Source organism: Leguminivora glycinivorella, chromosome 6 (genome assembly GCF_023078275.1).
Source record: "Leguminivora glycinivorella isolate SPB_JAAS2020 chromosome 6, LegGlyc_1.1, whole genome shotgun sequence".
NCBI lineage: Eukaryota > Metazoa > Arthropoda > Insecta > Lepidoptera > Tortricidae > Leguminivora > Leguminivora glycinivorella.
In genome coordinates this window covers 20847980-20920068 of record NC_062976.1, presented here as the reverse complement: position 1 = coordinate 20920068, position 72089 = coordinate 20847980, and the positions used below count along the sequence as shown (strand labels likewise).

Genomic DNA, 72089 nt, shown 5'->3' with positions numbered 1-72089 from the left:
ACGTTGCAGTGCTTTCCACGCAGGCCGATCTTTTGCCTTCCTAAAGGATCCCTGGAGCCCAACGCGCGTGACCTTCATTATTGGGCTGAACCAGCGCGTGGGTAATCCGGCTCTTTTACGATGGCCCTCCACTGGTCCGACGATCGATCGATCAATATAATTATGTACCTATGGAAACGGGACGGGACTTCAATGTTGCCACTTTTTAATTTATACTTTTTTGCTTAACTAATTCTTAATTACGACGTACCGTACCTATTATTAGGTTAGGATAGTGTAGGCCTTTCCGCGTCACGTTGACCAATCAATAATTTATTGTGACGGCCCTTAAAATAAACTTATTAATCCTCATTTGTGTCCGTTGAATCAAAGACCTATTGTGCACATACCTATTGTTTCACAAATTTAACGCGAGCGACGTCGCGGGCAAAAGCTAGTTAGTACATATTGCTAGAATATGTGTAATAATAAAATGAATTAATTCGAACTCACTATTTCCTGAAACTATCATCCGCTTCAATTTTATTTAACTTGCATTCAGGTTCGTGTAACCTCGGTTACCAGTAAATATAAAATTCCTCTTAGAAGTTTAAATTTCCGGAGATATTGGAAGCTGCAGTCGGTGTCACACGCTTTGATAGTTTTATGAATATTTTAAAAGGGAAAATGTGTTTCTGGTTATGAAACTTCATATTTTATTTGATGGCTAATATTATACGTACTTAATCATAAAATTTTTGCTCGTATGATATTTGTTTGCATGTTTTATTAACCCCCGACGCAAAAACGATGGGGTGTTATGAGTTTGATGTGTTTTTCTGTCTGTATGTATATGTCAGTGTGTCTTTGGTATCGTAACTTTCGAACGAATGAGCCGATTTAGATTTGTATTTGTTTAAAAGCTGAATTAGTCGCGAGTGTTCTTAGCCATGATTGATGAAAATCGGTCCTCTATCTCGTGATCTTTTTTTACAAAATTAAAATTTTGGTGCTGTAGTTATTTATGGAATCATATTCTCATAATTCAGAAGTACAAAAATTAAATAAATTATGATAAAATTTCTCTCTAAGAATAATGAAACATACAAATTAATTATTCTGGGATAATACGAGTCTCTGATTAAAATTGCGTATTTTAATGCCATTTGAGGTATCTTTCTTATTAATGTTAAAAATACTAATATAAAATTTGTTCTATTCAGATTTTAAAATATGTCTAAATATGGTTGTACTTATATGACATACGGAAAACACGTTTTCTTAAACAATAACGTCACTTTTGCTATCGATATTTTTGACGTATTTAAGCACAGAGTGGGCCGTCAGATAACTATATCGTTTATCTTAATGTACACGTACATAAAAGGACCAGTTACATTTGCACCCAGTCGAGATTTGCCCCCCTGTACCTTATGTCTATGAATAACTAATATAATATAATATATAGGTAATATGTAGGTAATTTGATACAGAAAACCCGCTTCAGCTTTCGTGAACAAATATATAAATTGCTACTCTAAAGACAATATATTCATATTATTATACTAAATAAGATTCTTTCAATAAACATCCGGGACAAACGTCGATGAACAAGAAAAGTGGCAATAAATATATCAGATGAGTATGAGGCCTATTCGAATTTGCACTGACATGAAACTGACTTCATTTCTGTTACCTGTCATTCGGCGTGAGCATCTCACTCGCACTGATAGATGTCAGAGCGAAAAGAGTTTTAAATTATTCACGGTTAGTTTCATTAGACTTATATTGACCGGGATGTGGACCAAAATCGAAAAGGTAATCACCGCTACGGCACTTTTATGAAATGTGATATTTTTGAAAAAAAAATGGTATTTCTACTCAGAATCACTAGCTTTTTCAATCCTAGTAGTTATAAAATTGTCCCATACGATTTTTTCTTATTTTGTTACCATTTTCTGTACATGTTGTGTGGGGTAACAAAAGAGGAAAGTAACACAAATGTATGGAAATCTGGGACACTTTTTGTCTCCCAGTGAGATTGAAAGTACTCGTAATTCTGAGTACAATTGATCTAAAATTCCCAAAAAAAATCGAAATAAAAAAATAGCTTTAAAAATAAGAAATACTCATATAAGTCTTAACGCAGGGCGAAATCAATACGACTGTAATATGGTACAAATTTAATATTTGGTTAGATTTTAAACTGAAATAGATACCATACACTAAAAAAAAGCGATCAAGCCCACTGGTGGCGAACTGGTGGTGGCTGGTGGTGGTCGGGGTGGTGTAGTGGTTTAGCTGGAGACCCAGGTTCGATTCCCGGCTTCGCCACCAGTGGGCTTGATCGCTTTTTCTTTAGTGTATGGTATCTATTTCAGTTTATACAGTAAGTGTTACTAATAAAAAAAAATGATATAATAATTTGATTTGTTCCCTACGTCGATTGGTTAGATGTTAGTCTCAACCTGAAAACCACTACCGCAAGACAGCTTCTCGACTTGATGTTATATGTAGTGGATACGAATGGCATGAAACTGTTCGTTCATAAAACTATGGAAATAGATTATATCGCTTATATAGAATTCACAATACATCCCGTTTAGAAACCTTTAAAGCATTCATGGTCGACGGGTGTCATAGTTTTATTTCTTATAGAGTCAACTTAATTTTTGACATTCCAGAAGTTTACGTGTATATATTTGTGACAGTCAGCTAAGCTATTACTTAATATCTTGGCTTATTTGCAAGTTCGAATGGCTCTCTATGAATGTCGGCATCGGCAGTCGCAGCCGGTGTCGATCAAAACGCAATCTCTCTTCGGGGACTTTGTTCGAGATCTATTGAACTGATAAACGAAAAAATATTTCCTACCTATGGGAAGTTGGGACCCTAGGAATAATGGAAAAGTAGTAAATATCCGATGGTAAGGCTTTAGGTATAGAGAATGTAAGAGACACGATCGGTCTGGCCTAGTGCATAGTGACCCTGTGCCTGGCTTCGAATCCCGGTATTAATTTAATATGTGAGGAGCACAAATATTTTTTGAGATATTTTTTCTGAGTTACAGATTATTTTATGTACGTTCGTCGCCTAGTACCCATAGTACAAGCTTTGCTTAGTTTGGGGCAAGGTTGATGTGTGTAAGGTGTCCCCAAATATTTATTTATAAGTTTTTGTGTGGCGTCCGTGTATGGTAATTTGAAGGGCTTCTGAAGGAGAAGTCTATATTTTTTTAAGTACTTTTAATTTGCTTTAGGTATTTATATAGTGAAGAAATGTTGCGTTAAACGTAAAACAGGAACAAGCCAATATTTGGATACTAAATATATAGGTAATGAGAGAAAAATGATATACTGTTCAGTATAGCATGTACGTATACAATTTTTATTCTCTTCTTATGGGTGGGAAAATTAATGGCATGTATAAAATACTTACGCAAGTTAGGTAACCTATAATGGGTAAGCAATTATTGACTAGCACGTTATTACCAAAGGAATGTTCTCGATTTTGATTAACATGGATTTCCGGAAAGCCTGATTTCATTGATTATTTCATAAATGCTCGTCGGTTTTGAATACTTCTGACCTTTTTACAAAATTTCCCCGATTTGGTTGAAAAAAGATCACCTAGCTCTTCCACTTCCAACTGATCCTTCCACTCTTTTGACATACAATCCATTCGTTAATCTTCTCTCGTCCATCCTGTCTACACGCCCGAACTATCTTAACATGCCCACTACAAAAAAAAATAGTAGCAAATCTACAGTCAACTAATTGTAACCCTAGACCACTCTACAACCACGTCAAAATGACAAGCAGTAAGAGATTTCTTACAATCTGATTTATAACTTCACTGTGACATAGTTCTACGGTGGTCTAGGGTTCCAATTGGTTGACTGTACAGTAGTCAAGAACATCCTGTTTATTTCACAAATCCACCATAGCAGTTGTCACCTTTTAGCCTTTTGTACCAACATCGAAGCTTTAAAAAATCCAATAGTCGTAAAAAAGGGCATGTTATGTGACGGTAATAAAATTGCCAGTTGTGTTTGACCGCGGCCCGGCACTGATAGGCGATATGCCGCATTTCACGCTGCCGCGTTGCCTGATCTAATTTTAGATGTGGAATTGCGGGATGAGCTGAAAAAAAAAAAACTGCCGTTTCGGTATTCTTTACAAATTATTCTTAAAAAAATCGTGAAAGAGAATACCTATGAAAGACAAATAATTGTTTTATATTAGTTACCGTCAAACACAATGTCGATAATAACTAGCCTAACCACAAAATTAAAATTTTGGAAAAAAACCCCGACATAGTGACCCGATTTTCATAAAACATGACTAAATCTAAATCTAAATCGGTTCATCCGTTCGGGAGCTACGATGCCACAGACAGACACACAGACAGACAGACAGACACGTCAAACTTATAACACCCCGTCGTTTTTGCGTCGGGGGTTAAAAATGAGATTAGCTGAAGATCGGGAGCAGTGGCGTGCATTGGAAGAGGTCTATGTCCAGCAGTGGACGAAGATATTGATAATGATGATGGTGATGAATCCGTTTTCATAGTTTTAACTATTGCGCTATTCCAAGATATTTTTTTTGTATGAATAGGTAGATCACGCAAGTTTTGTATGAAGCATTTTGTATGAATGAAGAGGTAGGTAGGTCGCGCAAACAAGAGCAATGTCCAACCAAAAGTTCTATGAAAAACTAGAAAGTGCTCCTGATGAAACTACCATATTCAAAATTGCAAAACAACGCCACAAATCATCACTGGATATCAAATGTAATAAATACATCAAGAACGATCAAGGTATATTACTGACAGATAATGCATCAATGAACCGTAGATGGAAACAATATTATGAAACACTTCTCAACGACGAGTATGCTAGTGAGCCCTTAACCCCAACTACCACCTTGTGAGGGACCTATATGCTGTATATCACCAACAGAAATAAAACACGCATTGCGTCGAATGAAGTGCCACAAATCCGTTGGACCTGATAATGTTCCGGCTGACATCTGGAAGATATTGGGAGAGGATGCATTTACCCTGGCTCACAGATCTCTTCAATAGAATATTAATTCAGAGACAAATACCACACTCTTGGCGTAGGAGCTATCTTTGCTCCATATACAAAAATAAATGAGACGTCGCTAATTGTAACAACTACAGGGGTATAAAGTTAACATCGCATACCCTAAAGCTGTGGGAAAGAGTTATTGGAGCACGGTTAACAGCGATTGCTAAAACCACGGAAAACCAATTCGGCTTTACTGCAGGAAGATCCGCCATAGAGGCTATACAGACTTTATGAATACTTATGGACAAATATAAAATAAGGAGAGAAAATCTGTATATGGTGTTTATCGACCTCGAGAAGGCTTTCGATAGGGTACCAAGGAAGCTAGTATTTCAATCGCTGCGATCACAAAAAGTTCCCGAAGTTTACATTGACTTGATCCGAGACATGTACCAGGACGTCACTACCCAGATCCGTAGCACCGCTGGTACAACTCAGCCGTTTAAAGTAGAAGTAGGAGTACATCAGGGATCGGCTTTAAGCCCATTACTATTTAACCTGAGTATGGACTATATCACAAGAAGCATCCAAAAAGAAATCCCATGGAGCTTACTGTATGCAGACGATATAGTGCTCGTGGAGAACAACGCACTGGAACTCCAAAAAGTTCTGGACATATGGGTGGCTGAAATTGAAAAACATGGTCTACGAGTAAGCCGCACTAAAACAGAATTTATGGAGTGCGACTTTGGTGGAACTGAGCAGGTTGGCTGTAATCTTATAGTAGATGGTAATAGCATCCCAAAAAAGTCACGTTTTAAATACCTCAGCTCTATGCTGACAGATGACGCAAAGATCGATGAAGATGTAGACCATCGAGTTAATACGGCCTGGCTTAAATGGAGAACGCTGTCCGGCATATTATGTGATACCCGAATGCCCATCACAACTAAAGGCAAAGTATATAAGGCAGCCGTCAGACCTGCTATGACTTATGGCTCTGAATGCTGGGCAACTTTGAAGAAGCACGAACAGAAGCTCCACACAGCGGAGATGAAAATGCTTCGCTGGGCGGGTGGCGTGACGCGCTTGGATAAAGTACGAAACGAATATGTACGAGGTTCCTTTAAAGTTGCTCCGATAGCAGAGAAGGTCAAGGAGGGACGACTAAGATGGTACGGACACGTCATGAGGCGAGATGATAGCTATTCCGTAAAAACTGTGCTGAACATTAATAGCACGCAGCAATCGAGAGGTAGAGGCAGACGACCTTCAACTTGGTGGTACACTGTCGAAAGGGACCTAAAAACCCACAATATCCCGCCGTTGATAACCCGGGACAGACCGGCCTGGCGCAAATGCACAAGAAGGCCCGACCCCAAATGAAGTTGGGATTAAGGGCAGGAAGTAGAAGAGGAAGAAGAAGAAGAATAGGTAGATCACACCTGATGGTAAGTGATGATGCGGTCTACGGTGGAGCACGCTTACTTATGAGATGCCTATTTACTCTTGCTTTAAAGAGACCTGGATTGTACTCATGTGGAAACACAGACTCAGGCAGGGCATTCCACTCCTTGGCGGTTCGCAAAATAAATGTTGAAGCGAAACGCTTAGTGCGTATTTTTGGAATACTAACCGTGAAGCGATGCCGCATTGCCGATTGTCTGGTGGTCCTAAGGGTGAAATGGGGACGGAGGAACAAGGATAATATTAATAATTATGAATATTGTTTGACGGAACATATTCGGGAGGCAGTAACTTACTGAGACCATTTTACATTAGACAGAGAATGAGATTGACTTTACTTTGCCCTCATAAAACAAAATTTACCCTTCAACAATGACCCTTCTTAGTTTTCTTCCAGTCCTCAACAATTAAAACAAGGCTCAAGAATTCCTACTAACTACAGTCTCAATAATTAGATCATTCCATCATTAAATACTCAAGTTCCGAGCTGCGGCTTAAATCTTTAGTCTCTTTTTACGACTTTGAGTAATTTCCTTGCATTTTTAAATCAGTTAGGACTTGAATATTAATTTAGTCGGCATGCCCGGCTATTATATTTTTAACTTGAATGAAATTTTCACAATGGGCTATTCTCTTCTTGTTTAATGAGTCACATTGTGAGAGTACTTTTTTAACCCCCGACGGAAAAACGACGGGTGTTACAAGTTTGACGTGTTTGTCTGTCTGTCTGTTTGTCTATCTGTGTGTGTGTCTGTCTGTGGCATCGTAGCTCTAGATTTAGTTTTTTTTTGTCTGAAAGCTGAGTTAGTCGGGAGTATTCTTAGCCATGTTTCATGAAAATCGGTCTACTTAACAACAACACTTTATAACTTAATACCGACTAACATAAAGGAATCAAAAAGTGACACAATTTTTAACAAAAAGCTTAAATCGTTGCTTATCGAAAAGGCTTTTTATTCAATTGACGAATTTATATTGTCTATGAAAAATGATCATTGATCCATAATCCTAACTTAATACCTAACTTATTGTTGTTAATAATAATCTTTATTGTTTTAATGAAATTTATGACTTGTAAATGTACTTATTTACCAATAAATTCTGTATATCTGTATATCTGTATACTATGTCACGGCCGGGCGTTTTTTTCAAAATTTTAATTTTTGAATTTACATAGTAAACTGATGGGAAACTGTTTTCCATAAATGAAATTATGGTACTTACCGTAAACAGTATACAGGATGTAAACTTGATATCGGCGAATATCTTGATTAGATAACTTTTACTTAAAATTGAAATAAAAAAATACCCATACAAAATAATTCGACCCGCAATGTAACTCACACATACTCGCGTTAAATGTTCGTTGTCTGTTATTGACTGACATCGCAACCATGTTTGGGTACATTTCTGCTGGTTTTTTTTTTTTCAAAAAAATATTATGGGGTGAAAATCAAGAGGAACAAAAACACCCCTCAATGATAACACTTATGAATTAATATCTGGTTTCATTTATCGCCCGTATTTCGTTTACAGGCTGCAGCAAACAGATGTCATACGAGCCGCCATAGATCAAGCAAACGTATCTCGCCGCCCATGGACAAATGAACTCAGTGAAATCCACTGAGTTGTCCGTCTTTACTCGCAGCTTGCAGCCGGGCGTCAATTTTTGAAGAAGTCAACCAAAACATGTAAAAAATGCCTCGTTACGTGATATTCAATTGCAACAACACAAAAATTATGAACAATCAAGAGCCTGGGACATATTTAAAATTACAGGCAAGAATCAACTTCAGCAAAAGGCCCGTTTGTTCCTATACAAATATATGAATTTGTTTCTTCTATCTAAATTAAGTTCTGGCTGTATACATATACAATCTTTAACCTGGAGAATAATCTCAAGATTGCTAAATTTTAGTCATGCACCGTGTTATTCACAAAAGCGCTACTTTTGCCAAAATCCCTTTTATAAGGAAATATTTTCCTGGTATTTTCAGTAAATCTTCTTACGACTCTTAAATATATTTTATCATAGATTTGTAGTTCCATCTTGTTTTATCCCTTCGACAGGAACCTGTGATGTTTTATTCATTGACATATCTCGGCGGAAGTTATCGACGGACGGCCTTTCCTTCAAGGTCTTGGAGTTATTCTTCAAAATGATGAATGTTTAGTTATTTAATATTCATGGCGGCTTCAGATATGCAAATTTGAGGGTTTGTGTCAAACGTACCACGTAGTTTATACGAAATTCTCTGTGTGGGTCTCACATCAAAGAAAGCTATTTAGTTTTTTTTTTGTATAAAATACATTAATTTCACACATGTGAATGTGACATTATCTGGGTAAAGGGACCTTAGAAATAGAAATAGAAATAATATTGTCTTCGGTTACAAAGATAGTATTTACTCATGAAATAAAACTATGGAAACGGATTAAATCGCGTATAATCTTATACTATTAAACGAGCAATTCTTGTATATTTATTTATTTATTTATTTATTTATTTATTTATATATACCGACGATCTCGGAAACCGCTCTAACGATTTCGCTGAAATTTGTTTTGTGGGGGTTTTCGGGGGTGAAAAATCGATCTAGCGTAGCCTTAGATCCCGGAAAACGCGAATTTTCGAGTTTTCATGAGTTTTTCTTTCGCATTTGTAAACGTAAAATATGGTCCTTAATTTCGCCGCGCGCGCATCGATTCCGCGTAGCTCAGTCGCACGAGGTCGGTCTAATGTACGCAGATAGATCGTAGGTGTCAGGGTTTCGAATCCCGGCCAGAAATTAAGTTTTTGTTTTTTGTCTTTTTTTTGTTTTTGTATTTATAAGAGTTTTTTTTTTTATCTAAAGACGTGATATATTAAAATAGAACCGAGCGAAGCTCGGTCGCCCAGATATGAATTTAAAATACATCCCGACGTTTCGAACTCTTTACAGCGTTCGTGGTCAACGGGTGACTGAGGAAAAATTAAAATGTGCAAAAGCTACCCACTTACAAGAAATATTAACGAACCATGACCACAAATAATCTAGATTTCTAAGGCAGGTTCACACACTATTAATAAAGCTAGTTAAACAATATTCAAAAAATTTTTACCATTACTCTGTTAAAAAATAATTAACCAATTAATCTACACAAAATTGACAAAGAAACAAACTGCAAATGTCCAACACATGTCCAATACATGTCGGGATGTATTTTAAATTCATTATACGCGATTTAATCCGTTTCCATAGTTTTATTTCATTAGAAATAGAAATCTTTATTTCTTAGAATATGGTATTGTCGATAATCCATACTAATATTATAAATGGGAAAGTGTGTGTATCTGTTTGTTTGTCCGTCTTTCACGCCAAAACGGAGCGACGAATTGACGTGATTTTTTAAGTGGAGATAGTTGAAGGGATGGAGAGTGACGTAGGCTACTTTTTGTCTCTTTCTAATGCAAGCGACGCCACGGGCAAAAGCTAGTAATACCTATATGTTTATTTGCTATAAATGTAGTACAATAAGATGTTACAATGGTTATATGAGCGTACATTTAGACTTCAAAAAGTCATGCAAATTAATTCCTTAATAGCAAAATTTTCTTAAGTTACTTATTTATTTACAGCCTACATGGTGTCCCACTGCTAGGCAAATGCCTCCCCCATGGATCTCCATCCGTCACGGTCTTGAGCAATCTCCGGCCAGTCGCTAAGATATGCGTCCAGGTCATTCCGCCATCTCCGCCTAGGTCTGCCAGATCCTCGCCCGTCTTGCGGCACCCAGACCGTGGCAATTTTTGCGCACCTCTGTGGGTGCATGCGACAGACATGGCCGGCCCAGTCCCATTTCAGCTTGGCGGTCTTAACTCCAACATCAGTAATGCCTGTTTTGGAGCGCAGCGTAGAGTTACGGATTCTGTCAATCCGTTTTACTCCTAGTATACTGCGCTCCATGGCTCTTTGGCAAACCTTCAATTTGGTCTTTTGCGCCTCGGTAAGTGACCACGTTTGAGCACCATAGGTTAGGACAGGCAGGATGCACATGTCGACGAGTCTCCGTTTTAAGGTCAGAGGAAGGTCGCCCTTCATCAGTTACTTATAACAATAATTTTATTTTTCAATTCTTAACGATAATAATATGTCAAACAGAGGGGAAAGAACCCCTGTCGAAGGCGCTTACGTCCCGCGGCATCGTATTTGTACACTAACATCGCTCATAACGCCGTAAGCGCCATCGCCAATAAAGTCCCTTTACCCAGATAATGTCACATATGAGTATAGGTACCAGGTACTAAACAAAGTTGCACAAATATGGGTTCCTTTTGTACGTTCTTAGTACGGACTTTGAATTCACTAAACTACAATTTACAAAAAGTTCAAATGGCAAAGTATATAGTTTTATTATCGTATGCGTGTTGCTTTTTTATCCCCGACGCAAAAACGATGGTATACAATGTTATACATTTAACGTGTCTGTTTGTCTGCCTGTCTGTGTGTGTCTGTCTGTGGCATCGTAGCTCTCGGACGGATGAACCGATTTAGGTTTAGTTTTTTTGTTTGAAAGCTGAGTTAGTCGGGAGTGTTCTTAGCCATGTTTCATGAAAATCGGTCCACTATATCGCGTTTCTTCAAAATTTTAATTTAGTGGTTAGGTTATGTCAGTAATTGTATGCATTGTCATCATAGTCCTTGTGTTATCCCGACATTTGCCACGGCTCATGGGAGCCTGGGGTCCGCTGTGACAACTAATCCCAAGATTTGACGTGCGGTAGTAGTAATAATTGTTTACAATCTACATTAATAAAAAAATTTATCATTGTACTACTGTATTATTATTTTATATGACCATTTTTTTTGTTATGAATGGGTTCCGTTAATCCACAAACTGCATGTAATAAATAACGAAACTGTCTCGCGTTTGCGCTATTGAATGAAAAATGGCGGTGACTGTTCAGATTACGTTTGTGCAGGTTTTCAATTATTTTGCTGAGGATATGATTTTTGGAAAACAACTATTTTTTATCATAAGATTTAGTTATAGTGGAAAATTTTACATAATTTCATACATTTCTATCACATATTATGCCATTTTATCAAATAGTCCACCCCACTTTTTTTTTATTTGGTTTTTTTTTGTGGTTTCCACTCTGAATCGCAAGCTTTTCAATTCTAATAGGAAAAAGTAGTGTCCCAAGGATTTTTTCCCATTCCGTTACCATTTTTTCATACATTTTACAATGGCACCAACATATCAATTGAAAAATGTAGGCGAAAGGCTGGCAATTTTTGTCACTACAATGTCACAGATTTCGTTTTCGCGTAAAAAATACCCTTATTTAAAAAAGAGTGGCACTTTGAAGCTTTGCCCACATTCCTCTTTTAGTTCCCTAGTTTACTTGGGTACGAAAATTTGAATTGAGTTGTAAGTTTTTGACTCAATAAAATGTTTAGATGGTCATCATTAATAATTCTGAAAATATTTTTAAATATACCACGGCCCTCATAAAATAACTAAGAAAAAAAATAACGAAACATGACACGAGAAAGATATAACTAAAATTTTACGCTGAATCACCATTTTATTCCAACTTGCTTCGTAAGGTTTAGGAGCCCTGACAAATACAATATAGACATGTAAACAACATAAAAATGTATGGAACATTAAAACAACATGGTTCCTAATAAGGTACTTCGGAAACCGCCACCTATATTTACAAGCGAAAATGATCGCCATGTCGTAAATCTTAAGGTTAATTTAGTTTGGGAACTAGAAGCAGTTATCGGGTTAACTGCTAATGATGTTTGTTTAGTGTTAGAACTTGGCCTGGCTGTGGCCTGTGGCTTTAGTAACTTAGTTGGATTCTATATTATTAGACAATCATGTCTTGGACTTGGTAAGTTGCTCCATGATATTTTACTTTTGTATCCTAGGTATAAATTACATATATTGTAATGCCTTTAGTTATTACCTACCGTTATCTCATTTATGAAAACGTACTCTAAGAAGCAGATTTATCGTGCAGAATTAAGGCACTGGTCCCTCCTCAAGCTAGTAAGCTATGAGCTATCGGCTATAAAAACGAACAAAAGATAAGCACTCCCGTGCAAATAAAAGAGACACGGCGATATTGATAGTTCACCGCTGGGCGAGTAACTATAAACATCGCCGTGTCTCTTTTATTTACACGGGAGTGATTATCTTTTGTTCGTTTTTATAGCCAATAGCTCATAGTTTACTAGCTCGCGGTGGGACCAGTGCCTAATATTTTTAATTTTGGACTCAAAAAATAAATTAGTATGCACTTACTGAGAACGCTCTCAACGTGTAGAGGCGGGGTCGTTACTCTTGAAAAAGCTCCTCGGAAATGGAGCGAAACATGTCGAGTGTTATATCGACTTAAAATACGTGAGTAACCCGCTTAAAATGTTTATAAATATGTCTGAGTCTCACGGGAGTTTTATAGTTAAAAATAGTATGTACAGTCACCGGCACAAATAAGTGATGATTTCTGTACCTTGTCGCTTTTAATCGTTTGACAACTTCGTATGACATTTCAAACAAGATGTTAATGTGACAAGGTACAGAAATCATCACTTATTTATGCCGGTGACTGTACTTGACTGATTAATGATTAGGGTATCCATGAAAGTATCTGCCAATTCAATGTAGTATAGATTAATTTTGCACAATGAGTATAATATTTCTCTTTTGTTATTACCTGAGGGCAGATTTTTGAATCTCGGCCATACGAATTCGTGATTATTTTTTTTAATTATAAATTAAATGGGCTTACTCTTGGCCACAGACTAGCCAAAGGCAAATACGTGGCCTACGATGGAGTGAGCTCGCCCAGAAGATGCCTGTTCACTCTTGATTTGAAGGTTGCCGGGTTGATTCGTTCAATAATATCTCCACTACTAGCGAATTGTACTAACAGAATCCAAAACGAGTGGTCATTACCACTAGTTTTAAAATTACTAGCCGTCCTTTTTCAAAAATAGCATTACGTCGTTTTCCACTGACTTTCGAACGGCAAATTCGTGCGTTCGAAATTCAAAAATCGATCCCCTGCTTATTGTATCCCATTGCTTCCCATTCTTTCTTCTACACTCATTGACTTGGTCCATGCTCCCATTAGTTACTGTGAGAAGTTTGAGGTCGTCGCACTATCTTCTTCTATGACTGGCTAAAAGGAATAATCATCTAAAATAAATCACTTTAAGTACAATTAACATTTCAATACTTTACCACTATAGATACAAATAATTAATTATTCAGAAATCTTGCTAAAATGTAAGCACCTATACATATTTCTTTTATGTCTTTCAAACGCTAGATTGACTGAACTTGGTAGCATTCAAAGAGATCTTAAAATTTTCGTCGAGTCGTAATAAATGTAGGCAATGCAACCCGAGCTTTGAAATAAAGTGTACGGAATACCAACCACTAAAATGTGGACTATGTCGCGTGTCTTTTGCTTCATAATTCATTTGTACTTTATAAATATGGAATTGTTTGCGTAGGTTGGTATTCTGCGAATTTTTGCAAACATACACAAAATGATCTTGAACAGTATCATTTCACGAAATATCGTTTTTTATTGAACTATCAGCAAAAGTAATATGAATAAAACCAAAATGCAGAAAAATATAACGCAATAAAGTCGTGTGTATTTGGACATTTTGGCTGTATTGATATCTTTGTTATTAAAAATAAGTTCAATGCGGATAAGTGTGTTAAAAGGGGAAGTATGTCTGGCCTTCACAATTGATCCTGTTACTCACTGTCCCAGATGTTTTTGCAAGTTCATACTTTTGCTCCTTGCTACTCACGATTAGTGGTAAACATATGAACTCTCAATAAACACTGTTCATTGGTTTAAACAGGACAGGTGTGAAGGCTTAGACACACTTCTCCTTATCACACACTTACTCGTATCACGTATCAGAGACCTAAGATGGACGAAAATTCTGACAAAGTGGAAAGGCCCGTCAGGGAAAAGAAAACAGGTACGACCTTGCGCAAGATGGGAAGACGAGATCATAAAAACAAGAGGAAGAAACTGCACTGAGAGAAATTTGCATTGTGAATTTAACAAGTTCGACTTGTTGCGGTTTATCCGTTTGAATCAGCCAAACGTAACACGTTTAAAACAAAATGTGTATAAAATCGACTTGTTGATTCAAATATATTGCCGATTCAAATGACAAGTAGCTTGTTGTTTGAACCAAAGAGCACGTAGGCGCTATTTTAACCAAGAAACTTGTTGAACGAACATGAAAACTGGTTGTATTTTCTCTCAGTGTGGCTACAAACAGCCCAAATAAGGGAAGACTGGCTAACTTTGGAGGAGGCCTTTACCTGCAGAGGGGTTCTTGCAAAACCAATTTAAAAAATAAATAATAATAAAAATAAATAGGTATATAGTTTTTTAAGTAAAAATTTAGTCACTTGTATGCAAGAAATAAAATAAATTTTTATTTTTATTTTTATTATTTTACTCGTATTGAGCTTAATAAAAATACGCTGTTGTTGCTGCCTACGTTTGAAGAGTTACGCCGTGTCTTGCGTGGGCGACGGTCGCGCGACCATCGCCGTCGCGTCTCATACTTCCATATCGATAAGGTTTGATTTCGTATGCATCGCATCTCCGTCGCGCGACCATCGCGCGACCGTCGCCCACGCAAGCCACGGCGTTAAGGATATTCAACTCTTCATTCAAAAACCATAAAGTTTTATGTACCGTTTTAATAATAAGAGGTTCAACATTAATAACATATATATTATGTGTATTTTATTCATATATATGTATTATACTAATATATTTGTAGATTTACTTATTGTACTTGTGTATGTTTATTTTATAATAGTAGGTATCGACTTGTATTTAATCGTTACAATCTCATACTGGCTAATCTTCTGCACCAAACTAACTTTCTGTTTTGCCCAATGGTTGACTGGTAGAGAATGCCATAAGGCGTTAAGTCCGCCATTTGTACTTTTTATTGATAATTTGTGAAATAAAGTTTAAATAAATAAATAAACGATTGGTGTATGTATAGTCTATACTCAATCCCAATCAGGCTCTCGTGGCTGCCCACGGGCCACTAAACTTGCAGGGACTCCAGACTGACGTAAGTATTCAAATACATATTTGTAATGATGATACAATCGTTGTTTACTTGATATTAACACCTCAATGTCAATTTTGATCATTGAAAAAATGACCTAGACATTGAAGACAATAGATAAAAATTCCCATGCACGGATCCGTGTCTAAGCATACAAGGGGTTGAGTCTAATGTTAAAAATTTTAGATTTACTGTTTCCGATATAATTATAGCCAGTATGATAGTTTTTATTCCGTTATTATACTTTAAGTAAAAGTATTTTTTATGGAAAGAAACCAGTTTTTTTTAAACAAAACACGAAATATTTTTCTCTGCCAATTACCAGAAATGAAAAACTTATTGGCTGTATCATTCTTAGGCTCCAATCATAGTTCGGTTAACGAGAGTTGTTGAGAACTCATGAATTTTAAACGGCGGTGTTTAAAAACTTAGGAACTGCCATTAAGTAGGTACATATTATGTATTTAGGACAGACAATTTCGGAACTTATCTTATACTTTTAAACGAGCAATTCTTGTATATTTATTTATTTATTTATATATTTATTTACACTGACGATCTCGGAAACCGCTCTAACGATTTCGCTGAAATTTGTTATGTGGGGGTTTTTGGGGGTGAAAAATCGGTCTAACTTATCCTTAGGTCCCGGAAAACGCGAATTTTCGAGTTTTCATGCGTTTTTCTTCGCGCGCCATCTCGTGTGCAGTAGTTGTACTGTTAAGACAGAATTCTTTCGGTCGATGTAAGTACTATTTATTGCAAACACTAGATGGCGACACAGGTCAAGGCTAAAACGAATAGAAAAATACACTATTTGAGTTTTTGTGGCGAAATGCGCGCCATCTTGTGTGGAGTAGTTGTGTTGTTAAGGCTGAGAATTCTTTCGCTCGATGTAGGTACTATTCATTTTTGAACTAGATGGCGACACATGTCAAGGATACGAAACAGAACCGAGCGAAGTTCGGTCGCCCAGATTTTAAATTAACGGGCACATATTAGATTCTAGCGTTTGCCCGCGGCTTTTCTCGCGTTAGAAAGAGACAAAAAGTAGCCTATGTCACTCTCCATCCCTTTAACTATAACCACTGAAAAAAATCACGTCAATTCGTGTTTCTGTTTTGCCGTGAATGACGGACAAACAAACAGACACTTTCACATTTATAATTATTAATATGGATAATGTTAACCCGACAGATAAGTAACAACGTATGTATGTAAAAAAATTGAGAAATAAGCATGTCTCACAGACAGGCAACCACGCTCTTACGAATATATAAGGGGTGTGTAATGATTGGTATAACTTTTTTTGGTATAGTAACATTTGATATAACAACATTTGGTATATATTTAAAGGATATAATTACTCATTTGACATAATTAACATTTGGTATAACCACAAAATATCTATTTTTATTTTGTATATCATTATTTCGTATAACACTTATTTATAATAACCGTTATATGGTATAACTATCTATTGATATACGACTAGTATAATATAACTAGCAAACAGTATATTTAAAAAATATTTCATGAATTAATTTTATTCTTTTTTGAAGGGATCACAGTTCTAACCTAACCTAACCTACTTTTCTGATAGCAGTACCTATGTTTAAGGGTCACAGTTCTAACCTAACCTAACCTATTTTTCTGGTAGCAGCGCGTTCTATGTAGGGGTCACAGTTCTAACCTAATTTACTTTTCTGGTAAGTGATGGATTTAATTTATTGTACATTTTTTTGTTATTCTAACTGTGCTTTAGAAAGAATTTGTATTATACAATTTGTTTATTATCGGAAATAAGCATTATACTCAAAGTATGTTATAATAAATGTTATTCGAAAAAATGATCATTATATTAAATAAGAATTATACAATTTGTTAGTATATTATTTGTTGTTATATGATTCAATAATTATATCAAATGATCGTTATCAGCAATTCCCGTCAACTTTGTACAAAAATTAAGGGAAAAGTTAAATTTGTTTTTATTAATTCCTATTTTGTTATCAAGATTTTGTTGATTAATTGAGATTTTATTAAGTTTTATTTCGTCATTAAGGCTCTCTAGTATCTATATTTTCTTAATTATAACAATTATCCTGTATATATCTTACGAAAGTCGAATTATATTACTAAATATTGGTAACAAAATAGGATCAATTAAAATTTGCTGACGTGGCATTGTACAAAGTTGACGGGAATTGCTGTTATAACGACTAAAAATATATCAAAAAAAGTTATATCGATCGATACGCACCCATATATAAGAGACTAGCTGTTGCCCGCGGCTTTGCTCACGTTAAATTCGAAAAGTGCGGAATGTTCCATACAAACTGCCAAGCCCCATTTTAGGGAAGTGGGGGTCAGGAAGAGACAAAAAATAGCCTGTCACTCTCCATCCCTTCAACTTACTCCACTTATAAAATCGAGTCAATTTGTCGCTCCGTTTTGCCGTGAAAGACGGACAAACAAACAGACACACACTTTCCCATTTATAATATTAGTATGGATTAATGGATTAGTATTACCTGTTTTATCATTGCAGTCAATTTAAATAAAATTAATGACTAAATGTCTCTATGGTAGGTACTGTTCTGCCTAATAAATTTATAATAAAGTAGGTTTTTCTCGCGGCTTCGCTCGCGTTATATTCAACACCCACCCATTTTAGGGAAGTGGCGGATTAGCAAGTAATAAAAGTAGTGAAAAGTAGAGTATGTCACTCTCCATCCCTTCAACTATCTTCAGTTATAAAATCACGTCAATTTGTCGCTCCGTTTTGCCGTGAAAGACGGACAAACAAACAGATACACACACTTTCCCATTTATAATATTAGTAGGCTTAGGACTTTTTATGGCATACCGTGGTTCTAATCCGTAGAGTCGCCATATGAAAAATTTTCAAAGTCAAAGTCAAAGTACAACAGTATGATGTCACATTAAATATAAATATTTATACACACTGTCACATCGTCAATGAGTTCATTTCAATCGAACGTAGTTGATTATATCTTAAGACCCCTTATTCCTTAGAGCGCTCATCAATTTCACGAAACGGCCATCGATAGATGGCGTTGGCGCTCGGTACGCGAGCACCGGCAACTCAACGCGCGTTTCAACGCAGACACGAATAATCTTGATAGTTTTGAATTAAATTGCTAATAACATAATTTTCAATTTTATATGGGGATTCTTTATTTAATTTCATATTCATGATATGGTAGTAGTAAATAAGGTATATGAATGTAGTAAAAGTATAGTATTAGTCTACATATACATATATAAATTCAGGTTTCCTAATTTATTGATTCAACAAACAACACCGCTGAGCCGAAACTACGAAAGCTAGAAAGTCGAAATTTGTATAGATTGCATTAACAAAATTTCGAAGAGATAAGAATCGATTATGAAAATTTACACCCCTAGTAGAGGGAAAAAGGGAGTGAAAGTTTGTAGCGGGATGAATTTGTTTTTTTTTTTATTAGGAAAATTTTAGTTAGGAACTTGAAATTAGAGAATAGTTTAATAGTGATTTCTGTTTTTTAGGGTTCCGTAGTCAACTAGGAACCCTTATAGTTTCGCTATGTCTGTCTGTCCGTCCGTCCGTCCGTCCGTCCGTCCGTCCGTCCGTCCGTCCGCGGATAATCTCAGTAACCGTAAGCACTAGAAAGCTGAAATTTAGTAACAATATGTATATCACGCCTCAAATCTGAGAGATTTGAGGCGAGGTTCTCAATTCGTCTGTATGTTTATTTTTATTTTTTATTTTTTTATGTTTGTTCCTCGATATCTCCGTTGTTACTGGACCGATTAAAAAAAATTATTGAATGTACATGAATACAGATTGGTCCCATTTTTCTCAGAACCCAGTTCTGATGATGGGATCCTGGAATAATCGAGGGAACTCCTCGAATCTGAAAGGCATACGTATGGTGATTTTTGTGTTTTTAAAGGAACAGCATGCATTTAGGTACGGAACAGTTCTGATGATGGGATCCTGGAATAATCGAGGGAACTCCTCGAATCTGAAAGGCATACGTATGGTGATTTTTGTGTTTTTAAAGGAACAGCATGCATTTAGGTACGGAACAGTGACATTTGGTGCAGTGGAACTGCTGATGATGGCCAGAACGGAACTTCCCAAATCTAAACGGCACGCTTATGGTGACTTTGGTATTCTTATAAGAACATCATGCACTTACGTCCAGTCCAGAACAGTGATATTTGGTGCAGTGGAACTGCTGATGATGGTCAGAACACTTAGAACCAAACTCCTCAAATCTGAACGGCACGCTTATAGTGACTTTGGTATTTTTATAAGAACAGCATGCACTTACGTCCAGAACAGTGACTTTGGTGCAGTGGAACTGCTGATGATGGTCAGAACCGAACTCCTGAAATCTGAATGGCACACTCATAGTGACTTTGGTATTTTTGTAAGAAAAGCATGCATTTAAGTTCAGAACAGTGACATTTATTTAGTTATGTTTGTTAAGAATATTGAGTTTTCAAGTCAAAGTTTGTCAAGCTTCGATTTCTTATAATCGGATTCATGAGGAATTGAGAAACTCCTCAAACCTTAGCGTTATACGTATATTGATTTGTGTTGCCATCAAATAATTAAAGCATTAAAAGCAGTTTTAAAAAATACCTACACATTTCTACATAATCCAACATTCGCAAGTAGCTTTCACCAGAACCCGAAAGGCGGCGGTTTTTTTTTCTTAAAAAATATTAAACGTTTTTTTATGGGATAGGAGGCAAACGAGCAGATAGGCTGCCTGATGGTAAGCGATCACTGCCGCCCATGGACACCAGAAGCACCAGAAGTGTTGGAGGTGCGTTGCCAGCCTTTAAAATGGATGTACACTCTTTTCTTGAATGTTTGAAAGTCGCATTGGTCCGGAAATACCGCTGGCGACAATTCATTCCACAGTTTAACTGTGCATGAAGTGACCAAATTTGCAAAACATTGCGTCTTAGAAACATTTTAAAGGGTGAAAATCAAAATATGTACATGTTCGCTCTAAAAGTAGCTGATCAAACATCGTCGGTTTGGAAAGCCTGCGGTAAAATTTTTGCTCATTACTATACATATTCGATTTAGAGGGTTTTGAGATTTAGGAAATAAAACAACGCTTCATTAGATTTAATTTAATAGCATTATGTAATTATAATGTCAATGTAAGTGCAAGCAGTGTTATTTACAACAAACTTACAAGCGGAAAGAAATATATGCAGAAAGAAAAAAAAGAAGCTGTCAATACTGAATCCCCTAGGGTGGCTATGTATGAATAGCACAGAAAAGTATTAAAATAAAATAAAAACCGGCCAAAAGCGTGTCGGGCCACGCTCAGTGTAGGGTTCCGTAGTTTTCCGTATTTTTCTCAAAAACTAACCTATAAAGTTCAAAACAAGTTTCAAAGAAAGTCTTTGTAAAGTTCTACTTTTGTGATTTTTTCATATTTTTAAACATATGGTTATGGTTCAAAAGTTAGAGGGGGGGGGCGCACTTTTTTTCCTTTAGGAGCGATTATTTCCGAAAATATGAAAATTATCAAAAATCGATCTTAGTAAAACCTAATTCATTTTTAAATACCTATCTAACTATATATCACACGTTGGGGTTGAAATGAAAAAAAATATCTACCCCCTCTTTACATGTAGGGGTACCCTAATAAAACATTTTTTTCATTTATTATTATTAAGGACCTTCCACATATTTATAATGAGCCCAAACATGATGGGGTTATGATGAGGAGAATAGCAGTTCTGTTGACCACCTCCTGACTCCATCATGAGAACTTGGACCTCGTCTAGTTCGATGGTGCTCGTCAGCCCAAATCTAATGAGCCCAAACATGATGGGATTATGATGAGGAGAATAGCAGTTCTGTTGACCACCTCCTGACTCCATCATAAGACCTTGGACCTCATCTAGTTCGATGGTGCTCGTCAGCCCAAATGTAATGAATCCAAACATGATGGGGATGAGGAGAATAGATGTTCTGTTGACCACCTCTGACTCCATCATGAGACCTTGGACCTCATCTAGTTCGATGGTGCTCGTCAGCCCAAATCGAATGAGCCCGAACATGATGGGGTTATGATGAGGAGAATAGCAGTTCTGTTGGCCACCTCCTGACTCCATCATGAGACCCTGGACCTCATCTAGTTCGATGGTGCTCGTCAGTCCAAATCTAATGAGCCCAAACATGATGGGGTTATGATGAGGAGAATAGCAGTTCTGTTGACCACCTCCTGACTCCATCATAAGACCTTGGACCTCATCTAGTTCGATGGTGCTCGTCAGCCCAAATGTAATGAGTCCAAACATGATGGGGATGAGGAGAATAGCTGTTCTGTTGACCACCTCTGACTCCATCATGAGACCTTGGACCTCATCTAGTTCGATGGTGCTCGTCAGCCCAAATCTAATGAGCCCGAACATGATGGGGTTATGATGAGGAGAACAGCAGTTCTGTTGGCCACCTCCTGACCCCGTCATGAGACCTTGGACCTCATCTAGTTCGATGGTGCTCGTCAGCCCAAATCTAATGAGCCCAAACATGATGGGGTTATGATGAGGAGAATAGCAGTTCTGTTGACCACTTCCTGACTCCACCATGAGACCTTGGACCTCATCTAGATCGATGGTGCTCATCAGCCCTAATCTAATGAGCCCAAACATGGTGGAGTTATGATAAGTAGAATAGCAGTTCTGTTGAACATCTCCTGCCTGACTCTATCATCATGAGAACCAGAACCTCATCCTGGTCCCAAAATATAATAATAATTCAAACTCTCAACAAACTTCACGTATAACTTAAAATCCAAAATCATATGAAAAGCATGTCGAATGCTAAAATTGCATAAGGTTTAAAAAGGATCAAGATTTGTTTAGTCGCAGTTTACGGCACTTCTCGGAACTATCGAGCTGCTTACGAAAGCTAGGTGCGCCGGACGATCAAACGCAGGTCCGTTGTCTTCGAGCGCTCTGCGCAGACTGAGCGGGCTCGCGTTAGCACAGTGTCTTTTATTCGAATTTTAGGTGTTTTAAAAACATATCTATCGACAGAAAAGTATGTCTTATATGTATAATTTTTTTGTTATAGGTCAATAAGAAGTTCTAGTTTAGGATAATATTATTTAAGAGTTACAAAAAATGCAGGAATCGCAGGAAAAATACATAATGTAAACCTCTTTTTATCGAAAAAATGGGGAGGATACGGAAGGTTATTTATCCACCATTTCAAGTAAATCTTAAAATGTCAAAGTATTAGCTAACTCGTACAGGATATAACAAATAGGATTGTAATCATTTATTACACCAAATAACATTTTTAACAGCACAATCACGATTCTAAACGAGCTATCCCACTACGAAATTTGAAAACGTCTTCCGAAAAAACTGATTTTTCGGAAGTATAAAAAGACATATTTTAAAGTAGTACCAATTGACTTTCTAGCTTAAGATATGTACTTTTAGGAACATTATCATTTTTTTAATAATCATTTATAGTTTCTTTATAATTTTGAATGAAAAAGGTTCCATTTTGCAAAAAACGCTCGTCTTTAGGAATAAGGCCGCTTATTAGTAATTTTTTGGTATTATTATATAGGATTATGATAAAATTTACTAATAAATAACATTATTAGTTAATATTAACTACGTTCGATTAAAATTAACTAGGTAACGTTGTGACAGTATGTATAAATACTTATATTTAATATGACATCATACTGTTGGACTTTGACTTTGACTTCGAAAATTTTTCATATATCGACTCCACGGATTTTAGAACCACGGTATGCCATAAAAAGTCCTAAGCCTAAATATTAGTATGCAAGTATGCATTACCCATTTCTGATACAAGATTACCTGTTAAATATCAAAAGTGCAACTAAAATCGGAATAACATCAAGCGTCATTGGATATTCAATTCACAACTAGTCAATAACATTTTATTCCACAATTTTTTTCTGTACAATAATATTTATTATGGTGTTTTATTTCTGAAATTGTTCGAAAAGAAGTGCATTTCTTGTCAGATCGTAACTTCAAATGGCCGTGTACTGAAAAACGTCGTACGATACCCGTTTAAAGAGATTCCTAACTCGTATCGATTAAAAGCACTCCCTTTGATTGTGTTTTAATTTGTAGCCACTCGTTTCGAACTTCTTCTATTCCACGCATAATATATTATATCGTTATTTTAATAAAATTCAGTCCTCCTTTTTGGTTTTTCAGCTATGATCAGCCTCGTCAGTATCATAGAAATCCAGTTAAAAAACGAAACAAATCGTAAATATCAAAATTAAACTCCATTGTACATTTTTGAAAGACATCTACCATTCGGTCGGTTGACATTTCGTTTTTAACCCCCGACGCAAAAACTACGGGGTGTTATAAGTTTGATGTGTCTGTCTGTGTGTGTGTCTGTCTGTCCGTCTGTCTGTCTGTCTGTCTGTTTGCCGGTCTGTCTGTGTGTGTCTGTCTGTGGCATCGATTTGGATTTAGTTTTTTTTGTCTGAAAGCTGAGTAAGTTGGGAGTGTTCTTAGCCATGTTTCATGAAAATCGGTCTACTATGTCGCGGTCGGCGGTTTTTTCAAAATTTTAATTTTGTGGTTAGATTATTTAAAGACACCTACCATTCGGTCGGTTGACATTTCGTTTTGTAAACATCCCTCCACTCCATTAGAATAGAGATCACGTACCGCGTGACGTGCTGGCAAAATTCCTTGCCATGATATGCGAAAGTGATATGCCATGATATAAATTCCTTGCCATGATATGCGAAAGTGATATGCCATGATATAAATTCCTTGCCATGATATGCGAAAGTGATATGTGAACACTATGCATGCAAATGGGAACTCTCTGGGAGCATATTTGAAGATTCGTTTATAATGACGAAGTTTGACGACCGGCCTGGCTCAGTCGGTAGTGACCCTGCCTGCGAAGCCGCGGTCCTGGGTTCGAATCCCGGTAAGGGCATTTATTTGTGTGACGAGCACAGATATTTGTTCCTGAGTCATGGATGTTTTCTATGTATATAAGTATGTATTTATCTAAATATTTAAGTATGTATGTATATCGTCGCTTAGCACCCATAATACAAGCTTTGCTTAGTTTGGGGCTAAGTTGATTTGTGTAAGGTGTCCCCAGTAATTTATTTATTTATTTATAATGACATTATCTGGTTATGATAGATTTTAAATCGATATTGAATATTCATGCTTGACTTCAGTGCGGTTTCAGACTAGCGTTTAATATGAGCGATAAAATTTGATGTAATGTAGGCAAATACTTGTAACGCAGATCCGTAATTACCCTATTGCAAAACCACCCTTAGTTGGTAATTGCAGGACTGACATTATTTTGTTACAAATGACGGTTTTTGATAATTTCTATAGGTTACAGGGGCTCAAATCACGACTGGGGGGCAAATGTAACTGGTCCATTTTTTCCATGTTTTGCAATGTTTGCATTATTAAATAGAGTGTCAGCCGGTTGTATATGGTAGGCGTGTTCAGTGGATACATGTAGAACTCAACATAATAGTGTAATAATGGATCAGTTAGGATTGCCCCCTAATCGAGATTTGTCCCGCTGTACCTTAGGTATAATGGTAACTTGTAATGAAATATTTATTTTCCAAGTAGGCATATTACAATGCGCTTATGAACGTCAAATAAAGCTACGCCTTCTGCAACCCTACGCCTCAACCTCGAGAAGCATTTCTACCAGTCCCCAACTCAGTTGGAGGGGGACGATCTGAGGGGGACGATTAACGGTAACATGATTCATGTTAGGTACCTACTTGATCAAAATAGATCAGGAATGGTCGTATTGCTATATAGGAAGCCTTTCGTAGCCCCTAACGTAGGTACCTACTTAAATAGGTAAGTACCATAAGAATATGCTCGTGCCATGGTGACATGAGATATATAGAGATGATAATACATCTTACCGTGTCATTGGGTTTTCGCCTCCATTTATCAGTTTTCGATTCAAGGATCGCAAACAATGAATGCTACGTACTGGTTTCCCACAATATTTTACGTTCTTTTCCATATTCAGAACTCAATAATAACGTGACACAGATATTGTTTGTTCTTATGAAATATGTGAAAGTATATTACCTACTGATGAAACTTTTAAGTCCTCTCCTTTGAGCTCGAGATTTTCCGAGAGGTACGGATATTAAATGAAATATTTGAAGAAAGATTTTACGTATTAAATAGGTATATTTTCATGTCTACAAGAGGTTTGTATGTACCTTAATGAAGCCTAATTTTGAAAGTGGAAGATGGGTGTATAATACAAATAGCTTTTGTCCGTGGCTTCGCACGCGCTAGAAAGAGACAAAAGTAGCCTATGTCAGTCTCCATCCCTTCAACTATCTCCACTTAAAAAATCACATCAATTTGTCGCTCTGTTTTGCCGTGAAAGACGGACAAACAAACAGACACACACACTTTCCCATTTATAATATTAGTATAGATTAGTACTACCTGTTTTATCATGTCAGTCCATTTAAATAAAATTAATGACTAAATGTCTCTATGGTAGGTACTGTTCTGCCTAATAAATCCATACTAATATTATAAATGGGAAAGTGTGTGTGTCTGTTTGTTTGTCCGTGTTTCACGGCAAAACAGAGCGTGGAATTCAGATTATTTTTTAAGTGGACATAGTTGAAGGGATGGAGAGTGACATAGGCTACTTTTTGTCTCTTTCTAACGCGAGCGAAGCCGCGGGCAAAAGCTAGTTTATAATAAAGTAGGTTTTTCTCGCGGCTTCGCTCGCGTTATATTCAACACCCACCCATTTTAGGGAAGTGGCGGATTAGCAAGTAATAAAAAGTAGAGTATGTCAGTCTCCATCCCTTCAAATATCTCCACTTAAAAATCACGTCAATTCGTCACTCCATTTTGTCGTGAAAGACGGACAAACAAACAGACACACGCACTTTCTCATTTATCATATTAAAAAGTATAGATTAATGAACTTAAAAGAAAACTAAAACAATGCCTCTTCCAAACCCAATAATGTAAAAAAACTCGGGAAAGGTATTGAAACGGTCAATACAGCTCAATAAGTCCAGGTTACCTAATTATTTTGTTCCACTAGACTTGGCAGGACTAATGATTTGTGGCCGCTGAAGCAGACAATTTCAACTATTTACAATGTCTTCGAGGCTGTTAGAGTTTATCTGATTTAATTTGGCTTTAAATAAATGCCCATAAGGCCCACTTGCACCAACCATTTAACTCAGGGTTAGTGGGCTGTCAACTGTCAAATTCCATATTACAATCCATTCTCGTTGGTGCAAGTGGCCCTAAGAGTACTTACATTGCTGTACAATAAAAACTGTGGGATATGGGTTAAATTGTGGCGTAGGCGAGAAGCTGGCGACCTGTCACTGCAATGTCACAATTTCGTTTTCTTTCAACCCCTTATTTGCCAAGAGTGACACTGAAGCTTTAGTAGTTTCATGTGCTCTGCTTACCCCTTTATGGGATACAGGCGTGATTTTATGTATGTATAAAAAAGAGTAACGGGTTTTGTTGACTTTTTGGTTGTAGTTATATGTATAAAAGGATGGTTTATATTCTGACCGTGATTTTAATGTGTATAATTTTCATAAAATTTATATATATTTTATTTATTGACAACTATTATATCCCTTGCTATAAGCAAGCAAATACTAACGCAAATAAAAGATTTTAATTTTAGCAAGAAGGCCAAGAAGCGGCTTCATACTATACATTGAACAAAGAAGTACTTACGATATAATAATTATGATGTGTATGTGAATAAAATGTTCCTACGCCATTGAGGCACTCTGTTCGGTCCTTGTTTGTTTATTTTCTTTCTGACTCTTGGAGACCATATATACATATCCAAGGAAAAAAAAGTAGATTAAGTATTTTTTTTTCTTTAGTTGAGACATCAAGAGTCTTTTACAACTCTAAAGTTATTTTAGTTATATTTTATTTGTATCAGTTCGTTTTTTTTTTCTTCATCATGTGTATTTCTTCTTTTTTTTTAGATGCACTTTGACATTTAAAGACTCTATAGATCTCTAACATCTCTTATTAATCATAGTACCTTTGTACTTTGTATAATTTATTGAAATTCATTTCCATGGAGTACCTAGTCTGTTAATATTTTTTGATGAATACTTTTGCATGAAATTGTATCTGTTTTTTTAATGAATGTTAATTATAAGATGTAATGTTTTGAAAAGAAGTGGCCCGCCGAGTTTCTTGCCGGTCCCATAGTGGATACGGCTCCAACTGAGGGGGACTGAAATCTTCTCGAGGCTGAGGCGTAGGGTTAGAGCCGGCGTAGCTTTATTTGACGTTCATATGCGCATTGTAATATGCCTACTTGGAAAATAAATATTTCATTTCATTACGGTTGGTAAAACTTTTACAGTATTCCGTACTCACAGTGATTCGGATTCATTCGATCAAACAACTTGCCCAGTTTAATGAAGATACGCAATAACAAGTACCTATTTACCTACGTAACTGATAATGTAAATAATCAAGTGGAACTGAAGAGCTGCTGAACGGAGTTTACCCAAATAACAGAGTTTAACATACACTCGTACAGTCGCGAGGAAAAATGATAAACAGAAGTTGACTGTTGACCATGTCAGTCAATTATTAATATTACTAGCTTTTGCCCGCAACTTCGCTCGCGTTAAATTCGAAAATTGCGGAATTCTCCATACAAACTTCCACTCCCCATTTAAAGGAAGTGGGGGGTTAGAAAGAGACAAAAAGTAGCTTATGTCACTGTCTATCCCTTCAACGATCTCCACTTAAAAAATCGCGTCAATTCGCCGGTTTGCCATAGAAGACGGCCAACAAACAGACACACACACTTTCCCATTTATAAATAATATTAGTATGAATTATTTGGAAATAAATTCGGTATTACTTTTTTAACTAGTCGTCCACTTTTGTGTCCTATTTTTAAAATAATGTCAAACTTCAAAATCAAAAAGTTACTTGCTTAAATTGGTTGAAAATCGGCTGATATGTTATGTAACCTATAATAACGATGACATAGAAGGCTATTAATAAGAACAGCTCAAACTAATTTTATTGAGGCTTATTAGATTGATATTTATAAGGTTAGTATTAGTCGCATATTGAAAGTAGTGTAGTAGATTGTGTGTCGCAAATAATATAAAATTGCAGTAATTTATAGTGTGATATAAAAAAGTAAATTGAAATAATAAGGAACACAAAATTAGGCTGTTTTAAACCAATTTCCATAAAAAATATGGAGCCTTAAAAATTGATACTGCAAAGAAAGTCGCACTATAAGTTCGATAGCAGTTTCGTGCGCAAGTGTGTGCACGCACGATTGAGCACCGCCACGTCACGCAATGTTTACTTGATAGTGTTTGCGCGGACGTCTATTTCAGGATATCCTTTCCTACCTATGGTACTTTATACGACTTTTTACTTTTGATTTTAATTTGAATTTTTGTTACTTGATCTCGGGCAATATTCAGCTTTTAGGATGTATGTGTATCCCTTTAAATAGTTGTAAAGAACGTGCGTTAAAACAATAAAGATGACGACTACATAAAAAATGGCATTCTGTTTAGTCCGTCAGTTAGATCGTCCAAAAATACTGAACACATATTTTTCGCTTTTTCTAATTAATGAAAAAATACAAAGATATAGAGCATCAAAGCTTCGGAGTGGGGGCTTGTGACGTCACTTCTAAGTAAAAATTGTACCTAAGCGTGACATCACGCGAAACTTCAACGCACTGTACCGTCGTCATTTTTTGTTTACGAGAAAAAATAAAAAATACGTGTCTAAAATTATTTGATAATCTAAATGATGGAAGGATAATTAGTTTTTTTTAGTCGTCTTGCCTATTACATTACAGTCGGTACAGATGGCGCTTTTTATCCGCACTAGTGCGCAAAGTGGCATTTCTGCGACACGAATGCCACTGAAACGCCGCAGAAATGTAGTCTGGCTGTCGCTCCAATACGCAAGAGCGATCATCATCATCATCATCTCCTCCTAGCCGTTTTCGGCTACGACGACTGCATTTTATAGATGAGAGCGTCGCTGTTGTGCTCTCAGGTGACTCATAAAATAGTAAATTACGATACAAGTGCGTAAAAAAGGAAGTTCGAAACGAGTGGCGATAAATTAAAACACGACCGAAGGGAGTGTTTTAAATCGACACGAGTTACGAATTTCCTTTTCGCACGTGTATCGTACGACGTTTTTCAGTACAGATGAGCCTCCGAAGTTTCGACCTGGCATATAATGAACCACTTCTCGAACTAGTGCGTAAAAAAACGACCATCTGTACTGAAAATTCTATTTTTAACTTCCGACACAAAAACGACGGGGTGTTATTAACCCCCGACACAAAAACGACGGGGTGTTATAAGTTTGACGTGTCTGTCTGTGTGTGTGTCTGTCTGTCTGTCTGTCTGTTTGTTGTTTGTCTGTTTGTCTGTCTGTCTATGTGTGTGTCTCTCTGTGGCCTGGCATCGTAGCTCCCGAACGGATGAACCGATTTAGATTTAGTTTTTTTGTCTGAAAGCTGAGTTAGTCGGTAGTGTTCTTAGCCATGTTTCATGAAAATCGGTCCACTATGTCGCGGTCGGGGGTTTTTTCAATATTTTAATTTTGTGGTAGGTTATTAAAATAGGTATATTTAGTCCATACTAATATTATAAATGGGAAAGTGTGTGTGTCTGTTTGTTTGTCCGTCCTTCACGGCAAAACGGAGCGACGAATTGACGTGATTTTTTAAGTGGAGATAGTTGAAGGGATTTACAGTGACATAAGCTACTTTTTGTCTCTTTCTAACGCGAGCGAAGCCATGCAAAAGCTAGTTTGTTTATAATTGCATACTCGATCAAAAGAAAACAGAATATACTAACACGGGGCTATACGTGGAAACATATATCAACGAAACTGTTAACTGCAGAACTCTCAAATATTCCATTTTGGACTTCGACGAACTGCTTATTTCATGTACTTAGTCGTGAATTAAATATGCCAAGGAAGCTGCCAAGAACTCGTTGTTCATTTATATCAAAGCCTCTACCACGGTTGAAATTTAAGAACACTCCATGTTAGATTGACCGGGATACAGACCGTGATTACCTTTTTGATTTTTGACTGTATCCCAGTAAAGTATAAGTCCAACCAATAAACGTGAATCATTCATAACCACTTAATTAAAAGTTTGAAAAACCCCCGACCGCGACATAGTAGACCGATTTTCATGAAACATGGCTAAGAACACTCCCGACTAACTCAGATTTCAGACAAAAAATAGTAATTCTAAATCGGTTCATCCGTTCGGGAGCTACGATGCCACAGACAGACACACACACAGACAGACAGACAAACAGACAGAAGACAGACAAACACGTCAAACTTATAACACCCCGTCGTTTTTGCGTCGGGGGTTAAAACTCTTAATTCATTTTAGATTTACACGAGTTCACATCAGGCCCCGTAGCCGAATTGCTGTTATAAAAAATAAAAACACGCAAAAATATTTGGAGAAAATATTATTTGGCCACTTCCAGGCTACGACCAGCGCCATCTCGTTTTAAGCCTAAAGCCTAATACATTTCAGGGGTAAGCTTTTCTGTATGGGCTTTGTCAGTCCAGTATTAAATCGATCTTGGGTACTATATTCAAACGTAGTCTGGTGTTCTCCCTACGTGTCCATATCACAGAAATTCCCGTTTAGTTTGTACATTTGGATCGCGTCTCCAGTTTGGATAAAAAATGGTAGGCTGATAGAATAGATGTCCATGATGCTGAGCAAGATCCACTAGGTTTCCCAAAATGTCCTAGGTTGATTGTATGAAACTTTCCTTTTTTGTTACCGAAAATGTATAGAAATCTGGCAACAAAAAAGGAAGGTTTCATACAAACTAGGACTTTTTGAGAAACCTATTGGATCTTGCTCAGCATCATGCTCTATCAGCCTACCAATTTTAATCAAAATCGGAGACGTGATCCAAAGTGTACAAACTTAAAAGGAATTGCTCATCATCGCAGCTGCAAGACGATGCGATGACGAACCAAATTTTGTTTTGACATCCATTATTTTGGTATCCCGAGACGTTCATCACACTTTCGAGTAATGTTTCAAAACGTCTATGACTCTTGGTAGTGGCTCAGGCCTGAAGTCCCAGCAAGTTCTGTAATTACGACGAAGTTACGTGCAAATGAACGCGAACTTTGATTTCTCATTCGACTTATAACTGTGTTTGAAATGATATTACGAGGATTTTTCGCCAAGCTTTACAAAGTAAAAGATGTTTTATGAGTTTCTTTAAATAAAGCAGAAATGGAGTTTGATTCTAACATACCTTGTCATAAAAGTTTTAGGTATATTAATTAACACAGTCAACGTTTACAATATATCTAAACATTAAGCCCCTTTGGTCTGTCCCTTTCCGACGTATTGGTGTGATAGAAAAGGACAAATGAACTTTATCGGCGAGTTTAACTTTAGAGTACGTTTATGAATAAGGGGTAATAATATATTAATTTAACCCTTTCTGTGCGTATGACACGAGAACCGTGTCATCGAGGTTTTTTACATGACATTGACGCCTCGCAGGTCGTTTTAAACTCGACAAAAGTTGTTCGCCGCCACAGCGTAAAATTTTAGAAAATGGAACACACAAACGAATCCTTCTATGAAAACAAAAACTTTTAAATCCAAAAATACTTTTGGTTCTATCTGTCTAAGAATACCCTATAATATTTATCGTAAGGACATCACTAGGCAGAGAGGATGGTTGCGTCGCTTTAGTATCGATTGTCATTGATCTTGTAATTTACTCTTGTATTTTAGGATTCCGTTCAATAAACTGTATGATTAAGTGGTGACCACTTTAACATTATTTATTAGTTAATACTCATATAAACAAGCTCTGAGAATTCCACAGTCAGAAAATTTAAAAGTTTTTATTTACTTGCAATGTTTGTATGTTCGGGTCAAATATTTTTGGATAAAACATTTTTTATTAATTGATTCAGCTAAACTTCACATATTAGATTAAAATATTTTATCCAAAAAGATTTGACCCGAACATACAAACATTGCAAGTTAAATAAAAACATTTAAAAGGGATGTGTTCCCGAAAGTTCTTTCCTAATGTAATCTGAACCAAATAATGAATTAATCAAAGAAACCTTCCGATTAAGCTCGAGGGTGTAGTTAATTTTATCTTTGGCCTGCTTTCTTTCTACTGAAAAATGTGAGGCATTAATTATAATATAATGGAAACTCCTTCGATTCAGGTTAATTAGAGTAACATTATTTTTTCAGTACTAGAATAAGGGTTCAAATCATGAGACAAGTGTAATTCGAGGGGATTATTTTGTATGGTTTTGATAGGGAAATAATCTTTTTTAAGTCCAGTCCTCATTCAGAACCTCATTCACAAAAGAGATTTTTCTAACTGCTAGTAGGTATAATTTTGTCTAGAACACCCTTCCATAATATACAATTTTTTTATTGTTGACTACGATACCTATGTAATAAGATATCAAATTTTGGTTACAATAGTTCCAAAATGTTTTTTTAGATCTGTGGTTTAGATGATTATCTTTAATTTACGCATTTGTATCAAGTGACTCAATCACCTCAAATTACCTTTTTTACAATTATGTGTTAGAAATTTTTACGTTGAACATTGCTAGAGGGTAGTTTACACAGTTGGTATGTCATACATTTTATTAAATGTTCAGGATAAAATTTTGTTCACGTCCAAGGCGGTCTAGGAAACAATAGGGCGTGCAAAGCGGCCGTTCTTGCATTCCACATAATAATGTGCCTGGTATGTTCCAGGCTTAAAAGGAGTCTTGACTTGTATTGATTATCAACTTTATTGCTGAAATACAACGTGCAATCACACCTGTATCCCATAAAGGGGTAGACAGAGCATGAACTACTCAAACTACTCAAGTTTCAGTGCCTCTCTTGGTAATTAAGGGGTTGAAATAAAAACGGGAATAGTGATATTGCAATGACAGGTTGCCAGCTTCTCGCCCACGCCACTATTTAAAAAGGGGATGATAACATTCTTAACCCAGTCACCACACGGGGAACAAATAATAGACGTACTTAAAGTAAAAGGCCGATGTATGCGTACAGTAAACTAATTTCAAGCCTAGGCCCTTGAAGAACCTTCTCACGGTAAACGCCACAGTGACTTTTATGACTAATACAGCACGAAATCAATGAGACAGAGTTCTAGAGAGGCCTAGGATTCAACCACACTACCGGTCAGCTCTAGTGCCGAGCATGTAATAATTTTTAAGAGCAGCAAGTATGACCCCGGCCTGCCACAGGTCTATAATATGTCTATAATTATCTTTTACATAAAAAAATATGCGTGACCCTGCAAAAATGTTTTAATAAACTGTCCTGAAAACGCAAAACTTCTGAAAATTACCGAACATAAAACGCAGAAGGAGATAATGTACAAAGTTTAAACCATATTTTTCATGACTTTTGTGACATGTTTCAAGGCTAGATTTATTTAATGTTAAATCTTTTACTGATGCTACGCCAAGACATAAATGTTTAATCTATAATTAAACTTCAGTGACATTTATATAGAGGTTTTTCGAGTATTGGGGAGGCATGACAATTTGTGAAGTCTACTGCACTCAAAACGTTAACCTTACGTTAAATAATATTATAGTGCAGAGGGGGGTCATGTCCAATAGTGAAAGCAAATCAGTAATTCAATTATACAACTTTTATTCCACTTTGTGTGGTAGGTCACAGCACAGCGGATATCATCTCGCTCGAATCTAGAGCAGAGCCCAACTGGGGTAGTACCTCCGCTCCGCCTTACAGAAGACCGCAACCATATAGCACTAGACCCTACTCATAGTGTTGTGTTCCTGTCGGTGAATAAGGCTGCCAGAGCTCAACGAAGGTGCGGTGTCCTGATGACGGGAGGACTTACGGAACTGACTTATTCCGTCTATTGTCCTGTGAGTCGTCGGCAACCCGAACCCTCCTTGGAACTTGTACACTCCTTTTTACAGTGTATTTAACACAGCAAAAGGGAATGTACAGGTTTCTAATGGGGTGGCAACGCGCTCTTTGAGTTGCAGGCGTCCATAGGTTACGGTGACCGCTTTCCATCAGGCGGGCCGTACGCTTGTTTGCCACCGACGTAGTATAAAAAAAAACTTCATTACAAATCTCACAAAATACTTTAAAATAAATGTTTAAAACTGTAACGAAAAGAAAATAAAATTAAACCGCGAATATCAAAATCGTTTGTCTCAAAGCAAGACAAATAGCCGGATAAGCGGCGTTCTTTCCTCATGAGATAATAAATGGGCCCTCGCCAAGGTGCGAGAAATCTCGACGCTTCGCTCTTCATATACCTAGTTGACAACAAATAAAAATGAAGGGGAAATGCATTTATAACTAAAACAAATATATGTATAAACCTGACTACAAAAAACGGAATCGTTTGTTTTAAAGCAAGATAAATTAGAAGAGATATTAAATGGGCCCTTGCGAAGCCGTGGAATAATTCGACGCTTCGCTCTGTATATAGTCGATAACAAATCAAAAAAAACGAAATGCACTTCTAGCGAAAAAAGTAAAAATAAATTAAACCACCGATAGCGAAATTTGTCACAGTTCAAGACAAATAGCCGGATAAGGTCCTTTCCTAATGAGATAATAAATGGAACTTCGCCAAGGTGCGGAAAAGCTCGACGCTTCACTCTTCATATTGTTAACAAGAAATAAAAGCAAAAAAGAAATGTATGCACTTGTAATGCAAAAACAGTAGATATAACATTATTCTACCGATACCGAAACCTGACAAATAGCCGGATAAGGTCCTCTCCTAATGAGATAATAAACGGGCCCTCGCGAAGGTGCGGAAAAAAGTCGACGCTTTGCTCTTTATGTAACTGAAAGCAAATAAAAAAATAACGCATGTGTAACGAAAACAGTAAAAATAAATTGCTTTCGGTAGTAGCAAAATCGTTCGTCTCAACGCAAGACAAATAGTTAGGTGGATAAACGTCCTTTCTAATGAGATAATAAAGAGTCGCGAAGTTACCGACTAACTCGACTTGCTCTTCATATAGTTGACAAGAAATTAAGCTTGTAATGAAAAACAGCAGATATAAAATTATACAACCGATACCGAAAATTGTCACAAAGCAAGACAAATTGCCCGGATAAGGTCATTTCCTAATGAGATAATAAATAGGCCCTCGCAAAGGTGCGGAAAAAACTCGACGCTTCGCTCTTTATATAGCCACAAAGCAAGACAAATTGCCCGGATAGGGTCATCTGTTGTATGTCCTAAGGCACCCCATAGGTGCATAGGGCCTCCACAAGATCCTTCCACGCCTTTCTATCTTGAGCCACCGCCTTGGCCTCGTTCCAGCTCAGTCCATATTCCCTCAGCTCGTTCTCAACGCTCCGCCTCCAGGTGTGTACGGGGCGTTTGCGGGCCCTCTTTCCTCCTTGAGGCCGCCACTCAAACGCGATACTGGCGCTGTTGGTAGCTCCTCTTCGAAGGGTATGGCCGATCCATCTCCATTTCCGCTGAGCCACTTCCTGGGCGATCGGAGGTTGTCGGCACATACTCCACAGATTCTCATTCCTTATAGTTTTCGGCCAGAAGATACGGAGGATCGACCGGAGGGACTTATTGACAAACACTTGAAGTTTGTGCGTCAGCCCCTTTGTCACTCTCCATGTCTCACAGCCGAAGAGAAGCACGGTCTTGACAATGGATTCGAAGAGGAGATTTTCACGCGGCGAGTAAGCACGTTTGAATCCCAAACAGGCTTGAGTTGAGCAAATGCAGCTTTTGCCTTCTTAATTCTGCTCTCGACGTCATCGTCTGCACCTCCCTGACACGACAGTGTACTGCCGAGGTACACAAACTTGGAGACTGATTCAAGGCGGTCGTTTTTGAGCAACAAAGGTTCCTTACAAGCTGATTGTACTCGCATATTGACAGTCTTCCGTCGGTTGATTCGCAGGCCCATGGCTTCAGCTTCCTCTTGAAGACTCTCAAGTTTTGCTTTTAGATGGGCTAAAGATGGCGAAATCAGCACGATGTCATCGGCGTAATCAAGATCTTCCAGTACCTTTGTATGCCAGGAAATGCCTCTTGGCGTTTTGACCACTCTTCTCATGACGTCGTCGAGCAGAATTATAAATAGCAGTGGAGACAGGAGGCATCCCTGCTTCACACCGGCACTTATTTGTATAGGCGCTCCCATTTCCTTTTCGTGTATCACCCTACATGTGCTCCCCTCGTACAAGGAGCGGATGATGCGGATGACACACTCGGGTATGCCCCTGCGACGAAGGCTGGACCACAGCGCGCTCCACTTCACGGTATCGAAGGCTTTTTCAAAGTCCACAAAGGCGAGGAACAACTCCGACTGCCATTCGACACTCTGTTCGATCAGGATGCGTAGGGTATTGGTGTGGTCTGTGCAGGAGCGACCAGGGCGAAAACCTGCTTGCTCGTCCCTCAGCGTCTCTGCCACTCTTGGAGCAATGCGATTGAGCAGTATCTTTGCTAAAACTTTTGCGGCTGTGGGCAGGAGTGTTATGCCGCGCCAGTTGTCGCATTGCGATAGATCACCCTTCTTTGGGACTTTCACCAAGAGTCCCTGCTTCCACTCATCGGGTACTCGTCCAGCTTCCCAGATACGGGTCAGTAGAGGATACAGTAGAGTTGCAGATATCCCAGGATCGACCTTCAACATGTCCACGTGGATGCTATCAATGCCCGGCGCTCTCCCCGGTTTCAGGGACTTCACCGCCACCAAAACTTCTGCAAAGGACGGTGGAGCCGTTGGCACACCCAGTAGCTCGTCTGGGAGATCATTACTGGTATGCTGGGTGTCAGGGGATTGGGCTTGCTCCAGCAGGCTCGAGAAGTGTTCGGTCCACCTTTGCAGCTGCTCGCTTGAGGTGCACAGGAGACTGCCGACTTTACCTTTCAGCGGTTTCTTTGCTGTACGTGCCCGACGGCCGCTGAGGCGGCGCGTTACGTCGTACAGCTCGCGCATGTCGCTGCGGCGTGCGGCGGTATTTGCGCGCTCCGCCAGCTCGTCTGCGGCTCGGCGGCGGTCTCTGCGCGCGAATTTCCTGATCCTCGAACGGAGGGCGCTGTACCGTTCTCGGAGACTGGACGTTTCTGGCTCTGTAGAAGATTGCAGCAGGAGATTAATTTGGTGCCTATCTTCTATAAGCTGCCATAGATCTGCTGACATCCAGCTCTCCCTGATCGGCTTCGTGTACCCGAGCACCTCTTCACCGGCTCTCGTATAGGCGGTGCGGATGCGGCTCCAAGTTTCGTCCAACTGCTCATCTTCAAGTTCCTCTAGAAGTTCGTACTGATTCCTGAGACATAGGCGAAATTTCTCCCGCGATTCAGGGTTCCGGAGTTTGCGTACATCGAAACTTCTAGAGATCTTCTCGGACTTGCGGCGGGGGACCGCCAATTTTAGCCGCACTTCAGCAACAACAAGATGGTGATCGCTGTCCACATCGGCTCCACGCCGGTTCCGCACGTCCAGTAATGAGGACCTCCAGGTACGGCTGATCGCAACATGGTCAATTTGGTTACGCGTTACACCGTCGGGGGAATTCCAAGTAGTCTTATGGCACTCCTTGTGTTTAAATAGTGTACCACCCACTACGAGGCTTCTAGCGGAACACAACTCGCCGAAAAGTTCTCCGTTCTCGTTCATGTTTCCGGTGGCTCCATGTATACCCATGTAATGTTCTCTGCCATCATTGTCGCTGCCTAACTTCGCGTTGAAGTCGCCCATCAAGATCACGATGTCCTGCTTGCGAACACTTCTGAGTGTGGTCTCAAGTTGGTCATAGAAGGCGGTTTTTGACTCGTCTGTGGCTTCATTCGTTGGAGCGTAACACTGTACGACGCTGATCTTACGGGCCCTAGAGTCAAAACGCGCTAACATGATGCGTTCCGAAATCGGCTTCCAGCTTAACAGGCTTTTCTTAGCACCGCGGCTGAGGAGAAGACCAACTCCATATTCCCGGCGTGCGCCTTCGTCTTCCTTGCCGCTAAACAGTAGTGTAGTGCCAAAATCTGCCTCCACTTCTCCAAATCCGTTCCACCTCGTCTCGCTCAATCCTAGGATATGAATGCTGTAATCACTCATGACTTTAGCTATCTGAGGCAGCCTTTCAGGTCGAGTCATGGTTCTGACATTCCAGCATCCTATCCGTGTCCGTTGTTTCATGCCAAGGGTTGTCGTAAAAGGGGGGTCCGGTTATTTTTCTCTTGTGTAGGTTTCATAATCAGTTGTGTTTTAAGAGCGTGCAGGTGATTAGCCCACAGCGCCCCGATCACGATGATGGGGCTGCCATCTTTGCGTCCGTGCCCGCAGAGCCAGGCTTTAAGGGGTTACCCCAAGGCTTCTGGTAGCCTAAGCGTTTTTCTGTCAGGGTTGTCTCCCTTAGCTAAGTATTCGGTTTTACGGCGCCGAATGCTCGCCTTCGCCCTGCATACTCAGCTATTTTGGTCCCAGGGTATATTTATAATGGAGCAAAGCCTGTAGCGAACCAAAACATTGCCCAGGAGGGACGGCAGGGACGTGTATGCAGGACTTAATTGGTGTGCGGAACTTAGGTCTAACTTTGCATACTTAAACCTACGCAAACTGGCAAACTCAGTATTTTGTTTCAGGAACTTCACCGCCTAGCACAGTAAAGCCCACCGAGGCCTATCTAACACCAATTCAAACCCCTCCCTAGGGTCATCTCCTAATGAGATAATAAATAGGCCCTCGCAAAGGTGCGGAAAAACTCGACGCTTCGCTCTTCATATAGTTGACAAGTTGGAAAGGGAAAGTTTTAATGTGCCTAATGATCGGTGGAAGTTGCTAATGATTTGTAGTTATGAGTTTGGGAGTGTCCGTTAACCGAAAATGAGACGTTTCGAAAAAGAAGGAAGCACTTTTTGATGGCAAACAATTGGTGGTGGGTTAAGGACATGGAAGACATGCAAAAAAAAAAATATATAAAAGAAATAACAAATCAAATAAGCTACATAAAAGCAAAAAAATATGGGAAAGGTTATTAAGTAAGTAATTATCATAAAAAATGCTTATTGGCAACGGGCGAGCGTGAACGAATGGTATTGACTATCATAAGTACAAGTATTGGGAATTCGAATGTCCCATACCGAGCGATCGTTCCTTTTATACCCCTTTTCAGAATGCGCCTACGCTTCACGGAAAGAAACATTTCAATTTATTCGCCCAATCACGACTCGGCTGAGCGCGAGGCTCCGTGCGATAGAGAGGTAAATAATTGCGCCCGATAGGCGACGGATGGCGCGTCGTGATTGGTCGAATGCGTTACGGCGCTCGATTACGTGAATTTAACGCTATCATTTTTCGTTCAAATCCTAATTACTTATAAACTAATTAGGCTATCGCTTCGAAATTACGTAACAATGCACCTGACACTAGGGTCATTCACCTCGAGTGGAATGCACCTGCGTTTGTTTACGTTTTTACACAATAGAAGAGGTGATTAGCCGTCCGGGCCATACAATAGACTGGTTTCTCAGCTTGCCTTGAGCTCCATTGTTATCGATAACGGAATATCACTATGGAAATGTAGGTTATCGTGTTACGTAAGTTCCCAGCTACGTTTTAAAACTATTTACATCTTCATATGTCTTATAGTTATCGAGTTATTGGCTTGGATTCGAGTAATCCTAAGGCAATTTTCGGGTGAAAGGAAAATGATTTCGGAACTTTAAGGAAATATTTTTAGCCAATCAGAGGAGAGTTCGGTTTTCTCGCTCTAAGCCTCTCACGTTAGTGCTTATTGGCTATTAATCGTAGTCCAATGGACAGTCTGAGTTTAGATTGAACTTTGGACTCGGTTTCCGCGACTTGGGAAGGAAGGAATATGGGAATTGCCTGCTATCGAATACATCACATATGAGTCTTATTATCATACTTAATAATCGGAATTGACAAAATTAACTTAACTAACGCAGTTCTACCCGTTTCCTACCTACGAAATAATCTTTATTACGAATACAGTCTTAATCGAATTCTTATGCTATTTTACATATATTTCGACGCGTCGCTAACATTTTGTCCCCGCAGTCGAAGACTCCTGGTGCATGGGTTGCGACGCGATGACCGCCAGCCTGCAGCTGGGCCTGCGTAGCGTCCCGTGTCTCGTTCTGATGTCAGCGGAGCGGACCCGTCCATCGGGTCCCGGGTAGGTAGTCTCGACGACGCCTCGGGGCCACACGCTGCGTGGACCATTGGGTTCAGCGACGATGACCACATCGCCTGGTTGAAGTTGCCGCCCTCCGTCGTGGGACGACTTCCTCGGTGCCAGTAGAGGAAAGTACTCTTTGGTCCAGCGCCGCCAAAAGTGGTCGGCAAGCGCTTGGGCCATCTTCCATTGCTTCTTCTCGTTCTCGTCGTAAACGCCAATCATCGGTAGGTTAGCGTTATGAAGAAGTAGAAAGTGTGCTGGAGTCAAACTTTCTTCGGAGTCTGGATCGACGTTGACATGCGTAAGTGGTCGTCGGTTGACGATATTCTCTATCTCGGCGAGTAGAGTTTCGAAAACTTCGGGTTTCGGTGCTCGTTCGTTGAAAGTGTAGGACATCGCTATCTTAACTGTCCTTATCATTCGCTCCCACGCGCCCCCGGCCGAAGGATTGCCAGGTGGGATGAATTTCCACTCCATTCGGTTCTGAGTGGCGTAAGTTTGCAGTACAGGCAGCCATTGCCGGTACGCCTCACGTAGTTCCGTCGCCGCCGCCCTGAAGCACGTCGCGTTATCGCTGTACATCGTCCTGGGCCATCCTCTTCTCGCGGCGAATCTTCGTAGTGATAGTAGCGCGCTGTCGGTTGAAAGACTGTGCACGCTTTCAAGGTGAATAGCGCGCGTCACTAGGCACGTGTATAGACACACCCAGCGTTTTTCTCTGCGCCGTCCGATCGTGACGAACATCGGTCCCATGTAGTCTTGTGCGGTGTGAGTGAAGGGACGTTGATACGCCTGTAGTCGCTCGGGCGGGAGATCGCCTAAGGGCTGCGCTCTCGGTGTTGCTCGTCGTAGTGTGCATAGCGCGCAGTTTCGAGCTACAGACTTCACGGTCGGCCGCAGATGTAGTATCCAATATTCATGTCGCAGTTCGTTGATTACTGCTTCGTTGTGAATGTGCGCTGATCGTCGGTGAGCTCGCAGGATGAGTAGACGGGTGAACGGCTCGCGGCCATCCAGTATTATCGGTTGTAGCGCGGTGTACAATACTGGAGCGCTGCCCAGCCTCGTCTTCATGCGTAACACGCCGTCATCGCCTAGCTCGGGTGCCAGGTCGTATAATCGCGATTTGCGATCGATGAGCCTATTCTGGCTTAAGGCTCGAAGCTCTTCGGGAAAGCTTCGTCGTTGACTGTATTGCAACCACATGTGTTCTGCCTTTCTCAAATGTCTGACTTGTAGCTGCAAGGCTTTATTCTTCGTTCTCATTTTCTCGATGAATAGCAAGACGTTCGCTGTCGCGTTCAACAGTCTGTCGTAACTGCTAAACCGTCTCACGTCTGGCAGTACGCTCGAAGGGTCTGGCTTCGCTGAGATGATCGCCAGTGATGTCGCGGTTGACGGCCTCGCCTTCCTCTCAGGCAGGTCGTCTGTTCGATTCGATGTGTGACTAGGCCATGATGTCTCGGGTCCATAGAGAAAGCGCGGTCCTTCGTACCACTCGTCCTCGATGCGCACGCTCTGCGCTGGTTGACATCTCGTCGCTCGATCTGCGGGGTTCTGAGCGGTTGGTACATACCTCCACGCGTCTCTATCTGTTTTCTCGGCGATCTCCGCAAGTCGGTGTGACACGTACGGACGATAGTTTCGCGCGTCATCGCGAACCCATCCGAGAACAACCATGGAATCTGTCCAATACGTCACCTTTGTCACAGGATAACGCTGCTCGCGTAAAATTGTCTCCGCCAGCCGCACGCCGACGACTGCTGCGGTTAATTCGAGCCTGGGAACTGTCATTACCTTTAGCGGGCAAACTCGGCTTTTCGCTATAGCTAAGCTCACTTGCGTTTCCTCCTCGTCGTTCGATACTCGCCAATAGGCCGCCGCGCTGTAGGCCTCGGTCGATGCATCACTGAAAATATGCAGTTCTCTTCTAACTGCACCGGTGGGCGTGGCGTATCGTCGGGGTATTCGCAGCGCGGACACGTCGCTCAGTGCCCTCAGCCACCGGAAAAAGTCCTCCGCTTCCTCCGCCGGCAGCCGCTCGTCCCAGTCCGTGCCCTTTGTCCACACACGTTGGAATATGATCTTAGCGCTTATCATATACTGCGCTATGAGGCCTAATGGGTCGTAAACTGACATTACGGCACTCAAAAGTTCCCTTTTAGTGGGCGATCGCTCGTACCTTTTCACGTCGTCTGGCACTCGTAGCATTTTCGTGTTGTACCCCAGCGTATCCGTCTCTGGGTCCCACGTCATTCCGAGGACGGTCTGTTGCTTTTCTCCGAGATGAGAAGGTCCCGTCGCTCGCTCCTCCGGATCGATGTTTCGCATTAACAACTCGCTGTTGCTAGCGTAGCTGCGCAGCCGAAAGCTAGCCTCCGCGTGTGCTAGTCTCACCTGTGTCGCTGTTGATATGAGTTCCCGTTCTGTCTCATATGATGCCACATAATCGTCCATGTAGTGATTATTATGGATATCGTAGACCGCGTCCGGATAGCGATCCTTGTTGTCCGTCGCATTCCTATTCCGCACCGAGTGTGCGAGAAAAGGAGAAGAGATGTTACCGAAACATACCCGGTTTAGCTGGTACGTCCACGGTGTCACGTCACGCCGCGATCCCCTCCAGATGAAGAGCTGACTATGCCGATCCTCTCTTCGCAGCTGTATTTGAAGGAACATTTCCTGTATGTCCGCGGTGACGGCGAATTCCCACTCACGGAATCGAAGTAGTATCCCCAGCAGGCTCTGTAGTAAATCCGGTCCCGCGAGGATGAAATCGTTCAATGCACATCCCTGACTTTTCGCGGCGCAATCGAATACAGCGCGATACTTTCCTTTATTTAAATTGTAGACGCTGAAATGGGGCAGAAACCACATCCGATCTGACTGCGGTGGTTCCATGATGCGCTCTGCGTACCCCTTTTCCAGAAGCTTGTGTATCTGTGCTTGATACTCGTTGGCGAAGTCAGGATCTCTCGACATGCGGGCTTCTAGATTGCGTAATCTCGCCTTCGCCATGTTGAAACTCGGTGGCAGCTTTATGTCGTCGGCAGCCCATAGTTGGCCGACTTCGTATCTCTGTCCTACCTTTTTTACTGTTCGTTCGAATGTATCGATCGCTCGCTGGTCGTCGGGTCGAATGTTGTCCTTTGCCGTTATGCCAAGCGCCTCGACTGCCCAGTGTTTCTTGACCTGCTCCACGAGATCACTGTCGTCACTGTGGCAGTGCATCACGACCTGCTCGTTATTTGGTACATACCTCGGCATTCGCCCGAAGAAAACCCATCCTAACGAGGTTTTAACTGCGCACGGCTCGTCCTCGCCGCCCTGCCTCACCTCCGTCGGGTTTATAAGATGACTGAAGTCTCCGCCTATTAACATCTGCGGCACGCCCATGCCCGTGTAGCACTCGTCGCCCAAGTCCGCCAGATGTTCGTATTCCAATAGACGCTTCTTATTTAATGACTGCGAGCGTATCCCTAGTCCGTCTACCGTTTTTAGGGATATATCGTATGTCAAGCCGCCACGAGCGGGGCTTACTTTAGCCTTGACCGTCTGTGTCACTGAGCTAAGTTTCAACCGCTGAATACCTCTTATGCATAGCGGCTCGTCTTGACCGACCGCGCCGATCTCGTCCGCGACGTCCTGGTCGATCATTGACAAGGTGGATCCATCGTCAAGGAAAGCGAAGATATGCGCCGTTCCCTTTGGACCTGATACGGTTACGGGTAGTACCTTTAGCAGCACGCTGTAGTCCGGTGTTGACGACACGTACACGCGGGCGTCGTTCTCGTCGTCCGCAGCTCGCGGCTCCGTCGTGTCCGCTGGCTCGGCCGATGACGTCACTGCTGACGATGTAGGTACTGACCTGATTTCTTGTGTTAGCACCATAGCCGTATCCTCACGCACTTCCTGCGGCGAGTCCGCATGAAGCAGTCGATGGTGTACGTGAGGACAGCCTGCAACGCCGCACGCTTTGGCCTTGCATTGTGTTTTCATATGCTTCGCGTCGATACAGCGATAGCATATACGATTTAATTTCGCCCACTCCCATCTAGCGCCCACGGATTGGGCGGCTAACTTGCGGCAGTCCGGCGTCAGGTGACCGCCACCGCAGAACAGGCACGTCGTCGAACGGGATGTTGTGGCTTGACGTGTCGCGTACGTCACTTTCTGCACCTCGTGTTGACGTCCTGTGGGAGCTCTCGGCGGGTTGTGCGTTGCGGATATTTTCACGCGAGCGCCGGCTGCGCGCGCGTGCGGCACTGATAACGGCGCCTGCGCTCGCCTCGGGGCGGCGCGGGCGTGACAGAAGGACATCTCCTGTTCGCTCTCCTCCATGAGGAAATCCGCCAACTGCAGAATCTCCGGGTCCTTGCTGTCTCGATGTTTCTTCGCGTAGTCGCACCATCTGCTTCGAAGATGCGGCGACAACCTGTCCGTAACCTCTCTGATGAGCATGGGGTTATCGGCATAGTGCCTTCGATCGATATCCATAACTGTAGATACCACGTTCATTATTTTTATCGCGAAAGTGTTGAGGTCGTTCGCGGTAGGCCCCAACTGCGGCAACTTTCGCAGGTCGTCAATCGCCTTGTCTAACAATACCTCGCTGCGTCCAAACTGCTTTTTCAGTATTCTCACGATCATATCGGGTCTGGTGGCTGTCGATAACACGTGAGACACACACGTCTTTGCGTCCCCGCGTAAAGCCATCCTGAGCCGCGCCACGTTCTCGTAGTCAGTAAACTTATACCGCTTCGATGTCTCTGCGTAGGTATTGTAGAAACTTCTCCACTCGCTGACGTCTCCGTAGAAATGCGGCAGCTCGAATATATCCTTCGGGGCTGGACGGGCCGCCATCTGCATCCTCTCGAACAGGTGCAGCATGGACTCTGCTACAGTACCTTCGGTGGCGCGCGTGTGCGCCGTGTGCGGAGTACGCGCGTCCAGCTGTGGCGACGTCGATCGCTCGCGACGCGCCGGCGGCGTCGTCGATCGCCTGCGTCGCTCCGGTGGCGATATCGATCGCCTACGCGACTCCGACGGCGGCGATATCGATCGCCGATATACCTGGCGGTCCGGTGAGAGGCCTCGAATATGCCGCTCCGCCTGCGCAGGTCGTCTCGGAGTCTCGTACTTGGGTAGAGGTTCGTCGGTTAACCTCTTACAAATGGGTTTTGACGTCGCGTCTCGCGAGTTCTCTAGCCATTCGTCTAATCGATCTTGATTCGAATTCCGCACGCTACCAGCAGATTCGTGCTCGTCTGCGCTATCCGCATTAGCGCGGATCTGCAGTTTTCTGGCGTCTAGCCGTTTACGTACCATGTCCGCTTCTAGCTGCAACTCCCTCCGGGATATCTCCGCTAGCCGTTCGCTGGCCTCGAGCTCCGCCTGAGACAGCTGCGCTTCTATCACAGTGCGACTGCTCGCATGTGATCTGACGGACTGAGCTTTAATAATTGGTTTATTTACCTCCTTGGTAGTTTCCTGCAGCGACTTTCGTTTCTCGGTAGTTCTGTCTATGACGGCAGCCTTGGGATGTCTAGCTGGGATCGGCGTGGGTCTGGAACGACGCCGTAACCGCTTGGCTAAATCCCTTCGCCATAGCAATGTCGTGTCGTAGGACGGTGACCTCGGTGTCTCTACGGTTAATCCATACCTGAGCGTGCTGTTAGCTGTCGCCGCGCCCATCGGTTGCGCGCCGGCGACGCTAAGCCCTTCCGTTACGCCAGCGGGTCCGGAGGGAGGTGAGGAGGGCGCGCCGCGTCGGCGCCCATCGCCCTCTCAGCGCTTGCGCGTGCGGCCTCTCGTTCGCGGGCCGCCGACGCGCCTTCGTCGAGTAGTTGCTGCCTCTCCTCTTCGCTCGTCACTGACGCAGCTCGGTTGGACCTGGACCTCGTCCTTACCATCCTGTCGTCGCTCATGACAGGTACGTCGCTGTAGACCCGTAGTCCGCACGAAGATCCGGCTCGAAGGACCAGAAACTGTTGCAGACCGCGTCCGCAAAGCTTCCTATCGACGGCTCGAAGTGGAGAGAATGTGCTGGAGCTCGTGCGACTCACTCTTTCGTCCCGGGCCTGTACCTTGAGCTTCGATGTCGTCCTCAGCAATCAACCGTACCGATTATGATTTTGGAATAAACTAACTAAAAAACGAATCAAATCAAATGGTTTATATTTACAATAATCAACGACTCTAATTTTAACGCGGTTATAAAAATACTCCTAAGCTAATATCCTAACGAAACGCTCGGTACGGACGATACGTCGCGATGCTGTCGTTTTCTGCTGCTGCCGCTACCCGTCGTGGAGGGTGGCTGGCTGCTGGCTGTAGGCTGCTAGCTGCTGGCTGTAGGCTGCTGGCTGCTGGCTGTAGGCTGCTTGTAGTAGGCTGCTGGCTGCTGGTTTTCCTTGGAGGCTGCTGGTTCTTCTTGTTCCGGTCGAATTCGAATGTCCCATACCGAGCGATCGTTCCTTTTATACCCCTTTTCAGAATGCGCCTACGCTTCACGGAAAGAAACATTTCAATTTATTCGCCCAATCACGACTCGGCTGAGCGCGAGGCTCCGTGCGATAGAGAGGTAAATAATTGCGCCCGATAGGCGACGGATGGCGCGTCGTGATTGGTCGAATGCGTTACGGCGCTCGATTACGTGAATTTAACGCTATCATTTTTCGTTCAAATCCTAATTACTTATAAACTAATTAGGCTATCGCTTCGAAATTACGTAACAATGCACCTGACACTAGGGTCATTCACCTCGAGTGGAATGCACCTGCGTTTGTTTACGTTTTTACACAATAGAAGAGGTGATTAGCCGTCCGGGCCATACAATAGACTGGTTTCTCAGCTTGCCTTGAGCTCCATTGTTATCGATAACGGAATATCACTATGGAAATGTAGGTTATCGTGTTACACAAGTATTGAATCTTGTGGATAATATATCAAACATCAATGCTAGCGTTGGCAGTTGATGAAACTAATAAACGAATAAACTAATTTTGACTTCGTAAGATTTAACATATAAAAACTTACAAAGTGAAGCTCACCAGTTGTGCACATTGCGAATAGGCTATGAAAATGAAGTCTTAATTTGGTTGTACATATTAGAAAGGTTTTTAGGAGAAATCTAAAAAAAATACATATACAAAGAACAGTAGGTATAATTTAAATGGTGGTAATTCTAAACTCAATTATAATTATAATAAAATAAATATTATTTTCAAATGAAAAAGGACCAAGTGTCGAATCATTGAAAGCTTTTGAGATAATGAACCTTTGATGGATCTCATTCATCTTATCTTAATCTAAATGATGTAACACGAAACTGTGACTTTTATATTAAGCCAGACTATTGTCGGATTTATCTTCACCCTTTTCGGCAGCTAAAGGGGAGAAAATAAAGGATTTGATTGCGTACTCCGACCTACTGCAAAATTTATTTCTTCACCGCGGAGACGGGTCTATCCAAGGGTCGGTTACAGCTGCGAAAGAACAGCTTAATCAAGAAAATAAGGGTATGTCTATTGCTGAGGAAAAACCACAGGTATCGCTGAATTGACAGCACTATGCACTGTGTAATTTCAAATTGGGTTTGCAGCTAAATATAATTGCAATTTGCACATTAGTAGTCTGTGCGTATTTTAATAATATACTGGAAATATATCCTGAAGGACGGTATGGTAGATATTTGTCGGGCATGCCATAAAGAAAGGCATGGAGAGATTTGCGATGTCCGGCGTGGCTTCCGTAGCTCAATTGGTTAAGAGCATTGCACGGATTGCAAAAAGGATGCGGGTTCAAGTCCCGCCGGAAGCGTAAATTTTTCCAATTTTTCCTTTAATATAAAAATATCTATATACAGTTTATGCACGTGACTACCTACACATTTTACTTTGCAGTAATTCTCTATATACTCGATCCAGTGATGCAGCTGTCCATCTTGTTCTGTGTATAGTTAGATGGAAGATGATTAATTATGTGAAGATACGTCTACAATTTTATCTCAACTGAGATCCATTTAAAAAGATGGGTGTTTATATACGAACGTGTCTTTCTTATATTACTCGTAAGATTATTGAAATCATTACAAGGAATTTCGTTACTACTTTGAAAAAATATCGTATCTCACGCTGCTTCTCATAGTTAAAACGCGGTAAGTCTATACGCATTCCATACATCCTTACTACAATTTTCTTCTCATTGACAGACGAAGATACAAGTTTTTTTTAAAGTAGTGACGATTTTATTGCTTTGTTTGATAAATTAGGTACTTATATATAACTACATACATACATACAATCACGCCTGTATCCCATAAAGGGGTAGGCAGAACACATGAAACTACTAAAGCTTCAGTGCCACTCTTGGCAAATAAGGGGTTGAAAGAAAACGATATAACTAGAAAAATAAAAAATAAATGTTTTGTTTTTAAATATATTATATGTACTTAGTTCGCTTTATTCTGTAGTTGAGGACTATCGGATAGAATACTAGCCCGATACATACACGTAGTATTTACTAAAATGTGAGTGACTATACCCTCATATAAAGAAATGTCAAAACGCAATATGCAATAGGTACCTTAAATAAAGTAATATTTTATTATTACCTTATTCACCTTATTGTATTAAGATAAAGCTTCATCCCATTTGTGGCTCGATCGGTTACCATTTTCCTCAATCGCAACCCCAACGGAAAAGGACCTCGTTAATGGGGACTTGAAATATATCTCAAGTTACATTATACTTACTACCGTATGAGAGATATAGCGAAAAACTATGAAAAGAGAAATACTGAAATGTTATAAAAAAAAAGATATGTATGTATATTCTTATTTTTATTAGGTAACCACTAGGGATGTACCGACTAGTCGCCGACTAGTCGGGAAAGCCGACTATCCGGCCACATTTGTAGTCGGCGATTAGTCGGCGACTAGTCGGCAAAAAAGGCCGATTAGTCGGCACTTCATTAGTGATAGAAAAACAGTACAAAATTACCATCTGAAAATTATGGTTGTATTATGTAACTATTCGTAATTCCTTTTTTTTTCAAAATAACAAATATCTGTATTTAGCACAGAAATAAATATCCTACCTAGGATTATCAACTTCATAGGCAGGATCACTACCCACTAAGCCAAGCCGGTTGTCAAAATGGAAAATGTATATAAATATTGTCATGAACCTTTGAACTCGTATAAAATCATGAAAAGCGCGTTCGAAGGACCAAAAATGACATTCAAAATGTGAATTTAGTCGAAAATTATGTTTTGGCCGACTAGCCGACTAGTCGGCCGACTAATCGGCCACCCCAGCGCCGACTAGTCGGTAGTCGGCCTAGTCGGCCAAATCAATAGTCGGTACATCCCTAGTAACCACTCAAAAAGGTTTTAGAACACTAAAACATTTTTAACCACGATGGCAAATAAAAATATGATCCACCTCACGGTAAGCAATCAATATAGCCTTCTGGACTACTACAACTTTGGAACATGATGTCTTTTGTAGTTTTCTTATTTTATAATCTGTTAAAAATTCAATAAAAAGTCTCGTATATATCTACCATACACATCCACACTGTTCGTTTAAATCAATTTGAGCAGCAGCGGTTGGAAACCCTGGATGCTAAGCGCCATAAGTATCCGAAAGACGCGACCTACACGTATACCCGCAACCCGTCTGGACAACTCCACTGTGCAACGTGTGACCGCGTCTTCAAGACCAAGTTTGGGTTTGCGAGCCACATCAGGCCCCGTAGCCGAATGGCATTTCTGCGACGCGAAACGAAAACGAAACGCTTTGAATGGCAGTCTGGCTTTGTCGCGCCAATACGCAAGAGCGATAGAGATAGATATTTACGAGCGTTTCGTTTCGTGAGCGTTTGTGCCATTCGGCTACGTACCCAGATCATTCCATCATCCGGACAATAATTGTTAATCGAGTCACCTTTGTCGAATACGACAAGGAAGGAGATGATGATGATGGTTCGTTTAAATAATAATTCGTAACTACTTCTATTCTTTATTAAACTTTATTATAAACCCATATATAATTTTTATCATTGGACTCATTTACCCATTCCATTTGGCTGCTGCAATACAAGCTCCTAGCGTTTTGTTTTATCCATTCAAAGAAATAACCCGTGTCCGTATAAACCGTGTTAGTGCTTGAAACGTCGGGTCGGTTGTATGACACAATCCCAAGTTGAATGTAGCCACGAACTACTAAAGCGCTGCCTGAGTCACCCCTGAAAATTATAAAGAAATAATAAATTATAAGAAATAATGTATTGTAATAAATATTGTTTATTCTGATTATATTAACTCCAGTACCCAAAGGTTGTCTTGAAGAGATCGCTCTTAAGCGATAAGACCGCCTGTTGTTACCTCTGTTTAATTTGTTTTGTTTCTTGTGTATTACTTGTAAACTATGTGAGGTGTGCAATAAAGAGTATTGTATTGTGTTGTATTTGGTATAACCTAACTACAAAATTAAAATTTTGAAAAACCCCGACCGCGACATAGTGGACCGATTTTCATAAAACATGGCTAAGAACACTCCCGACTAATTCAGCTTTCAAACAAAAAAAAAACTAAATAGAAATCGGTTCGTCCGTTCGGGAGCTACGATGCCACAGACAACACACACACGGACAGACAGACAGACAAACAGACAGACAGACACACACACAGACAGACACGTCAAATTTATAACACCCCGTCGTTTTTGCGTCGGGGGTTAAAAAGTGACTTATAAGAAGACAAAAAAAAATATATGAACACTTTGACAATCGGTCTGGCTCAGCCGGTAGTGACCCTGCCTGCTACGCCGCGAACCCGGGTTCGAATCCCGGTAAGAGCATTTATTTGTGCGATGAGCACAGATATTTGTTCCAGAGTCATGGATGTTTTCTATGTATGTACAACACAAAGCCTTCTTGAGCTTACCGTAGCCTCAGTCAATCTGTGTAAGAATTTCCTATATTATTTATTTATTTTCCCCTCACTAATTCGGAAACACGTGTTTTGTCCTTTAATACCAGCGGGTAAAAACGCATTTTATCCACTAGTGGGTAAAGTAATTTGACCTTGAATAAAGTCAAATTAACTGCTTTAAAATTGATAAAAGTAGGTGAATCTAGTAATAAAGATGATTTACCACGTTTACCACCTGTGGAATTATTGGAAGCAGTCATAAACGCATTTTTTTGCGTTGTAGTTTCCTCGCTATAGTGAGGGGAAAAGTTTTGTGTTACACTCGGGTGCAAATGTATTTTACTTCTCGTGTGTTAAAAAACTAGCAAGTTCAGGATTCTATTCTCGAACCACTCGCTTCGCTCGTGGTTCAACTATAGAATCCTTTCACTTGCTCGTTTTTCAATTCCACACTCGGAGTTAAAATACAACTTTGCCCCCTTGTATAACAAATAACAATTATTTATGTCCGAAAACGGGCTCTTTAAAGGCTGCTATAGATAGATAGATAAACGAGCAACACTTATAAAAGGGATGACGACTACATAAAAAGATGGCATTCTGTTTAGTCCGTCAGTTAGATCGTCCAAAGATACTGAACACATATATTTCGCTTTTTCTAATTAATGAAAAAATACAAAGATATAGACTATAGAGCATCATAGTTCCGGAGTGAAGGCTTGTGACGTCACTTCTAAGTAAAAATTGTAATTCAACGCACTGTACTGTACCGTCGTCATTTTTCGTTTGCGAGAAAAAATAAAAAATACGTGTCTAAAATTCTTTGATAATCTAACTGACGGACTAATTCGTTTTTTTTAGTCGTCTCGCCTATAAGTCCGGTTTGCTCACGATGATTTCCTTCACCGAGTTGTTTCTTTAACTGTTTTTTTTAAACCTATCATATTGTACTTACTCCTCAGGATGTCCCTTTCTGTGTCGATGTTCGCCACAAATAGTCCCTAAAGGCACACGTTTCAAGCCAATACGTCGGCAGGCTTTGCGCTTATATATCTTCTGGGTCACGTGTTTGAGGAAATCGCTGACAGTGTCGCCATCTTCCTGAAGAAAAAAAAACATGACATAATATGTTTCAACTAACCATGAATGTTTTAGTAGGTCTCTAGTGTATTTTACTACAGTTACAGTGAATTTATAAGTACTTCTTAAAATTATTGAACTATATGGAGAATGAAAATAAATAAAGAGAGTAATGGGCCATTTTTTTTTCAATGTTGTCCACCCCACTTTTTTTTCTATTTGGAAATTTTTATGTACTTTCTACTTAGAATCGCGAGCTCTTTCAATCCTAATAGGAGAAAAAAAGTGTCCCACGGTTTTTTTCCATTCCGTTATCATTTTTTCATACATTTTGTATGGCGGTAACGGAATGGAAGGCTTGAAAAATGTATGGAAATCTTGGGACATTTTTTTTACTCCTATCAGAATTGAAAGACCTCGCGATTCTGAGTATGAATCGCGTAAAAAATACCCGTGTTACAGAAAAAGTGGGGTGAACAACTTTGAAAAAAATGGCCCAGTAACGATATGGAAACCAAGGTTATTATAAATCTGGACTTTTTAGGGTTCCGTATTTGAACTTATTTTTCCAGAATCTTTCTCTTCCCTGTCGGCCATTTTAATACACTATAAGTATCACATTTTTGTATTAAACATATCACTGTCAGTGACACCACTGTGCCGCCACTATATCCGGTTCTTCCGAAGGAATTATTCATGTGAATGATGTTCATATTACAGCAACTCCCATTAAGTTAGTATATTTGGATCACGTGTCCGATTTGGATAAAAATTGGTAGGCTGATTAATAGAGTCCATGATGCTGAGCAAGATTCACTAAGTTTACCAAAATGTCCTAGGTTGCTTGTATGAAACTTTCCTTTTTTGTTACCGAAAATGTATAGAAATCTGGTAACAAAAAAGGAAGGATTCATACAACTACATAGGAAATTTTGGGAAACCTAGTGGATCTTGCTCAGCATCATAAACTCTATCAGCCTACCAATTTTTATCAAAATCGGAGACTTAATCCAAATGTACTAACTTAACAGGAATTGCTCATTATACTTATGCAGGAGATCTTATAAGAGCAATTCCCGAAACCCGTTTCTACATTTGGACTAGGTTTCTCAAAACGTCCTAGGTAGTTTGTATGAAACCTTCCTTTTTTGTTACCAGCTTTCTATACATTTTCAGTAACAAAAAAGGAAAAGGATAAAGTGCGCGTCTACTTACATTCAGTGCGACTTGAATGCTTACCTCTGTTACACCCCATCCAGCAACGACTGCCTTCTCATTATAAGGAGGATTAGGCATCAAAAGTACTCTACCAACGTTCCATCCGAATTGCAAATTCTTCTTCAACCTCAACAAACCTATATCATTATGAACACGCCTGTTATCATAATGTTCATGATAAGTCAAATTTAGAACTCTGTAGCGACTTCCTTTTTGTCTCTGTCTATGGCCGACAAAAACTGTGTATCCACGTGGGTCTGAATGTTCATAAAGGCAATGCCCTGCAGTTAGTAGGAGAGCTTGGTTCAATATAGATGCACCGCATGTATAAATGCTTATTGCTAGGAATGCCGAGTGAGGAAAATGAGTGATCCTGGAATATGTTCCTAGGACAATCTTGCCTGACATATTTGATGCTGCAGATTCCATGGCAGGTTATTGAAAGCCTTTTGAAGTAGGCAATAATCTGGACGACGTTTTAGTACATGACGACAGGCAAGTAAATGCAATGCTTTGCAAATGAGTTTTAATTTAACGGTAATTGTAATTACTTTGTAAATTGCGAGCTGTCGTAAAATGTAATGGACATGCAATTAATAATTAAAGGTAATGAAGCAAGGTGCAGTTTGTTGTTATCCAAATGCACTCTTTCATATTGCTTTTATATGAAATGAAAATGAAAATGAAATATTTATTTTTCAAGTAGGCATATTACAATGCGCATATGAACGTCAAATAAAGCTACGCCGGCTCTATGGCAAATGTAAAGTCTATTGCGTTGCGTACAGATTGCCACAGGGTCGCGTCGTACCTACAGCTGCGTTCGTGACCAACAAAATGGTTCCGACGGAGGACCAGCGCTGACCCTCGGGTTAGCATTTATGCTGAGTCGGGACAATTTCGTGGTAACATAATTATATGCCTTAATTTCTTTTATTTGCTGTTTCTGTTTTTGTACTTGTGTTTTTTTTTGTAGTTCTCACGAACATACATACATACATACATACAATCACGCCTGTATCCCATAAAGGGGTAGGCAGAGCATATGAAACTACTCAAGTTCCAGTGCCACTTTTGGCAAATAAGGGGTTCTGGGTTGAATGAAAATGAAAATCACGAACAAATAATTATCATGAACGTTATCACGAACAAATAATAAAATGATAACAAATAATTTAATAGGAGGTAGGGCATAGCGAATGATATTCCGCTTTGTGTGGTAGGGCACAGCACAGCGGATATTGTCTCGCTCGAATCTAGAGCAGAGCCCAACTGGGGTAGTACCTCCGCCTTACAGAAGACCGCAGCCAAATAGCACTAGACCCTACTCATAGTGTTGTGTTCCTGTCGGTGAGTAAGGCTGCCAGAGCTCAACGAGGGTGCGGTGTGCTGATGACGGGAGGACTTACGGAACTAACTTGTTCCGTTTATTGTCCTTTGAGTCGTCGGCAACCCGAACCCTCCTTAGAACTTGTACACTCCTTTTTACTGTGTACTTAACACAGCAAAAGGGAATGTACAAGTTTCTAATGGGGTGGCAACGCGCATGTGACACTGTTTGAGTTGCAGGCGTCCATAGGTTACGGTGACCGCTTTACATCAGGCGGGCCGTATACTTGTTTGCCACCGACGTAGTATAAAAAAAAAAATAAAAAAAAAATAGAATGTTATCACGAACAAATAATTGATTAATTGATTGTTTGATTGATAAGGCTGAACCAAAATTCACCCTAATTTCGACTGTCGGGCTAAAAATCATCATAGTAACTCGGCAATTGACTAAATACGAATAAATACACGTCCCATTTCCTATTAGCCCATGATAATGCTATTATGCTACGAGGGACGCTAGCAAACACTCCATTTCCATTTTTGGCCAAAGACGTTTGTTCAGGCGCCTTGGGACTTCGCGGACGTCCACTAAAAGTCCGAATTTCTTCGAAAGCGAAATCTTGCTATGTATAATGATATCCGGTAGTTTCTTTTTAATGCATTAAGTCCTTAAGTTCGAATTTTCGTGGTAATTTTCTTTTACAGATAATTAAGTTGTTTTATGTACCTTATAAACTTGTATTAATGTTATTCTTCACATAGGTAACGAAAAGTTCACTTAACCCCTAAAAAGAACGCAAAATACGAACAATGTTATAATGGTTAGTTACTTGGATAGTCTTTTCAGTACAGATGGTGCTTTCTCGCTGTACTAGTGGGCAACGCACAATACACGTACGAAAATATATTTTAAAGTGTTTTCAAGTGTCGCAACATTTTGATAAATCGTTTTTTTTTGTTCCAGGTAAGACTGAAACCCGAACGAAAATGTAGACTCAATACTGTAGTGTTTCTAGTGCTGTGAAAAAACCAAAATGAATAAAAAGTCGGTCAGTTCGCCACCAGGCGACCAGACGAGCGGGCAAGTGAGCAGTGAGGAGGCAACACCGGATTGTTCCCGGAGTTGTCGTTCGACGAGTTGAGGAACAAGTTCGATACTAGCGCCACGGTGGGGCGGCGAGACATTACTACGAACCCTGCGTCGCATAACAGCGCGATGAGGCAGGTCGTGAGCGGGAAGCTTTTCAAGAAATGTAAGAGCGCGACGTTTCAGATAGATGGCGCTACGTATACTATCGGTGAGTTGGATGTGAAAATATTGTCTAGATACTTACCTTTTTATTATTCTAGTATTTTTTCTTATAACTTGAAACACTGGAAAATGGATATTTCTAAAATATTTCGAAGTTAAGTACCTAAAATAATTGATTAAAAAATATAATATTTAGTCAAATTTCCAATACAATAAACTTGGAAAAATAGATGAGAATTAGGAACGAAATTATATATACCTACCTAATTTAAATGTTATACCTGTCACAACACTAATTTGAAGCTCCCTCCGATATTTCGTTTCCGGTTCATTTGAACCTAAACTCAAATTACCCTATTGCACAGTACAACATAAAGTCAAAAACACATATTCTCATATAAACATAAATTCAAAATAGCCTAACACTGAAATACCCGTCCCAAAACACCCTAAAAGTCTAAATTCAAAACGAACTTATCTCTATTATATACTATTATCACGATCGCCTACTGTCATAAAAGTAGAAGGCCCAAACAAGCTATTCCCGTAATACACGATTCATGTTCTACACGATTTTCAAAATACAATAGTTTCAAAACATGCTAGTCCCAAAATACCCTAAAATATCCTAATGTTGAAAACTATCTAGACTCGACTTTATTGTAAATATAACAAGGTTGTGTCAACCTCACCTACTGACTGTAAGTACTAAGTGTTCTAGAATTAGGAGTCAGCTTTAAAAATGTAGGGTGTTTTGATACTAGCGTGTTTTAAAACTGTTTTATTTTAGAGAATGGTGTATTTTAGAATTAGTCTATTATGGGATTAGTTTGATCTGAGTTTTAACTCTTATGACATTTAGGTGATGTGGGAGTAGTACATAATCAAGATAAGTTCGTTTTGTTTTAGGGTGTTTTGGGACTAAGGTGTTTTGGTGTTAGTTTATATTGAATTTAGGTGTTTACAAGTATGCAGGTTGTAACATTAATGCTGGTGATCCATTTAAGAGCATAACCGGTATCGAATAGCGGTTACGAATACCACTTCCTTTTTTAAAATAAACACCATGAAAATTAAAGGTACTATAGAAGGTAATGTATAAGCCGTAGGATTTATCTTCGGCAATTATGTTACATAGTGTATGTATTTTTGACCTTATGTTGTACTGTGCAATAGGGTAATTTGAGTTTAGGTTCAAGTGAACCGGAAACGATATTTCGACATGTTCAATTACTTGCATCATGATCACGGGTAACCAGGTGGGGGTAACGGGTACCCTTGATCAATAGCTCAACAAAAATCAAAAAGGTAATGACGGTCTATATATCCCGGTCAATACACATCTAATGAAAATAACCGTGAGTCATTCAAAATTCTTACATGAACTTTATTACTACTAAATTGTTTTATCAAAATGTGATCATTAAAACTTGATTAATTTAAAATATTTAATGTACCTAATCAGGTCTTTTGCTTTTTACCGTACTTAAAATGAATGCCTATCGTAATTACTAATTAAATTTTAATTACAAATTTCAATGAGATTCAAAGAAAATCAAGGAATACTTAATAAATATGAACGTATTAAAGAAAATAATATTACAGTTACTAATAAAATCGCCTATTAATTACGAAGTTTATAATTAGAGCCCAAAATATTTCAAGTAGCGGAGGAGCCATAACTTTCGAACAAAATTAATTAACTTGCGAATATTCTGTATCGAAGAAAAAATATATCAAACTTTGAATGAAAAATAAACGATTGAATTTTTTGTCGTGCGGAAGAAAAGTCTTAAATATCTTATAAGTTTTAAATTTAATTTTATTGGAGTTTTTTGATTCTATGAGACTACGGACCCATTTACACGGTGCATAAATTTACAGAAGTTTTTTAATACCTAATATTGGTTTGCTGAATTGTATGTAACCTCAGCGGTCCACAGGTTCACAGCTACTATTAATGGTAGCCGAAATGACAATCGCCGAAGAGCGATAGAGATAGCAATGATAACGATATTATCAATTTATCATTAGCGTTTGTGCATTTTGCTCCTAACCCTGTGTATCATAATATCTGTTGGAAAAGACCTTTGTGCACTCAACCCCTCAACAACTGACATTATTAAAAAAGTGGTCTTAGAAAAACGATAGTTTACAAATTATTGCAGGCGGTCTGCGTATAATCATACCAGGGTTAATTGATAAAGACCCTTAGTAATTGAAAGCCACGAGTATTCTATTCAACCAGTCATAAGCCGGGAATCAACAAACGCTGACCTAATTCTGAAACTAAACAATCGGAGTATTATACCAAACTGGCCGAGGACCCTTTCATTCAATATTTGTAACCAAGGAGTTGGTTATGACTTTGAATTTAATCTTGTCATCAAATAACACGATGTAAGTCATTGAGTATTTATCAGTTTTTAATTAGCAAACAAAGCAACATTTATGAAATATTTTTTTTATTTGTTTTATATTATGTCGAATTTAACTTTGTTTAGAAAAATCCGCCGTTGAATTGCGATAAGTTATAACAAACTCGATGAACTTTGTAATATATTAAGTTAAAAATTGGTCTATATGTCGCAGGGAAATGGCCAAAACAGAGATTTGATCAAATCTTTAAGGGATATGATCAAATGACGCAGGATGTCAAAATAGCGAATCCATTTTATCATTTCTCTAGAAAATTTCAGTCATTTGACTAAATTCCTGACTCTGTTTAGTAAAATCACAAAATTGGCCAACAGACACGCCACGTTTTGTCATTTTACAAGAATTGTTTAGGGATTTGATAAAATCCCTGAACCACGATAGTAAGTTGACGAAACGAGCTTATAAAGTCAACTAGTTTTATCATTTCGCTAAACAAGTTCAGTGAAAAGTCATAATGCTTTAATAAATAAGACAATAATTAAAAATGAAACATTTTCAGCTTTATTTCTTCACTTATTCTATTTTTTTTCGTATTTATAAAAAAATAATTCTTTAAACGGATTCAATTACTTAAAATGTCTTCATGGATCCGATAGCAGGGTAAAATGAGTGCTGTAAAGAAATCGCCCACTAATTTTACCAATGCAGTCAGTCAATGCGGGGCAGCTTGTGGTGAGCTGTTGGGGAACAGCGACCTCACGTACCCACCTGCTACTGGGGAGTTCTGTTAGATTTAGATTCCATTAACTCTCAAATAGTCCGTACACCCTGGCGGGTGCTGCCTCTGCGTTCGTCCCATGACACGGACAGGGGCAGCATCTGCTCGTTGTACACCTTACATTTCATTAAAGTGCCAAAAGGGCCTCTACATGTTGGCTTCAGTTCCGCGCACGCCTCCTAAAGGTCCGGAATACCCTATGGTTTCCATGATGGGATAGACATACAAATAATTATGTTTCAGTTTACAACCACCTAGTATTTGATTAAAATAGTTGGTTTTAAAAAGAAGTTTAATACCTATTTTGACATTTTATTTTACCATTTCACTAATCTAGTTAGAGATTTAATCAAATCAAGTGACAAAGTCAATCAAGTTGCAAGAATTTAATAAATCCAATTTGATTTATTAAATTCTTGCAATTTAATAAATCAAATTGGATATAATATTAGATTCTTGCCTTCGTCAATTAACGAAACCAGTTCAGAGATTTGATCAAATTACCAGTTGAGACTTTATCATTTCCCTGAATTTGTTTAGGGAAATGTTAAAACTAGTCGACTTTTTGAGTACATTTCGGCAACTTACTGTCGTGGTTCAGGGATTTTATGAAATCCCTAAACAAATCTAGTGAAATGACAAAACGTGGCGTGTCTATTGGCCGATTTTGTGATTTCACTAAACAGAGTCAGGGATCAAATGACTGAAATTTTCTAGAGAAATGATGAAATGGATTCGTCATTTTGACATCCTGCGTGATTTGATCATATCCCTTAGAGATTTGATCAAATCTCTGTTTTGGCCATTTCCCTGCGACATATATAAGATATGGATTGGATTTGCTACAAGCAGAACATGGCATGTAATAGCTGCCTGTTAATGTTGAATAAAAAGCTTTTTTCAAGTCATGGTTACAATTGTTCGCACTCTGGAGATTAATATTAAGTAGATAAATAATTCAGACACAAAAAGCTACAAAGTTTCTCCACAAAGCTTGTTGCGAAAGTTCTGTGCATAATACGAGTATCATTGAAAAAACTCTTACCACTTGTCTGCGAAAATAATACTACGCTTATCTCAAATTCATATTCATACCGCCGAGTCTGGCGAAGCTGGCGATGTACTTAGTATAAGCTCTATCGTATAATTTTCTGGCATTGAGTGAGTCAATTCTTAGCCGTACCAATGTATAATGCGAGATCTTGTTCAGTCAAAAATGACACAACAAAACGATGGTCGAAAAATGTATATCAGTCATTCGTCGTGCGTCTCTCTCGTATAATCTACAAGCAAGTGCGAGCGGAATGCAAGATTTACGTATTTTATCAGTGTACGTTAGAATTATCCTTATGATTGAGCGAGCGCACACAGATCAAGCAATTTGAATAAAATAACCAATAATGCGATTTTTCCATTCACATGACTAATATTTAAAGTCACACACAGAGGTCGAACGCGATTAATTAACATTATTTTTACCTTTTTTCCCAACGTTTCGGCCAGGTTTCACTGGCCGTGGTCGCGGAAGACTGACGTCCCAGCAGAAACGTTGGGAAAAAAGGTAAAAATAATGTTAATTAATCGCGTTCGACCTGTGTGTGACTTTAAATATGTGTACAAAGCGCGAGAACTTAAAGTGTCACATGACTAATGTTCGTATTTAGAAAAATAGAAGACATAAATATTTTTTCCCCTCAGTAGCTCGGAAACACGTGTTTTGTCCTTTATAACAGCGGGTAAAAACGCATTTTATCCACTAGTGGGTAAAGTAATTTGACCTTGAATAAGGTCAAATTAACTGATTTAAAAATGATAAAAGTAGGTGAATCTAGTGATAAAGATGATTTATCACCTGTGGAACTACTGGAAGCAGTGAAAAACGCATTTTTTGTGTTGTAGTTTCCTCGCTATAATGAGGGGAAAAGTTTTGTGTTACACTCGGGTGCAAATGTATTTTACTTCTCGTGTGTTAAAAAACTCGCAAGTTCAGGATCCTTTCACTTGCTCGTTTTTCAATTCCACACTCGGCGTTAAAATACAACTTTGCCCCCTTGTATAACAAATAACTATTTTACCACAATTCTATTAGTAGAATTTAAAGGCCCAAGTACAGTCAACCAATAGGAACCCTAGGTCACTGTAGAACTATGTCATAGTGACGTTATAAATCAGACTGTAAGAAATCTCTTACTGCTTGTCATTTTGATATGGTTTTAGAGTGGCCTAGGGTTGGTTAGGGTTGGTTGACTGTACCTATTGGATATTTGGAGATACATTTTAACAAAACACACGAATCGGGCGGTCGAAATTAGAAGCCGGCCTCCCAGGTAAAGGAAAGAAAATAGAAATAAACGTTGGGAAATTCCACGTTCGCGAGTTTATCTAGTGTTACGATAAAACAAATTGCCTACACCTCGGCAGTTGAGACCGCTACAGTGGACTCACACTTCATATGTACAAGTAATTTTCTAATTGCGACAACACGTAAATACAGCCTTTTATAATTAAGGTACAGCGGGGCAATTTCGACTGGGGGACAAGTGCAACTGATCCAGTTTTTTCCATGTTTTACAATGTTTGCATTATTAAATAGAGTGTCCACCGGTTAAATATGGAGTGTTCAGTGGATACATGTGGAACTCAACTTAATAGTGTAGTAATGGAAAAAAATGGATCGGTTACATTTGCCCCCCAGTCGGGATTTGTCCCGCTGTACCTTAAATAAATAAATATTTAAGGATATTTTCAAACAAATTGGCTGAGTCCCATGGTAACATCAAGGTGGCTTGTGTTGTGGCGACTTAGTATACAAGAGAGATTTTAACTGTATGAAATTCCAAGGCCACTTAACAATGGTCTTAGAATTTCAATTATCATCGCATAGTCAAATAATTTATGTAGTTAGATTTGAGTTATGAACTTTCGGAGCCCTGTCACAATAACAATTATTCATAACTTTCGTGCTAATTGTCATTGTGATGAGGGTGATCTGTATTATTTGAAATTAAATCTATTTCAGCCAGTACCCTACTCTGTAATTCAAATTAAAAAAATAATTAATTTAAATCATCAAACACATCGCTACAAAAATATTCTGTTTGAAAATAATCACTTTTTGATGTGTTTTTATCTTTCAGGCAGCGACTATTTTGTTGTACTCTGCATTTTATAAGAATTAAAAAAAAATTATGTAGGTAATTAATTATACTCAGAATCACGAGGCTTTCTCTAACTCAAGGAATAGAAAAAAAAAATATACTACGTCGGTGGCAAATAAGCATACGGTCCGCCTGATGGAAAGCGGACACCGTTACCTATGTACGCCTGCAACTCAAGGAGTGTCACATGCGCGTTGCTAACCTATTAGAAACTTGTAAACTGGGGTTTGCTGTGTTAAATATGTGCAAAACATAATATAAAAAATTCCATTAGGTACCAAATAACATGTAGGCACTCATATTGTCTATAATTAGTTTTCCAGATGATATAAGAACATTAAGAACCTTTTAGATTCTCGAACCAATGGCTATGGCGTAGCTTTCTTACCAGCAGGCCTGCTGTTATTTTCTCCATTACACCCAGGTACAGACGAAATGTGTTACTGACACGCGAACTCTGTTGGCTTGCCGACGTTGATCCAATTAAATGAGGAAAGAATATAAAATGTGGAAAGCCACGGTATACTTACACTACCTGTTTAAGTTGACCTCTAGTGTGTACGCTATTCAAACTGTGATATGTGTCTACGTAATTTGGGTGGGTAATACGGTGTTATATCGATTTGCTGTTGTCGGGAAATGCACTGGTTACGATAATGGGAGCAGAAATGTCCACTGGCCGTGTATGGATGATTGATGGTTTGTTTACGAAAAAAATATGATATAATTTTTCGTTTAAGGTGTTTTGGGTGAGTTTGGTAATAGGAAAGTCACTATAAAACAATAATATTTAACTAGAAAAGGAGATCGCCTTATAACTGGGTCGAGTGGAAAACGAAGGATGCCTTTGCCCAGCAGTGGGACACAGTATCAGGTGCCGTAGCCGAATGGCATTTCTGCGACGCGAAACGAAAACGAAACGCCGCGAAAGGTTGTCTGGCTTTGTCGCGCCAATACGCAAGATCGATAGAGATAGATATCTACGAGCGTTTCGTTTCGTGAGCGTTTGCGCCATTCGGCTACTTATACCCAATACCCAGTCCCCGTAGCCGAATGGCATTTCTACGACTTAAAACGAAAACGAAACGCCGCGAAAGCACATCTCGGACACTAGCGACCAGATATATCAAAGAGGCGCGTTCCTAGCACACATTCTAAGCTCGTGTAGGTGAACGCGTAACATGCTTGTATGAGTGAGATGTGATAGGTCGACCGTTCGCGTTTTTGACAGGCGCTAACTGTGAGGTAACCGAGAGGGGGTGGGCGGCACTTTCAGCGGGAGCGCACTGAGAGAAATTTGCATTGTGAATTTAACAAGTTCGACTTGTTGCGGTTTATCCATTTGAATCAGCCAAACGTATGTTTAAAACAATATGTGTCAGGTTGTTTTTATAAAATCGACTTGTTGATTCTAATATACTGCCGATTCAAATGACAAGTAGCTTGTTGTATGAACCAAACAGCACGTAGGCGCTATTTTAACCAAAAAACTTGTTGAACGAACATGAAAACTGTTTGTTTTTTCTCTCAGTGCGGAAGTGGCCATACTGTACGATAGTACTCTTTATTATACTGTGGCGAAAGGTACGAGTAGCCTGTCTCTGTCTGAGACAGATATCTACGAGCATTTCGTTTCGTGAGCGTTTCGTGAGCGTTTCGTGAGCGTTTGTGCATTCGGCTACGCACGCAGGCTTGTAAATAATAAATAAATAAGGGGTGATTAGGTAATGTTATGAACACAATAACCGAAAAGTCCGATAAGTATGCTTGACTTATATTTCTACTTGATTGAATAGAAAAACATGAAATTAAAAATATTGTAAGCAAATAAGGTAAAGTAGTAGAAGATTGAATGGTTTTTCTTGCATGATAAGATGGAAAGCCGCCAGTAGTGCTTACACGGAACATATTTCATCTTACCCCTCACGAAAAAGCCTTGCATCTTCCCCGATCTCACCTTAATACTATTTAGTTCGTGTTATAAATAATAGTCACTATACTAGGTAATTGCGATTTTAAACACTTGGATTAAATATTTTGAACCTTAGTTTGGGGCAATTTGCCCTATATTCTAAACTCAATATGTGTTAAAACTGTCAAAATTAATAGTGACATGTAGCCGAGAATCAACAAAAGGTGTAACCATTTCAGCTACCGTACACTTATTTTGATGGTTCTGATATCTGAGGTACGTTGTGTTCACTTTATCTGTCTATACGGAGTTATATGTATCTTTGCTCTGACTATATCAAATGTACAATAACGTCGACATTTGACTAAAATCATTGCTTTAATTAGGTTAAGTGCATGTGCAAAATGGTTAATTATGCTGAGAGCAATCATTGACTTTATGATAATTGCGATTCATTTTATTTCAAATGCATTTTGCAACATCAGTCTACGGTACGTAAGTACAGCAATGTACAAATCGATGTAGCAATATCTAAAATTATGTACATTCTTTATTATTCTTTTCATAGTAGTAATGTACATATTACAGTAGGACGTACTACATAAAGTATAGTTGTTCAGAAAAGTGCATAAAAGTTAGTACGCTGTTCCTAAATGAATAGTATTTCTGAATGTACATCAAAGTATGTAGGTACAAGAAAAACGCAATTAACCCTTAAATGCATGATATTGCCATTTGGCAATAATGTATATATTTTTAAATAAACTAGACAAAATATAAGCTGGACTTTTTTATTTATTTTTCCTAGATGCTACATATAAGTAAGTAAATAAAAACATTATTTCCTATACCAAAAAAAAAAAAAAACATGCATTTAAATAATAATAAATATTATAGGACATTCTTACACAGATTGACTGAGGCTCACGGTAAGCTCAAGAAGGCTTGTCTTGTGGGTACTCAGACAACGATATATATAATATATAAATACTTATATATATAGAAATCATCCATGACTCAGGAACAAATATCTGTGCTCATCACACAAATAAATGCCCTTACCGGGATTTGAACCCGGGACCGCGGCGCAGCAGGCAGGATCACTACCGACTGCGCCAGACCGGTCGTCAAATATAATAAATATAATAAACATAATATGTATTTAAGAATCAAGAATTAAGATGAAATAGGGGAAAAGTGTGAAAAAACTGGATGATGGCGATTTTTAGTGTGTGATTTAGGCTGATTATTAATTACGTTATGTTTAAACATTTTATCATGGGGGTTTCACAAATAGTGGACCTTTCTAATAGTAGTAAAACTTTTCATATACATTTTACCAATAATGATATATTTATATAAATAACATTTAGCCTATTTAACTTCAAACACTGTTTTAGTATTAATATCGAAGTTAATTTTTTTTATTATTTTTCCTAGAGTCAGGAAAACATTGTCTATATTATATTGGTTTCTCGTTAAAAGAAAAAGTCGTGCATTTAAGGGTTAAACCAGCTGGGAAGGCCGACTACATATGATATTGTATTGCCATGTCGTAAATAAAATGTGTAGAGACTATAAACTTCTTCTTTGTAAAATTAAATAGGTACTATCAGCTGCAAAAGTGCATGGAGAAATTATGAATGAATTCATTGATAAATTTGCCATGCACTTTTACAGCTTTTGTACATAAAAAATGCGAAGGTGCGGCAATTCTGTCTTGTAGTGTAACGATCCTCAGTCGCGGCACGCGTTGCCTCAATTCTGCCGTCGCTATCGAAACGTATTTCACAGATCCATAGGCACAACACAAACCTACCACCCAATACTGTCGCTGCGGTCAACCGCAACTGCGCCATCGCTGCCGCAATTTAAACGCCACCTTACTTGGCAATCGTTGAATTTATAAATTTACATTTAGAAAGTAACGTAAAAATTTAAACCTAGCTTAAATCTAAAACAAGCCGATGAGATATTGTACTTAAGTAGGATTTTAGCGACATTTCCTTACAATATAGCAATACTAATGTCGCCAGCCCTTCGGCCATCAGTTACCCCAACGATTAACTGTTGCACGCTGAAACTCAATGGACCAAGAATTGCATGTAAAAATACGCAAAAAAGTATAACGGCGCAGATTTAGCTACCACGTCAACTATTTACTTGCGTATTCGCAAAATAGACTACACCGAAATTGCATGATTTACTACGTCCGGCTCAGATAGAGATATCTGCGTAGTGTGTGACAGGCTTAATAATAATCAAAGACATACCGGTGTACCCCTTACATTTCATTAAAGTGTCGAAAGGGCCTCTACGCGTTGGCTTCGGCCCCGCGCACGCCTCCCAAAGGTCCGGAATATCATTGTTCCGTGATGGGAAAGACACCAAAGATATATGTAACTCCGTATAGACGGATAGAGTCTAGGAAAAAAAACGTACCTCAAAGTCATAGAGAAAGAGGTACGGTGGCCTATATGGCGTTACACCTTTGCGGAACGCTCGGCTAGATGGCGCTAATATAAATATTTGACATTTTAACACATATCAAGCTAACAATATGGGCCAAAAGTTTTAAGCTTGTATCGAGAGATGGCAGTCTATGCACTGTGATTACACATTTTACTTTGACAGTAACCCTCTATAATACTCGATCCTCTTTGATAATAATAGAGGAACAATAAAATTTATATGCATAATAAAATTCGATACTAGTTGGATTGCATTTCAGGAATTAGTGAGATTATAGGCTTCATTTTCAATAGTATAATTAGGTCGCGCAATGAAATAAACATGGGTATATTGAAGTACAGTCCAGTTCATAAATATGTGAACATTTCTTCGCTTTAACTCTGCAATAAAGTGAAAAATATACACATATCTATGAAATCGACTGCACAAAAATATTTCATCGAATTCATCTAACATTCTCTAATAACTTGACAATACACCTTCAAATTTTGAACGCGGTCTATTGACAAACATTATAATATTTATTTACTTACATATATGATTCTAAGACCAAATTAAATTATTTCATAGGATATATATATAGGTTTTAGTAGACATACTACTATTATTTTTTTTATTTCAGTTTATACATAGGTATATGATATTTGGGGATGGCAGAAACATTTAGCACATTATTTTTTGTACATATTTTTAGTACGACGGAAATATTTTATTGTAAAACCAAACAATACTAGGGCCTACTCATTGTGTTTGTGGGTCTTCCTGTGAATAGGATTCCAGAGCTCCAGACTCCAGAGAGGGCGGAGTGTTAGGGTCTGCAACGCGCAAGTAACGCCTCGGATAATTAATAGATAATAATTATCTTTTTCTCCTCACTAGCTCGGAAACACGTGTTTTATTTTATCCTTTATTGCCAGCGGGTAAAAACGCATTTTATCAAGTAGTGGATAAAGTAATTTGACCTTGAATAAAGTCATATTTTCTGCTTTAAATTTGATAAAAGTGGGTGAATCTAGTTAGTGATGAAGAAAATTTACCACCTGTGGAACTACTGGAAGCAGTGATATACGCGTTTTTTGCGTTGTACTTTCCTCGCTATAGTGAGGGGAAAAGTTTTGTGTTACACACGGGTGCAAATGTATTTTACTTCTCGTGTGTTGAAAAACTCGCCAATTTCAACTATAGAATCCATTCACTTGCTCGTTTTTCAATTTCACACTTGGCGTTAAAATACAACTTTGCACTCTTGTATAACAAATAGCTATATTCTCATATTCTCACACACATGATTTCCAGCATATATGTAAGATGATCTGCTGCGCCGACCCCAAATAATGGGAAAAGGGCAAGGGAATGATGATGTATAATTAAACGTAATGAGCATAATTAAAAAAAATATCCATTGTTTTGTCTATGAAAAAAGTCTATCAAGTATGCTCAGAGGCCTCGACCATAAATTCTAAATCTTGAGCAAGATTGCACCTCAGAGAAATATGATATAATGTTTTCTCTGCTACTTTGAACAATGGTACACGAGATGGGCGGTATTCTACATTGTTTTATGACAGCTTTTGACATTGCAAGAGTTGTGACAAAACTGTGTCCGCTTTCACTTTGATTAAAGATTGAAGGAAACTTATCACCCTGATGTGTGATACGTATTAGCTTTGCTCGTGTTCAATTAGAAAACGGTTCAACCCTCATATTAGGGAAGGGGGGGGGGGGGACCAGAGAGACAAAAAGTCGCCTATGTCACTCTCCATCCGTTAAACTACCTCCACTTAAAAATCACGTCAATTCGTCTCTCCGTTTTTCCGTGAAATACGGATAAACAAACAGACACACACACTTTTCCAATTTTTTTACATAACTAGCTCAATCAAGTATTCACTCAATAATAAATCAATCATGAGCATTCAATCATAGACTACTAACTTTTACCCGCGGCTTCGGTCGCGTTAAATTCAAGATTTCGGAATGATCCATACAAACTTAAGTGGGTGGTTAAGTGGGGAGGGGGGTTTGAAAGAGACAAAAGTATCCATCAACTATCTCCACTTAAAAAATCACGTCAATTCGTCACTCCGTTTTGCCGTGAAAGACAGAGAAACAAACAGATACACACTTTCACATTTATAATATTAGTATGGATAAGTAGATCGATCAATCATTTTTACATTAACAATACGGGATCAAACTGTACCAAGTGTCTATTAGACGTAGAAACTTGCAATCGATACACTTTTTATATGTAGGTTCATTATTATTCAAATAATATCGCATATAAAAAAGATACCAATCCATCATGTGCCGAGACCTTATACGAGGGGTGATCCAAAAGTAATGATAACTGAATACTTTTTGCATCGGATTAAAATAAATAGGTATGCCGTTACTGTCCACAAAGACTCCTTAGTAAATAAAAAAAATAAAAATAAAAAATATGTATCTGTCAGAGAGTTGCATTTGTTTTTTCACGAGCAGTCGGAACAATATCGCAAAAATGGAGAAAACTGAGGTGAGAGCGGTTATTAAATACTTCTGTTTGAAAAAATGTGTACTAAAGATATATACGCTGAATTAGTGGGAACACTGGGGGAGTCCGCTCCGCCGTATTCTACAGTGGCACGCTGGTCAAAGGAGTTTAACTTGGGAAGAACATCCACTCAAGATGAACACCGCGAAGGCCGTCCATCTGTCGCCCTTACTGGAGAAAACGTAAAAAAAATTAATGATCTCGTTTTAACAGATAGAAGGATGACTATCAGGCATCTAGTTGAGCTCACAGGCATCTCGTATGGCAGCATTCAAAGAATCTTAACTGATGAATTATTACATATGAAAAAGTCTCCGCTCGTTGGGTGCCTAGAATGTTAACGGCTGAACAAAAGAAAATACGTTGTGAGATTTCGAAGTCTAATCTTGAAAAATTTCAAACTGATCCCGAAACATTTTTGCGTCGGTTTGTAACCATGGACGAGTCTTGGATCCATCATTTCGATCCTGAGACCAAACAGCAATCCATGACCTGGAAGCGAGCGTCGTCCCCTACACCGAAGAAATTCAAGGTAGCAAGCTCCGCTGGTAAGGTCATGGCTTCAGTGTTTTGGGATGCTGAGGGAGTCATAATGATCGAATACCTGGAAAAGGGAACCACTATTACGGGCTCCTACTACGCTGACCAAATACGCAGATTGAGAGAGGCAATCAAAGAAAAGCGGCGGGGTAAACTTCGAGCTGGCATCCTGTTTCACCAGGACAACGCACCGCCCCACAAGGCCGGTGTTGCGATGGCTGCCATCCGTGATTCAGGGTTCGAATTGCTGGAACACCCCCCATATTCGCCAGACCTAGCCCCCAGCGACTTTTATCTCTTTCCACGGCTGAAGGAAGATCTTAGAGGCAACAAATTTTTGAATGATGGCGAGGTAATGGCCGCTGTGGAGGCATTTTTGGAGGGTCAAGAAAAAGATTTTTTTTTTAAAGGAATTCGTAGTCTGGAGAAACGATGGTCCAAGTGTGTAGACTTGGAAGGAGATTACGTAGAAAAATAAATTATTTTATTAAACATTTTATGTGTCTTTCATACTGATTATCATTACTTTTGGATCACCCCTCGTACCTATTACATTCCTATTTAGGTAATACCAAAGACCTATATAACTTCGTAAAGACGGATAAAGTCTAAGAAAAAAACGTACCCCAAAACCATACAGAAAAAGGTACGGTGAGCTAGATGGCGATACACCTTTGGGGTACGCTCGGCTAGATGGAGCTAATATTAATATTTGACATTTTAAAACATATCAAGCTAAGAATATGGGCCAAATTGTCAAGACTGAGGTTCAAAAGTTTTAAGCCGGTGTCGAGAGATGGCAGCCTATGCACTGTGATTACACATTTTACTTTGACAGTCATTCTCTATAATGCTCGATCCTCTTTGGTAATACATATACGATACAGATACAGGTAAGTTTTCGTATATTGCTAATATTTTTGTTTCATATCTTCTTCAACCTAGCGTTTTCCCGGCCTAGCGCCAGGTCCGCTTTCCTGCTCAGTTTTCTCCACTTTGCCCGGTCTTCAGCATATTGTTATTTCATATCTTAAAAAAAAAGTTCAAACGGTTTTATGCCGATATACATACTAGTACCTACAGGGTGTAACAAAAATGGTGGTGATCCATTTAAGGGCGTATTCAGTATCGTATTCTCATCAGGAAAAAGTAGGATAAAAAATTTTTTTCGCAAAAAAATTTTTTATCTTTGTATGGAGATTCGACCGATTCGCGCGGCCCGGCTCATACAAAAGTGAAATTTTTTTTTTAGCGAAAAAAAAAAATTTTCTTCTACTTTTTCCTGATAAGAATACGATACTGAGTACGCCCTTAAACGGATCACCACCATTTTTGTTACACTCTGTATACAATAATAATACTTATACAATTGTGTTTTACTTAGCAAAATTTAGTAAATTTAGCCAGAGCCAAAAGATAATACGGTATATTGGTCGTTTTCTTACTTACTGCTATACAAGAAACAAAAACACTGACAAAACTTTTCCTGTAAGTAACTGCAGTAGGTACCTACTACATATATTTTATGCAGCAGAATACAGTATAAGTATCTCATAA

The 72089-nt window shown here is 39.3% G+C and overlaps 3 protein-coding genes across 3 annotated transcripts; 1 reads left to right on the top strand and 2 right to left on the bottom strand.

Annotated features, from left to right (window-relative positions):
- Nucleotides 1-40795: 40795 nt before the first annotated feature.
- LOC125227055 lies at nt 40796-46630 on the bottom strand. Its single transcript, XM_048131246.1, has 2 exons — nt 46010-46630; nt 40796-42493 (listed from the first exon to the last, which is right to left on the bottom strand). Exons 1-2 carry the CDS (start codon nt 46628-46630, stop codon nt 40796-40798), a joined length of 2319 nt encoding a protein of 772 aa, XP_047987203.1.
- A 4315-nt stretch (nt 46631-50945) lies between these two features.
- Nucleotides 50946-54667, bottom strand: LOC125227100 (trypsin-1-like). Its single transcript, XM_048131307.1, has 3 exons — nt 54195-54667; nt 52831-52976; nt 50946-51187 (listed from the first exon to the last, which is right to left on the bottom strand). Exons 1-3 carry the CDS (start codon nt 54600-54602, stop codon nt 50965-50967), a joined length of 777 nt encoding a protein of 258 aa, XP_047987264.1. The 5' UTR covers nt 54603-54667; the 3' UTR covers nt 50946-50964.
- A 15761-nt stretch (nt 54668-70428) lies between these two features.
- On the top strand, nt 70429-71010 carry LOC125227054 (histone-lysine N-methyltransferase SETMAR-like). The gene has a single exon (XM_048131245.1). The coding sequence runs from the start codon at nt 70429-70431 to the stop codon at nt 71008-71010; it is 582 nt and encodes a 193-aa protein (XP_047987202.1).
- The last annotated feature ends 1079 nt before the right edge of the window (nt 71011-72089 follow it).

Coding starts and splice junctions, on each gene's coding strand:
- LOC125227055 (XM_048131246.1), bottom strand. CDS start 46,630: ATGGGCGCGGCGACAGCTAACAGCACGCTCAGGTATGGATTAACCGTA. Junction 42,494..46,009: donor GCCTCTCACCGGACCGCCAG/GTATATCGGCGA, acceptor CCAACCGCTCAG/AACCCCGCAGATCGAGCGAC.
- LOC125227100 (XM_048131307.1), bottom strand. CDS start 54,602: ATGGAATCTGCAGCATCAAATATGTCAGGCAAGATTGTCCTAGGAACA. Junction 52,977..54,194: donor CTGGATGGGGTGTAACAGAG/GTAAGCATTCAA, acceptor TTTTTTCTTCAG/GAAGATGGCGACACTGTCAG. Junction 51,188..52,830: donor AGAAAGGGACATCCTGAGGA/GTAAGTACAATA, acceptor TATAATTTTCAG/GGGTGACTCAGGCAGCGCTT.
- LOC125227054 (XM_048131245.1), top strand. CDS start 70,429: ATGGACGAGTCTTGGATCCATCATTTCGATCCTGAGACCAAACAGCAA.